The sequence below is a fragment of the Arachis ipaensis genome, chromosome B2 (assembly GCF_059453495.1).
Source record: "Arachis ipaensis isolate K30076 ecotype BB chromosome B2, ASM5945349v1, whole genome shotgun sequence".
NCBI classification, from domain to species: domain Eukaryota; kingdom Viridiplantae; phylum Streptophyta; class Magnoliopsida; order Fabales; family Fabaceae; genus Arachis; species Arachis ipaensis.
Window position 1 is genome coordinate 113,124,181 of NC_142437.1, and position 71,914 is coordinate 113,196,094.

The window sequence follows — 71,914 nt, forward strand, 5'->3', positions numbered from 1 at the left end:
TAGTTTTATTATTTGTTTTCATACTTAACGTAAACCGCTGCTGCTTCTAATGGTTTACACACGTGTCCCAATGCACATAAATCACTATTGGTAGTAGCGGTTTATGACCAACCATAATCATGCAGAAACTGCAGCAGATAATAGCGGTTTCCATGCTGCCACAACTCAACATAATTCGTGGTTGGTATCAGCGGATTATGTGTTTGTGTAAACTACTATTGCCAATAGCGGTTTCCATAGATATGTAAAACAATGCATTTACGTTTTCGTTTTGAAAACAATGCATTTACATCATTTTAAAAGTGAAACAATTTATTCAGGTGAATTATCTAAAAAATATGGGTCAAAACTCCATTGATGATAAAATTCAGCATATTTTACTAACTTCCCAATATTATTGGTAAAATTAATCATTACTATTAGCAATGCTTGAGTCGTGAATAAAATACGTGACCAAAATTCAATAATAATAAAAAAAAATTACAAACAGTCGAGTTGTGGATAAAGTTTTTTTCTGATCCCATTATAAACATTGACAATATAAAACCAAATAATATCAAATTTTTTAGAAACTAGATAAATAATAAAGATACAACTTTATTCAAAATTTAAAACAATAACATAAAATGAGATCAAAATGAATAATTGTGTGAATTTTAAGAATCAAAATAAAAATTAAGTCATTATTGATAATGAACGAATCTAGTAAAGAAGCGTATAATAAATACATATAAATTGTTGATCTTATTTACTTACCGAGGGAAGCTATAATAAGGAGAGTTTTATATAAACATTTTTTTTAGATGTGCAAAGGCATTGCCTATTTTCTAAATTCTAAGTCCAAGTATATAGTTATTTTCAAAGAAGATTGATATATATTTGAGACACAGTCAAACTTTTTCAACTGAAATTTCTTTCTAAAAATTAAATATGAATTTCTTTTGAGACCATATATAATAATTATAAAGAAAATAGGTCCCACAAATGATTTAAAAATGTTGTGGAGGGAATGATGAGTGTTAACGCGGTGAGGGAATCTGCACGTGATAGAGAGGGGAATGGATGATGATTAGGGTTAGGGATATGCATGGTGATTTGGTGGCAGTAGCTACCTATATTGGATCGAATGAAGCCATGAATTGAAGTGATTCAATTATTCCATTATTCATAAGCATCGAAAACTGCGACGGATGCGTCAAAGGTTGTTTAGCTGTCAATCCCTCCAAACTCTCACGGGCTCCATTCCATCTTATTCTCTTTCTCGTTTTTTTTTTTTTATGGTATTTTTTGTTTCGACATCACAAAAATTAATTTATTACAAATTATATTTTTATTTAAATATTTATTATTAATCAATAAATTACTATATATATAAAATAAAATTTAAATTTTTAACATTCACTTAAATAAACTAATAACTATTAAACCAACTAAATTGATTATCTTATTCTCTTTCTCTAATCTTCTTTTTACAACTACACATGAAGAATCTATTTTCATCGATTTATATTCTCAATTTTTTGTGTGTTTCTCATAAATGTCCTTTCACATTATTATCCACTTGCCAGCTCATTAAAAAAAAATTTAAGTGGGTTCATCAGTTATATAAATAGTTAAGATTAAAAAATATCGGTATTAATTTAAATAAAAACGATATTATATTGTCAGTAAATATTATTATTTTTAATCAACATTTAATCAATAATAATTTATATTCAATATTTATATGTTTTGTATATAAAAAATATAATTTATATTTATATTTATTAAAATTTTATACACATAAATTAATATAATTTATATTTATATTTTTTAAAATTTGTATACATAAATTAATAAAATTTATTTATTAAAAATATTTAGTATTTGTACTGACAAAAAAATTAAAAGTTGATGATTCTCAAAAATTTTTCTTTAAATAAAATTATACTTTTTATAATTTTTTATGAAATACATATTTTATTGATTTAACTATTAAATTATAATATTCAATAAAAAAATTTATGCCAAATTTTATTAAAATTGGATATCAATAAATATATATTTAAAGAAATATTTGTTCGTGTATATTTAGAACAAATATATATTACGTTAATTTTTTAATATATAAAAATGCGACAAATGATTTCGGATTGACATAATTTTTTTCTTAGAAATGAACTATAGCATATACGCTTCTAATTCAATAGTGGATTTATTTTAAAAAAAAAAATTGTATGAACAAAAAGGTTTTCAATGGTATAATAGCTACTTAAATTATCACTAATATGATTTGATTCTAACCCATATATATATCTGTGTGTGTGTGTGTATGGATGACTTTATTTGTACAATGTTTAATTTGAGTTAAATTTTTACTATAAAAAATCATTCTTCAGAGACAACTAGTGGCAAGCAATGGTGCATATCAATTACCAGTTATATGAAATAAAAACATGCAACATTGAATAAATGGAATAAAATTTGCTATCACCTATGAGTTCTTTGTAATAAATACAAAAACATAGAAAATCCTAAGGAAGTATTTCATGTTTCTGAGTAAATGCTTGATATGACATAAAAACCAAGAAATTGTTTTTAGAATACATAAAAATATGTTCCCTATTTTTACTTCACACTAAAGATTTTCTAAGTATATCAAATCTATCATTATAAAGTATTCACAATTATATTCTTGTATTATTAGTATAGGAATCAATCAATGTAAGAAAACGCTCAAGAATAAGAAAATATATTATTTGTTATCACCAATCTTTATTTTTTTTTTTTTTGTACATCAGTATATGTATATATATCTCTCTTTTTCTGTATGTCTAATCTGTACTAATGAGATACTCAATATACCATATTACCATTTATTCATTCAATAACTATAGTCTTAATTCACTAAGTTCTGTTTTCATTCTATTTTCGTTTATGACGAAAATAGATATAATATAGATACGTCAATACATTAATTTTAAAATCTTAAAAAACACATATATATATATATATAGACACACACGCGTGTTAAGTGTCCAAATCTTTTAAGTAACTAACCAAATTATTTAAAAATAAAAATCTATTCGCGCACTATTATATATATATACGCGTATTAAATGTCCAAATTTTTTAAGTAACTAACCAAATTGTTTAAAAATAAAAATCTATTCGTGCACTACTTCTCTCTCCTAACTTTAACGATCATTCTTTCTTATTCTTCTTCTTACGTTCTTTTTTCCTTCTTTCTTTTTCAACGTTGTTATTATCGTTACTGTCGTCACCGCCGTCGTTATTGTCACTGTTACCACCTTCTTTTTGTTGTTGTTATTTAATTTTTTTCTTTTCTTTTTTCCCTCCTCATCCTCTCTTATATATTATCGTTATCATTGTCCTCATCGTCTTTATCTTCTTCTTCTCTTATAAACATACCGGAACTAGAGCATAAAAATTTTGATACACAACACATAAATTTTGATGCATAGCACACAAATTTTAGTATACAGCACAAAAAATTTTTAAAGACTACATGCCTAAAACATTGACACCTAACAAATGAAATATGCACAACACATAAATTTTTGTAAACAACACAAAAATTTTGTTATATAGCATATAACATTGACTCACACAGTTAACAAAATACATTCGCAGTAAAATTTGTGTTATGTGCAAAGATTTGTGTGCTATGAGAAAAAATTTGTATGCTATATTGATAAATTTGTATTATGTGCAAAATTTTATTTGTTATGCTTCGAAAATTTTTATGTGCTATATCAATAAATTTTTGTTCTCTCCAATAAAAAATTGTGTGCTGCAAAAATCCCGAAAAGGAGTAGTGATGTATGCACGCATTTTTGTCGCTGGGCTTCGCAATAATTTGGTTGGACTTGTACATGTAGTATCACTCTATAAAATATAAAATATAAAATATTTTTTTAAATAAATTGTAATGATATTTTAATATTTTATTGATATTAAAATATAAATTAATTTTTTAATTATTGTTAATGTCTTATTTTAATTATATAAAGTATTTAAATTATTTTTTGTTTTAAAAAATAATAATATATACTATTTCTAAATTTATTTTAAAAATACATATTAAAAATAAAGTTGAACACGCTGACATGTAATGATATTTAAATGTGTCCAAACGTATCTAAATTTTTTTTATTTTTTATTAAAACATAATTGAATACAATAAATACACATGCCTAATAAATATTGATAAATATTATGGCCAAAATATATTTGATAACACAAACATGATAATTCAGAATTTCCGTATTTTATCTTCATCTTTTCTCTACTTTTGATCATTCAAACTTTGTTCATTCAATTTTCTTTACAATATAATCTTTTCTTCTCTTCTTGAGAGTGAAATATTTAACAATGATCACACACACAAAAAATCATGGTTCCTTGTCAATTTCATACCATATATGATTAAAATAATTTGATCTCCTCAAGAGATATCCTTAGTTGAAATGAGAGAATAAAAGAATTCAGTCCCTAGATAAGTCATTCACAAAAAGGATGGTACTATGTTATGAAATTATTTTTTTAAAAAGTTTAATTTAATAGAAGAAAAAATATAAATGAATATCTCTAACACTAAATTCTATATAATTATATAATCTTCTACTTGTTGACACTATTTAAAGTTCCATATATTTATGTTGATTTTTTTTTATTATTATAACAGCATATTATGTGTACATCAAATTAGTTACCTGAAATATATATTAAAAATAAATTAAATAAGACATGATTAATTTGATAATTGATATTTTGTGTGTATATAATATTTTTTTTATATTATACTTAGATTTAGTTATTCTATATTTTTTAATCATTTTATTTAACTTTTTATTGATTCTTTCCAATTTAAAATTTTCAATAATCAAGCTTTTATAGTACAAAAGAATTTTCATTAAAGTCTCTACAGTAACAAAAAATTAAAAATAGATGGAATTTTATGCATATTTGTTATCTAACTATCCTTATAAGTTATATCACGTAAAATGAATCAATGCATATACAAAATCTCACATTTCCATATTAAGAAAAGGAGTAAAATTAGAAGAAAAAAATATTATAATGACAAGAAATAAAAACTTATGAAATATTTTATCTATAGTAGTGAAATTTTATATTGTTTGGTGAAATTAGGACTTGATTAAAACAACATTTGCAATAATATAGACCTCATTAAAAATTGATTGAAATTATAATGACATAAAAGTAATTAAATTCAAAGGGCAAGCTAATTAGTGTCACATCTTACAAATCATGAGAAAAAGAAAATTAATAATGTAGTATTTTTTTTCAAAAAGAAATAGAGTATGGTTTTACAATATTTATACATACATATTCTTGTCCGAGCTAGGAAACATGGTATAGTCCAAGTGATCATCACTCTAAATTAAACAACAAATTAGAATATATTTTCCTCAAGAAATAATAATAGCATATATATATTCTTAAGGGTGAAAATTCAGGTGCAGTCGACTTCACGTGAAGTTGATAATTGAGAGCCATTAGATAAAAATTTAGTCAAATCAGTCAAATCATCTAACGACTCTTAGTTATCAACTTCAGGTGAAATCCACTGCACCTGAGTTTCCACCATTCTTAAGGGCAAATTTGTAATTGGACTTTGAAAAGCATGATATGTTGTCGGGGATAAGTTGGTAGTCGTCAAGGAAAAAAACAAGAGATCATCACATACAATTATTTGTACGGCCTCCCATTGTATATATAAAAAAAACCATTAAATGCCTTTGGATGAAGAAGTGAAAGAAAACAAAGGGATTCAAGAAAGAAAGAAAGAAAGAAAGAAAGAAAGAAAGAAAGAAAGAGAAGCATATATGTCTTCAAGGGGGAGAAAAAAAGCAGCTATGCAACGCATGTTGCAACAGCTTCGAACCGCCACAAATTCCAGTGCTGTAATTTACTCTACACCCAACCAACCCTGATAATAATTGTTGTAGTTAATAGCATATAGTGTAGAAGCATATTTTTTTGGTTGTTCCTTCAATGCAATAATCAATATTTTCATCAATATAATAATAATTATTCTATTCTTTTTGTATTTTGGCAGATGAACAAAGCCTCTATTATTGTTGATGCCACCAAATACATAGAAGAGTTGAAGCAAAAAGTGGAGGGAATTAACTCAGAGCTAGGAACCGTTGGATCTTCATCATCAACCTCCCAAGATGAATTACCAATGGTGCTTATTATTTCTATACTTTTCTTTTTCTTATATAAAAATAGTTAAAAAATAATTAGAGTTTATATGCTGCGCGCTAGCTAGAATATTTCTGTATTTTTTTATTGTATACATTTTTTTTTTATTCTAATCATCAATTAAATTTATTATCTTTTAGCTTCTATATATGTGTGTGCGTTTATTTTTACTCATGAAGTCATGCTTGGTTATATTATTAGATAATATTAACAAATTATTATTAAATTTTTTTATTTCAGGTGACGGTAGAAACCCTAGAAAGGGGTTTTCTTATTAATGTGTTTTCAGAAAGGAATTGCCCCGGTATGCTTGTGGCAATACTTGAGGCCTTTGAAGAACTGGGTCTTGATGTTCTTGACGCTAGGGTTTCTTGTGAAGACAATTTCCAGCTTGAAGCTGTGGGAGGAGAAGTAAGATAATATAACCTACTATATCTACTATTTGTTATTTCTCTTAACATATATAATTATTCTTGTCAACAAATCAATTTTTTCAAAAATTTAAATAGATAAAATAAGACACGTTATAAATGATTATATTTTTAATATGTCTTTTTAAATAAGAGTTTTTTTGAATTTGTTTAAAAATTTATATAAATTTTTTTTATTTTGACTTATGCTATTTTTTTTTAAAAAATAATAAAAATTAAACTCTAAAATTTTCAATTATGAATATTCTGATATCATGCAAAAATTTAAGTTGGCAGAAAGAAGTACATAAATGATTATATATCTAATAATTTTTCTATTTATCTATTCATATATGTATTTATTTTTCTCTTTTCAAATTAGATTCATAATTTCAGTCAAAAAATTATAATACATACATGAAACTGAAATAGTGATGTTCTTGTAGGATTGCTCTATTTCGGTTGATCGTTACTATCCTCTTGATTTCTCAACCAATTTTTTATTGTTTGGGTGAACTTATAAGAAAAGATCTTTTTTTGAGTTATCTTTTTTTTAAAGATTTTGTGGAAAAGTAAAAGTAATTTTAGGTATCTCATGCAAAAAGATCTTTTTATCTATCAATTATGTTTGGATATAACAATATAAAAGTACTTTTTTGTTTATTTATTACATGAAAAAACATCTTTTTTTTTAAAGAAAAAAGATCTTTTAAAAAAATATGTAAATTACAGCTTCTCAAAAAAGATGTTTTCTGATTTTTCTAGTATTTTTACTTTTACTACTCGAAATTTGTCAAACACGCTAAAAAATAAAAAAAAATCTTTTTTTATTGAAAAATATATTTTTTTTATCAAAATAATGACGCCAAACAACCACCGTATATATGTGATAGTACTATAACATAACACTTCTAGCACTGCACGTTTTGAATTATTACAATGGAAAAGGTCTAAATTGTGTGGTTTAGGCAAAAAAAAAAAAAGTAGCTTTTCGCTCGAGCCATAAATTATAGAATTTTAAATAAACAATTCAAGCATATTATTATATGTTAATTTGTAATTATTTTTCAAAAATTGTTTTGCGGGTAAAGAACACGGCTCGTACCCTTTTTTAATCATATAAATTATTAGGCAAAAATTTTGTGTTCTAAAATCTTACATGTTGGAGTTTATTATATATCTATCCCCATCTAAATAGTAACGTTCAGAACAAAACATCACGAGGAGGTTGTACTGTTTTGTTTTCAGAACAAAACATCTCTTTTGTATCTACTCATATTTCATACATTACATATTTTTCTCTTCTTTTAAAATATGAAGTTTGTCTTATATAATTTCCTATCTATAGATAAAAATATTCAAGACAACATTATAAATATATAAAACATATATTGCCATTTTCAATTTGATCATATACATATCTATCTGAAGTTTTTAGCTTCAAAATTAAGAGTGCCTCCGGTATATTTGGATTTGTTCAGATAAAAAGTCATGATAATTAAAATTAGTTAAATAATTTAATATATTTAATTAAATTATTTAATATAATAAATATCAATAATTTAATTATTATCTTTATATAAAGATATTTTCACATAAGCAATCATCTATCATTATCTTTATATAAACATTGTGGTGGATGGTTTCTTTCTCCTTCTTCCTTCTTTCTTTTTTCTTTTTTTTTTTCCTTTTTTTTTTTACTAACACCTACAAATTAAAATTTGTTTGATACTTTTTGCAGGGTCAAGATCAGGAGAGCATCGATGCGCAAGTGGTAAAACAAGCAGTGTTGCAAGCAATCAATAACATGAATTAAAGATCAACACAAAAATGCGGAAAGAAAAAAAATAATGTAGCCCTTTTGTTTTGTCCCACTCCTTTTCTATAATCTCGTTTTAAATGTAAAACTTACGTATCCAAGTGAAAGAATCTAATAAGTGATAGTAATATTATATGTTTTATTAAAAAAGAAATGAGGAAGTATATGGAGTCAATATATGTGCCGCATAATGCATACAATAGGGTTAATTTCAAATTAAAATTAAATTAATATCAGATGTTTATTATTCTTGATATTCGGATGGTTATTTTAGATAGTATAAATGTATTGTGTTTGATAAATTAGTAGTATTTTACTATGAATGTTCAAATTTGTACGATAGCAGATGGTTACTTCTTGTATTAAAAAGATTCAGCCTATTGTGCACATTGTATACTTATTCCATTGGCTCCTTATTCCCTAGCGGGATTCAAAAGAAATAAGAATATTCTATGCTAAAATGTAAAATGCCTCTTCAATAGTATTAGCCCTCACGTTACATGTGACATTGCTTCATTATATGAAGAATTGATTTGTCCGGTTTTTCATGTTTGGTGAAACTATAGGTAATCAATATTGCGTAACGGTAGGTGTAGAAAATGGATTTACTAGAATTAGGAAATTAAAAATAAAAAAACCATCTGATAGAAAAGAAAATGATTCAAGAAGAAGAAATGTCTTAAGGCATTTCACAATTCACATATTCACTTTCCTAATATTACAATACAAATTTTTTATTTATTCTACATAGTTTTAATAATATCTATTATCTAATTCTATCTATAGTAGTTTGATCAGCTATTACTTGGACGATATCACTACAGGAAAAACATAAATTACCGTCGAATTTATTTCAAATTTTGTATGTAAATATAATGGAAGATATTATTACTGTTAAATTTAATGATAAAGAAACTATTCATGGAAATACGTTTGTGAAGTTTATTCAATATGAGTTGATTAAATTGATACAACAAAAAGTTTAAGACAAATTTTACAGCAAAATGTTAAGCTTGCTGAGATATGAGTGCAGAAAAGTAAGAAGTGATTTTGAGTAATGTTTTATGATTAGAATTAATAGAAATGAATTATATTTATTGACTACACCATAAATTTTTTATATATATAGCTATAAAACTAACTACTTTCTATTATTTAAACAAAATACTAACTAATCAAACTCTCTCCTATTTGCTTGTTGTACACATTTCATAATTTTTACTGATTGTTGATTTTTTTCTTTATTTTCTTCACCTTCTCTCTTTACATAATTATTCTTCCAAGCTATAAGATTTGATCCAAGATAGACACAGTACCCTGTGATAGACTTTCTAGCATCAACATCAGCTCTCCAATTTGCATTTGAAAAGGAAAGTAACCTCAAGTCAGTGTTTTTAGAAAATAACAACTACTGATCTATTGTACCTTTAATGTATCTTAGAATTCTCTTGATTGTTTTTCATTAGTTGACAGTTGGAGAATGCATAAATTGACAAACTTTGTGTACTGAATAGGTGATATCTGATCTGGTCAGAGTAAGATATTGAAGAGCTCTCGTAATAGACTTATACAATTTTGGGTCATCAAACTGTTCTGAATCATTAATATGTAATTTTGTAGATGTAACCATCGGAGTTAGTACAGTATTCGATGTTGACACCTTTGCTTTTCTAACAAATCCTTGATGCACTTTCTTTGATGAAGAAAAATCTGATTGTCACCATGGTATGTAGCCTCCAATCCAAGAAAATAGTTAAATTTTTCTAAATCTTTAAGAGAAAAAAATGTATTGAGCTGTTGAATTAGAGTCTGCAATTCATGTGGATTATCTCCTGTGAGTAAAATATCATCTACATATGCTAGAAGAAGAGTAATAGAAATTTCAGTTTTTCTAAAGAGCCTTGTATTCTTGCTCTAGCATGAGTCCAGTGAGGATGCTTGAGAGCTTCAGTAGCATTCTTAGGTATATGATATAGTAATTCAGGATCATCATTAACATCAGTAACCACAGTTAGTGCAGAGTTTGCAGGTTTAATTGATTTAGATCTGGTAATGATTTTATGTGTATTAGTTGGAAGAGGGGGTAGGGTTGGAAGTGGGGGAGGTTGCGTTGGTATAATTTGGGAAGGTGGTGACACTGGTAGTTGAATTTCTATGATGCTGTTTTAAAGAATTGATAGGTATTGTTTCTGATGTAGTATGTACTATAGGTGTTGATTTTAAAGATGAGGCTTGTGTCATGTGTGTGGATGAGGATAATATATGAGGGTCAGAAGATGGGAGTTGAGGTTGTTTAATATGGAGGTGATCAATAGAATTAGTGTTAAAAGAAATATTTATGACCTGCACAGAATCATTATTAGTAGCATTTGTTTGAGAAGTATTCTGGTTAGTAGGGAACATGATAGAATATGGAAACTTCCTTTCATCAAAGAGAACATGCCTACATATATAATTGATCATTTGAAGATAAACACTTATACCCTCTATGTTGACTATCATACCCCAAAAATAGACATAATTTGTTATATGATCAGAGGTACGGATAAAAAGCACAATCAAATACTTTGAGAGTTGTATAATCTAGTTCTTTATTATGCAAAGCCTCAAATGATGAAGAATTGTTCAAGAGAGGAGTTGGTAATCTGTTAATAAGATGTACAACAGTAATAAAGGCATATTCCCAAAATTTTAAAGGTAAACCAGTTGTGGCCAAAAGAGATAATCTAATTTCTGTGATATGCTTATGTTTTCTTTCAACACTACTCTGCTGTTGGTGTGTGTAAGGACAAGCTAGTCTATGTGAAATGCAACAATCCAAGAGAAAAGATCTAAAAGTATTTGATAAAAACTCAGAACCATGATCAGTTTGTATAGATTTTGTTATACATCCAGTTTGATTTTCTAGTAGTTTCTTGTAACATTTGAAATGCAACAAGACTCTCGGATTTATTAATAAGCAAGAAGCCATGTCTATAATGAAAGATCTTGCAACTTTCATTCTTTATAATCTTCAGATTCAATCTTTCCTGGTTTAGTGGCATCAGTAGAATCAGTGAATTGTCTAAGAACTTTATCCTTGTGAAAATGATCTCCAAGATTTTGAGATTCAACTGTAATGGTGGCTGAATGACGCCATGTGATGAAATTATTTGCATCCAATTTATCTGTGATTACTGAAAGATAGTACTTGGAAATTATTTGCATCCAATTTTTTTCATACCCGCTTAAATATATTATATGCTCATAACCTTGAGTTCGATTTTTTTTTAAAAAAATTCACTATTATACAAATCATAAAATAAATAGTAATTACATTAAAACGATAAATTAAAATGTCAATAATACAAATTAAACTGTATGTATGAAATAAAAAAAAAAGGTGTTAACTTAAACAATAGCGCACTAAACAATAAAACAAAAGTTTACTATGGGTCCCTAGGAACAATACATCCCTCACATTATTACAATAATGAAGAAACGCAAATAATTAACTAGACTTACAACTATTTCATTGATATATACAGAGAATAAATTACTAAATATATCAATAATCACACACATGACACTCTGTTGTTATTGTTGTTGTTTATCTTTTTTTGGACATTATTCCACTCTGTAGGTTTTGTCACAAGTTACATTGTGTATCTGGATTTGTTTCTTTTTTGTTTTTGTCTAGTAATGTTTATTTTGCTCATGTCACTTGTCCCATTTGTTTTGGGTTAGTGTCTAGTATCTTATATATATTTTGGGCTTTGAGCCCTGTAGTACAAAATCATAACAAAACTACGTTAACCCGAATAAAATATCTTATAAAAAAAATATAATAAAAATCTTAAAAATATCATTAATCTTTTAATTAAAAGGTTTTTAACTGTTAGTTAGGTGGTTGTCAGTGACTTGGTGACTTGGTGTTGCTCACTGATGAGTGAGTTCGTGCTTAATTGATTGAGATAAAAGAGAAAAAAAATTTTTTTTTTAGGTAAACTATTATTTTGAGCGATAATGTTTGGGTTAAATTTAATTTAGTATTTAATGTTTCAAATGTCTTATTTTAGTTCCAAAAAATTTTAAACGGGTTTAATATTATGTCAATATTAAATATGGCACAAACAATTAATATATTGAAAATGTAATAACATTCAATTTTAGTACGTAAATAAAATTGATTTTTCAATAATCACTAATATAAATATTTCTTTTTTAGATATTTGAAGTGTTGATGATTAATTGATATGGTTTGAGATTTTATACGAAAAGGAGAATAAAAAGAGAAGGTGTTACAAGATAGTTTTGATTATGTTTCTCTAATACATGAAAATAATAAGATATGACTTAATTGAAAATGTTGTTAAAGTTCACGTCACCCACTCTATTAATTATTTATACCAAATTTAAAAGTGTGGGATAACATTAAATTTGTTTAAACTTTTTGAAATTAAAATAAAATGATTGAAATATTAGAAATTAAATTAAAATTTAGTCCAATCGAAAATAAGTGTACTGGATTTATTGAGAGAGAATTTTTTTTCTCAATTATAATATTTTTTCTTTTTAAAATAACGGTCATTTTTTAATTGTTCAATGAAGCTAAAATATAAAGTGATAGTTATATTGAGAAAAAAAAATATAATCTTTAAACCTTATTTAAGAGAAAAAAGCCTAGCCATGTATATATGTAAAGCAACTTATTAAATTCTTATCTAAACCATTAATAAATTGCGGCCCCATGTTTGTTTAGGTTTCAATAAAATGTCTATTTTACAATTATGGAGCTGCATAGATTTGTCGGCTAGGTTGAGATTTAGGAAGCCGTAGAGGTAGTTACCACAGTGATAGAACATACCAGAAATTAGGGAAAATATAAGGAAAATAATTATTACAGAACTTCCTACCTAACAATTACTGTTTTACAAATCTTCACTTGTAATAATAGGGAGGTCACAATGTCACATTATATGTCATGTGAGTTTTTGTTAACAACTGTGTTAAGGATATTTATCAACTAGTATGTAATATTTTATTAGAATTTAATTTTAATATAATTTCCATTATAAAAACATTAGTTTGGTTTTATATTATGAATCCTTTAAAATACTAAGATCCCTTAATTCCCTTCTAAGAATGTGGCTGATGGCTCACATTTTCATGAAATTATAAATTCCACCATTTTGTAACTCATGTCATGCATATCTGAATTTATGCATGTAAATATATTTATTATCATGTCTTTTGTTTTGTTGGTTAATATTATATTTAATGTATGATATTCTAATACATGTATTCAATTATTTAATATGCAAGATAATCATTTTTTTGTTATAGTTTCACTTTTTCAGTTGTTAATTTACTAATAATGTTATTGTTCATATTCTGACTCAAGAACATAAGTCAGGCCCAGTAAAGCGAAAAGGTCCAACAAAGAGAATGGATCTTATCGCACACATGACTTCTTTAACGAGGTCGGATTCGACGAAAACGGGGAGCTCATGCTTACTCACGAAAGTAACTACTTCCCCGAATCTTTCACCTATTTTTAGAAGAGAAATCTCAACAACCCTAAGATAAAGAGGCGGTTATCCACCATAAGAAGTGGAACTACTTCAACGGTGGTTATTAGCTCATCTCCTATAAATACTCTGACACACTCAGGTATATTTATGTCCCAATATACTTAAACCTACTTAACCCCTTGCTGACTTAGGCATTGGAGTGTCTTGCAGGTACCACCCCCCATCCTTTCAAACACACAACTCGGACGGCGGCTCCCTGACGTAGGACAAGTCAAAGACCACCTTCCTTGAATGCTTGGGCCTTACAAATAAGCTCAATCATCATCCGGTTTTAGGTAATCCTCGGAACATTGGCGCCGTTACCAGAGACCTGAGATCTAGCACTACATAGCAGACGATCAGTATGAAGACGAATGTACAACATCTGAGTCAGATCAAGAATACTAAGACATGATCAACAACGATCAAGCACTAGCAATACCTCCTCTAATTATGCAGGAACCACATGGTGAAGGTCCTTCTGGCGACCAACATCAAAGAAGAATCCCCTCCGAGGTTCGTTTCCCTGAAAGGGAAGAATAACCTCATAGCACCGACCTCATGGGATTGCTGCATGGACATCAGGGTCGACTTGAGCAACTAGAGCAGGAATTAGAGCGATAGCGCGAGGCAGAAAGGAGCCTAAGGAAGGAGATCAGACGGCGGAAAGAGCTGGAGGAGAAGCTCTCAAAGTTAGAATCTAACTTTCGGAGCAAGGATTCCCGCACAACTCGGGAAGATATCCCACTTGGGGGAGAGGATCCTTTCACTAAGGATATCATGCGGGCTAAAGTTCCCAGAAACTTTAAGAGCCCTGACATGAATCTATATGATGGGACAACCAACCCAAAGCATCACCTCAGCTACTTCAAAAGTCGGATGTACTTGGCTGATGCATCAGATGCTACTCACTGCAAGGCCTTCCTGACGACCTTGACAAAAGCGGCCATGAAGTGGTTTGATAGCCTACCCCCCAGGTCGGTTACCAGCTTCGACGACCTTACGCGCAAGTTCCTCACACGGTTTTCAATTCAGAAAGATAAGGTTAAGCATGCACCCAGCCTACTCGGGGTCAAACAAGAGGTCGGGGAGCCCCTGAGAGACTACATGGAGAGGTTCAACAAAACATGCTTGGAAATTCAAAACCTGCCTACTGAGGCGGTAATAATGGGACTGGTCAATGGTCTCCGAGAAGGACCATTTTCCCAGTCCATCTTGAAAAGGCACTTGACTTCTTTGAACGATGTACAAGAGCGAGCTGAAAAGTATATCAACATGGAAGAAAATGTCAAGTTATGATAGCCGAGTTGGCGACTAGGGCACCCTCACCAGCCAAAGGAAAAACAGAAGGAGCCCAAGAAAAAAGAAGAAGTCGGACCCGAGAAGCCCAGAAGGTACCACAATTATACTCCGTTACGAGTTTCTCTCGTTGACGTTTACAGGAAAATTTGTCACACCGAGAGGCTCCCTCCCCCGCGTCTGATAAAAAACAAAAAGGGTGGAAGCCGTAACGAGTATTGTGAGTACCACAACCTGTACAGACATTCAACAAATGATTGTTACGACCTAAAAAATGTGATAGAAAATTTGGCTAGGGAAGGTCGGTTGGACAGATATCTCATGGAAAGGTCGGACAATCACAAAAAAAGGAAAAGAGACGACGAAGACCTTGACCGGAGAGGTCCACCCCCGCAGACTCCAGAACGACACGTTCACATGATAACGGGAGGATTCGCTGGAGGGGGGCTGACCAAGTCATCTCGGAAGAGACATTTAAAAGATGTCTACCAAGTCGGGAATGATAGACCCGACCTCCCGACAATCTCCTTCACCAGAGAGGATGGATAGGGCATTGTACCCAGACACGAAGACCCGGTAGTAATTACCATGATTCTCTCCAACGCTCACTTGCACAGAACCTGGTAGACCAAGGCAGCTCAGCCGATATACTGTTTAAGACAGCATTTGATAAGCTGGAGTTGGACGAGAAGGATTTAAAAGCCTATCCAGATACTCTCTTCGAATTAGGAAATGCTCCCATCAAACCATTGGGCTTCATCTCCCTATATACAACTTTTGGAAAAGGACCGAAGTCCAAATCCTTAAATATCGATTTCATCGTCGTCGATGTAACTTCAGCCTATAACGCCCTGATTGGTAGGACAACCCTAAACTGGTTGGGAGCAGTCGTCTCTACTCCCCACCTTTGCATGAAATTCCCAACACAGGAAGGGATCGCTACCATCAAAGGAGATCAAAAGTTAGCAAAAAAATGCTATCACGAAAACTTGAACCTATGAGGCAAAGGTAAAGAGGTCAATGCCATTTAACTCGGAGGAGCCCGAAGAAGAGAAGAGCTACGATCACAACCCAAAGGGAAGACATAAGAGGTCCAAATCGGGGAAGAAGTCAGAAAGAATACCAACATCGGAGCTAATGTGAAAACGGGATTGAAGACCGATCTCATAAAACTCCTATAAGATAACTCCGACCTCTTCGCCTGTAAAGCCTCCGATATGCCTGGAATAGACCCCGAGCTCATGAAGCACAAGCTAGCTGTCTATTCTGGGTCCCGACTTGTTCAACAAAGGCGTCGAAAGCTCAGACCCGAACGAGCCCAGGTGGTCGAAGAACAAGTTCAAGCTCTCCTAGAAGCCGTATTCATAAGGGAAGTTAAGTACTCGACATGGTTAGCGAACGTGGTACTGGTGAAAAAGCAAAATGGGAAGTAGATGATGTGTGTCGATTACACCGATCTTAACAAAGCATGTCCCAAGGACTCGTATCCCCTGCCCAACATTGATTTTTTATTGGATTCTTCCTTAGGATACTAGTACCTGTCATTCATGGATGCGTACTCGGGATATAATCAAATCCCGATGTATAGGTCAGACCAGAAAAAGATATCGTTTATCACACCCAAAGCAAACTACTACTACATAGTTATGCAGTTTAGATTAAAGAACGCAGGGGCCACATATCAAAAGCTGATGAACAAGATGTTCGCACCCCATCTCGAAAGCTTAATGGAAGTCTATGTGGACGATATGTTAGTAAAAACCACAGATGAGACCTGCCTCCTAGCCGACCTCTCACAAATCTTCAACAACATAAGAAGACATCCCACCAAATGTACTTTCGCAGTGGAGGCAGGAAAATTCCTGGGTTTTATGCTCACACAAAGGGGGATTGAGGCTAACCCTTACAAGTGTAGAGCTATCTTATAAATGAGAAGCCCAACCTGCGTAAAAGAAGTCCAACAGTTGAACGGTCGACTTGCAGCTCTATCTAGATTTTTGGGAGGATTGGCCCTAAGATCCTTGCCACTTTTTTCTCTACTAAGAAAATGGTGCCAATTTGAATGGACCCTTGAGTGTGAAGAAGTTTTCTAAGAATTCAAGAAGTTCTTGAGTCAGCCACCAATCCTTACCCAGCCTAAAGCAGGAGAGGACCTCGTGCTATACCTAGCTGTCGCTGAGAAAGTAGTAGCATTAGCCTTAGTTTGAGAAGATGAGGTCGAACAACATCCAGTTTATTTCACCAGCAAAGTCTTACAAGGACCCGAATTAAGGTATCAAAAGATAGAAAAATTTGCATATGTCTTAATTCTGGCGTCCAGAAGACTCCGACCTTACTTTCAGGCTCACACCATAAGAGTCCGAAAGAACTAGCCCATGAAACAAATCCTTCAAAAAACAGACATCGCAGGTCGTATGGTTCAATGGGCTATAGAGCTATCCAAATTCGACTTGAAATACAAACTCGGATAGCGATTAAAACCCACTGCCTTACTGACTTCTTGGCAGAATACACAGGTGACAAAAGTGAAGCCTCTACGACCTGGATCCTTTATGTGGTTGGATCCTCTAATAAAGTCAGAAGCGGCGCTGGCATCATCTTAGTGAATGACGATGGGACTCAAATAGAAGTCTCCTTGAAGTTCGAATTCCCTGCTTCCAAAAACCATGCTGAATATGAGGCCTTAATCACAGGGTTGAAACTCGCCAAAGAAGTTGGTGCGACCAAGGTAGTAGTCTTTAGTGACTCCCAGGTAGTAACTTCTAAGATCAATGGAGAGTACCAGGCAAAGGATCCTAATATGAAAAGGTACTTGGAGAAAACACTTGAGCATCTTAGGCAATTTCAAGAAACCAAGGTTAGGCACATAACTTGGGAACTCAACAGCAGAGCCGAGGCCCTCTCCAAGCTAGCAAGTACCAAACCTGGAGAAAATAAAAGAAGTTTGATACAAAATACTCTCCATGATCAAAAGGAAGCCAAGAAACTTAAGGAAGCACAAAACTACACTTTGGTACAAAACTTTCCTTATAAAAGAGGGATATCTATGCCATTGTTAAAGTGCGTTCCGACTTCCAAGATAGAGGAAGTCTTGGAAGAAGTGCACAACGGCATTTGTGGGAATCATCTCGAAGCAAGGTCTTTAGCCAGGAAGGTGATCCGAGCTGAGTTTTTCTGGCCGACCTTACAAAAGGACGCCACTGACTTCGTGAAAAGTTTCAACCTTGTCAGATGCATGAGAACTTCCACGTCATTCCCCCGAAGAGCTCATTAGCGTGACCTCTCCCTGGCCTTTTGCGAAATGGGGATTGGACCTACTCGGACCCTTTTCCCAAGCTCCTGGGCAGGTCAAATACCTGATTGTGGGAGTGGAATACTTCACCAAGTTGATAGAAGTGGAGCCGCTGACTACCATGTCAACTCAAAGAAGTCGGAGGTTCCTGTACAAGAATATCATTACCCGATTTGGAGTCCCTCACTCCATTACCACAGATAATGGTACACAGTTCACTGACACAACATTCAAAAATCTGGTGGCCAGTATGAAGATCAAGCATCAATTCACATCAGTAGAGTATCCTCAAGCCAATAGGCAAGCTGAATCCGCCAATAAAGTTATATTAGCAGGGTTAAAAAAGAGGTTGCAGGAGGCGAAGGGAGCTTTGATACACCCCATTTTTAGGGTTTATCTTGTGCTTAATTTAGGGAATTTTATCACCTTTTTCTCACATTTATTCAATGAAATGGCATGGTTTCATGATTGTCTCCTAATTTATGCTTAAGTGTAAAAACATGCTTTTTAGACCTTTAATTAGCTAAATTTAATTTACGTTTAATTCCACTAGATGCCTTGATATGTTTGTTAGTGAATTCAGGTTGAAAAGGCTAGGAATGGATCAAGGGATTGAAGAGGAAAGCATGCAAAATGGAGAACACGTGAAAAATCAAGGATTTAGGATGCTAAGATCGGCGAGCACGCGCAGCAGATGCGCACGTGTGGAATGTGAAGTTGAATGGCGACGCATACGTGTGATATGACGCGTACGCGTGGATAGAAAATTGTCAAGTGACGCTTACGCGTGACCCATGCGTATGCGTCGGTGCTCGCACGTGACCCACTTAAAGTGAATCTGCTGGGGGCGATTTCTGGGCTTCCCAGGCCCAGATCCAACTCAATTCTGAGGCTATTAGAGGCATAATTCAAAAAGGGATCAACACATTAGCACATAGTTTAGTTTTGATCATGCTTTAGTTAGTTTCTAGAGAGAGAAGCTCTCTCCTCTCTCTAAATTAGGGTTCTTAGTTTAGATCTAGATCTACTTCTTCTTTTGTCTTAATTTTCCTTTTTCATCTTTAATTGTTCTCTTGTAGTTGTAGCATTCTACTTCTCTTGTAGTTCCTTTGTATTGTTAGTTGTAGTTTATGAATTCTTTTGTAGATCTCCTTTTCCTTTCAATGCGATTTATGATTTCCTTGTCTTTTATGTTTGCTTTAGTCTTCTATTGTTGATCTCTTGCTTTGATTAGTTGTAGTTCCTTTAATTCTTGCAATTCATGTTGTTTACCTTTATTGCATTTTATGTGTTTGATGAAATGCTTCTTTTAGTTATGAGTTAGATCTTTCTTCTCTTGGCTTTGGTTGAGTAATTGGTGACTCTTGAGTTATCAAACTCTTTTGTTGATTGATAATTAGAAGTTGCTAATTGACTTGAATGCTACTAAAGCTAGTCTTTCATTATGATTTGACTAGGACTTGTGGACTCAAGTTGATTATATCCACTTGACTTTCCTTCATAGTTAGAGGTTAACTAAGTAGAGCAATGGACAATTCTCATCACAATTGATGATGATAATAAGGATAGGACTTCCAATTCTCATTACTTGCCAAGAGCTTTGTTAGTTGTTAGTTTATTTTCTTTGCCATTTACATTCCTTGTTTCTTATCTCAAAAACCCCAAAACATACTTCATAGCCAATAACAAGAACACTTTATTGCAATTCCTAGGGAGAACAACCCAAGGTTTGAATACTTCAGTTTATCTTTATTGGGGTTTGTTTTAGTGACAACCAAAATTTTGATTGAAGGAATTGTTTGTTGGTTTAGAACTATACTTGCAACTAGATTACATTTGTGAAATTTTAAACCATACACACAATTTTCGTTCATCAAGCTTGGGTTGAAGAGCTCCCTCAGGTACTATGGGCTTATAAAACATCACCTCACTCCACGACTAGAGAAACACCCTTCCGACTTTCATATGGAATAGGAGCCATGATCCTAGTAGAGAATAATGAGCAAAGTCCAAGGGTGAAATTTTATGATGAAATCGGAAACGTTCAAGCCCAAAAAGAAGAACTCGAATTACTTCCAGAAGTCTGAGAACAAGCACAAATAAGACAAGCAGTGTTAAAGCAAAGGATGGCAAGTAGATACAATAAAAAAGTCATTCGAAGAAGTTTCACCACAAACGACTTAGTCCTGATACAAAATGACATCAGAGTGAACAAGTCGGGAGAAAGAAAGCTTGCTGAAAACTGGAAAGGACCTTTCAAGATAACTAAAGTCTTGGGAAAAGGTTACTACAAGGTATCCGACCTGAATGGAGCTGAGCTCACCAGGTCCTGGCATGCTTGCAATTTAAAGAGATATTATACCTAGAAGCGTGCCCCGTTCCTTGATGTACTATTTTTCCCGGCTTCACAGTTTTTTCCCGAGAAGGGTTTTCCTGAAGGGGTTTTAACGAGGCATCAAAACGGAGGCTAGGGGCATGAATTGTATTCCCTTAGTAGCCAAAGCATCTTTGTAAAGTCATGTTTCACTAATGGCAATATTTCTTTTTCTTAAGTTTCATTATTATTTCTTCGACACGCATTGACTTAAACTCGAAAAAAAGCAAAAATTTGCTACCCAACCTATGTGGTCGACAAGATGAAGTGACGAGGCATAAGTTGGTGTAAAGAGGGTATAAAAGACGATCATATAAAACTCGAAAGTAAGCGACCTACAAGTCGGTAAACGCCCGAGCAAATCAAAATGCATCGCAAAAATAGCCTAAGTTATGAAAGATTCAATAACAAAACAAGTTGAACGTTCGTGCTAAGTAATGGAAGAATTCACCTCGTCAAGTCCTAAAGATCTAGGATACTCAACGAAGGCTGGCGTCAAAAGGCTCACAAACAGTTTAAATAGAAGATATATCAGTTTTTATAAGCTTATTAACATCCTAAGAATAAAGGATAAAATGCTAAAAGGCTTTGTGAAAAGCCTCATCAACAGCCACCAAAATAGCTCGACGGTAGCTAAAAGATCTTTTTTTAAAACACCTACAAGCCGAAGGATAGTTGAAAAATCCTATAAAAAAGGATCAGCATTCATAGTAGCAGTTGTTAAAGATCCCTTCCAAAGGATTAGAGTCAGAAATAAACAAACCAACAACATTCAAAATATATATAAAAGTGTTCATAAAAAAGGGTCCCACAAACCGGGCCTTTATAAAAAACTAAATAGGGCCAATAAGAGGGTTTTGGTCATCAACTGAAGAAGAGGTCGGATCAGCAGCAGAAGTCGGAAGGGTCGGGAGAATCTCTTCGGAAGGAACAACCTTGGGCAGACTCAAAGAACTCGGAGGGACTTCCGAGGAGGTGGCAATTTCTCGGGGAGGAGATTCCACCAAGTGTTGCCCAGCAGTTTTCAGCTCCGAGTCGGTAGGAGGCCGAGGAGGAAAGACCATCTCCCCATCAATCACAACCTTATCAGGATGAAGGGGAGACAAGTCAAGGTCTGGAGCAAGAACCCGAACCTAGTCCTTCAACACTCTAAACACCTCCTCCAACCCTTCCACAACCGATTCCTCCAAATCTATGTAACTCTCCCTAAGTTGCTCCATTTGCCTCTTCAGCTCCAGATTCTCCCTAAAAACTCTAGCATGATTCTCTTGAGACTTCGTCAGCAACCCCTCAGCCAAAGCACAGGAAGCGGCAGACTCCCTCTCTCTATCCCGAGCTTTGAAGAGCTCAGCCTCCAAATTCATTTTTTTCTCTTCCAACCCCTTCTCAGCCTCTCTAAGAGTGGCCACCTTGGCTTGAAGGGCCTCCAAAAAATACTGTGTAGCATTCAAAGGAGCCTTTTCAAACAACTTAAGAAGGGTAGAGCATACTCGAGCAGTTGGGATCCCCCCTCAAATTAAGACTTTAAGGTGATTTTTTATAGAAGCGTCATCCATAGCAATAAAGCTATGAGGAAGAACGTGCTTCTCGCAAAACTTCACTCAATCGAACCAGCATCATCAATATTAACGATGCTGGATTCCGAAGTATTCCTCTTTTTAGAGGTCGGCTCCAAAAAGGGAGGAACTGGAGGAGTAAGAACTAAAGAAGGAGGTGGAAGAGGAGGAGGAAGAAGAGGGTTTACCGACTTGTTCTGAGAGAAAAACGTCCTTGAATCAGACCTGGTCGGAGAGGACGTATCCGACTTGCTACTCTTCTGCAGCTGAGCAACTCGGGCACGGGCATTTCTCTTCCCCTCCTAGACCTTCTGGTAAGCTTTAGACCCGCTTTTCATTTTTTCTACAAAAGAATAGAAAGGCATAAAAAACAAGTCAGAAAAATGGGTAATTGCCTGGATAGTAACAATAAAGAAGACTACCTAGCTCGATACGGACAAAGCTCGGAGTTTCAAGCAGAAATTTTTCAGTGTCGAGGTTTGGAGCCCATCCCCAAGCCTCTCGAAAGAATTCGACTACAACCTCTTCGACTTCATCCAAATCCACCAAATTATACTTTTCAACTAAGGCTGCCTCTATCCAGTATAGTGGGAAGCGAGGCTCATTACTCTCGTTTAGAAAAAAGGAATGGTGACATTCTACGGCTCAGACTTTGAAAAAGAAATTCTTGAAATCATGGAAGGATTTGTTAGAGATAGAAAAGACTCTCGAACCTTGAATGGCTCGGAAGAAAACCCATTGTTGCTTGTTTTTATTAGAAGTAGCACTGAAAGGCTACGTAAGATGAAACAGAAAGAAAAAATCCGTAAAGAAATCAAAAAACCAAGCTCGTGACTAATAAGTTAGTAGATTTTCATGAAACCCCAAGAATTTGGATGCAATTGGGAAGGAGCAACTCTACAGTAAAAAAGGACTTCAGTTTCAAAATTAGAAAAAGGAAATGTAACTCCAAGTCGGGTGAAAAAAACAATCATACATAAAATTGAAGGGGGATTCAGAATTTACAACTCTGCCAAAGCAGATTCGGTCCTCTGGGTCAGGGGCAACCAACTTGTACTTCACCTTGTCCTCTCCGGAACTAAAGAGCCTATGGTGCTTTCGAAACTCATCCACAAAAATACTATCTACTAAAGGAATTTCGCAAAGAACTGAGGTATCTACCCATCTCAACAAATCCTCAAGAACCCTTGAAGACATTTTGGAAACAGAAGGACGAGACATATAAGATGGTATACCTACATTATACAAAAGAAGAAAAAGAATAATTACAAACAAGTTCGAAACAAGAGGCAGTTTTCTTTAAAAGAGCAACCCACAGCCACAAAGAAATAATCTTTTTAAGAAAAACCGAAGGTCCCTAATACATACAGCACCAAAACGACAACAAAGATATATAAAACCTACATAGAATCTCTCGACAAACACCTAGTCCAGCAAGCAGAGATCACAATAACAGTGGAAACACAGTAAAAAGCATAGCAGTATGAAACTAACCTTTCTTCGGAAAAGAATGGAGGGAGAAGGGTTCTCAACGGAGGAGAAGTGAACGTCTTGAGGTACCAAATGCTGGAAAACGAAAGGGCTAGAGGAAGACGAAGAAGGCGCGAAAGAGAGAAAGAAAGCTCACAGAGGAAGACAAAAAAGAAGAAAGAGAAAAAGGGGAGAAAATATTTATAAGGCACAAGGGGAAAAACCGTAAAAAGCCCAACTTATTAAAAGAGTGTGCCGTTATCAATGTAACTGTTCCCCCACATGTTAATGTGAAAAGTCAACGGACGTGACGGTTGACAACCTGAAATGACGTCGGATTTTTTATTCGAAATCACGTCGGCTTTCCGACTTAAAAGAAGATACCGACCTAAATGTCTCCAACTCCCTCTATGCTTGAATCCGACTCAAAAACAAAGAGATCGGACTCAAGCAGGGGTACTATTCATATCCTGATCCAAGAACATAAGTCAGGCCCAATAAAGTGAAAAGGCCCAATAAAGAGAATGAACCTTATCGCATACCCGACTTCTTTAAGGAGGTCGGATTCGACGAAGACAGATAGCTCATGCTTACCCACGAATATAAAAAATTAATTAATTATACTGCCTAAACTATAGGTAATAATATTAATAATTTTGTAATTTAAATTTACGAATAGTCTCGCCATCCGTAAAATAAAAAGTTTTTTTTTTTTTTCTATAAATAATCCATTATTATCCTCATCAACCTCTCGCTCGCGAGACGATGTATCTAGGTGGTAGTGCCGTAGTGGTGGTGAATGATCGTCTCACTCTTATCCTCATCTATATAATGTTGACATCTTTTGTAGTTTTATATATGTGTTTAATAGATGAATATGAATTATTATATGTTGACTATTTCAAGAGGTGACATGAAGTTTTGTAAAAAACATTGAAAATCAAATATTGTTGAAGGTTAAGTGTAACTTGTGAGATAGAATTTAGAGTAAAATGACAAATATTGTCTGGCGATTTTTTTTTTTTTGATAAATTGGTTTTTTTTAAAATTTATTAATAAAATTTTTTAAAATAACAAATATAAATATATTATTTTTAAATTAGTCTCTTGTAATTAAGATAAAAAATCTTAATTTAAAATAATTTATTTATATTTATTATCTTAAAAATTTTTATTAATATTTTTTTTAAAGATTAATTTATCTAATATATATATATATTTTAGAATTCATTTGTTACTTTAATTTATTCAAGAATTTATATATATCGCAACGAAATCATAAGAGAGAATCTAAAACCAAAGTGGAATAATTACTATATATAAAACAAGCGATTAATACATTCAACAACCAACTGATTAAACCGCCAACAAGGAGAGCGAATTAAATAAAAAAAAAAAACAATGGGAGACGCTAATACATGAGGAACTCGCCTAAGTGGAGGTCCTAGTCACCATCATATCCCTTTATTCTTAGTAAATAATTAATTAATAATGCAACGGAAATTGAAGTGTGTCATAATCTCCAAAGTAGGAAGTGGCTGTGTGGTATCCGCTTCCTCTCTAACACATCTCTTCATATCTTAATTTATGGCTTGATGCTGTCATATTGAAACAAAACAAAAAATTAAGAAATTAATGATGTTAGGTATGTATATATATATATATATATGCGCTTCTATATGCTCATAAAAAAGTCAAAGTATGTTCGCAATGCAATAAGTAAGATAAACTAGTCACTGTAATGAGATAACAAAAAATAATGATCAATAATTAACTAATAATTAATAAAATTTAGTTAACAATTATCTTAAAGACACGAATTAAAATTATTATTTTTAAAAGATTTTAAACTTTTTATTGTAATAAAAAAATGCAATAATGTATAAGAAACTTGAACAGTGTATTTTTTATATTTTTTAATTAATAATTTTAATATGTGTCTTAAAAACATAATTTAACTAAATCCTAATTATTAGTTAGTATAGATATCGAAAATTAAGAAAGAAAAATGGAATGCATCATAGATAATAACTTGTTACTTTTAATTTGCAACTATGAATGCCTCTTCATATTCTTTCTAAAAGTTAATTATATAGACGATCACTTTTCTCTTTCATAATTGCAATTTTTCCCTTTTATTTTTCTTTTAATGTTCCTTTTTCCAATTTATGCATACTTTTAATCAATTGAACTGTGGTTTTAGGCATGATAAATTAACCATGTTAAACATGTACTAAAATCAATCATTAATATAAAATACATATAAAAATATAAAATATATATTAAAATTAAATTAAATTATACATATATTTATATATAAATATATGATACTTAATTTTAATGACTAATTTTAATGTACGTATAAATAGCAATTTTAGGAAAAGTATGAGGAGCCAATGAAATATTTGTACAATGCGTACAATGGAGGTTTAGCGAAGTATTAGAGATATAACCATTAATGTTACTTTTTTTCATGAGCTGAAGTTTTTAGAATGAGTGGTATCATAATGTGGTATTAGAATTCTAGATTCGAAAAGTCAAGAGTTCGATCATTGATGAACCCAAAATGATGTTCATTTTGTAACTCAATAGCTCATTGTACACATTACACAAATAGTCCATTGTCTCCCTAACGGGATCCGCAATTTTAATAGCGACTATTATGAGTTTGATAATAACTTACGTGCTACAATCGGTGGAGATGCTGAATTTGTAAGGGAGGTTAACTCCACATCTGCCAGGAAGTGATTGAGAATAGGTAGGGCTGATGCCAGCAATACTTTGGGCCGCACTTTTTAGGCAGCCACAGGCAGTCCTGCGGTCGGCAGTAGTGGCAGCAGCCGCGTTAAGGGACCTAACCCCATTACAACATCCTGCTGTAGGAACTCCCCCCATTCGTAGGTACGGTATGCATGGTGATAGTGCACCAACCACTCGACCACATGTGATGGCGCCCTGGACCATTGGTGCACCCACCAAGGCCATGCACACCAAAGTAACCACACATGCAACCTTGAGGCTAGCCATAATAGTATAAATTTGCAAATGGAATTGATTTCTTGCAATTTGGTGAGTACAAGTGGTGTAAGGGGATGGGTTTATATAGAAGATTGAAGAGTGAAAGGATAATGCTGTATTATTAATTTATTATTATTGCTATAGGTGTGAGCATGAATGGAAAGAAAGATATACTAGTAAAATGAAGAGTGAACCGACATGAGTTTGTTACGTGGTGGTTGTGCTCAATTTAATGCTCTATGGTTCCTGCACTATTCTTGGTTAATATAAGATTGTGACCTTGCCTGTAGGAAGGGGTATGTAAGATTTGCCTCTGCCCATAACGATCCCAATTTGAAATATATATTTTTTGTCGGATTTAGATTTATTATTTTTATTTAATGTTATTTTCAGTTGAAGTTGGATTAGGCTTTTAGTATATTTAATTCGGTCTAAAAGTATATTTTATATTAAATTTAGTAATAAAATATTTTATTTTTATATTCTAATTAATTAATATTTTATAGTGTATAATGTTATTTTTATTTTAAAATAATTTGTTTTAATACAAATATTATATAATATTTATTAAATTTTTAATTTTTAAAGATCTAAAATCGTATACATTTTTTATATGTCAGATCAACTTGTTTATTTCGATTTATTTTAAATTAGTTTAAAATTAATTTTTTTTAAAAATAAATTTTATAAAATATTATTAGAATTAGGTTTGAGCCTAACAAAATTCGACCGACATAATACATGCAAACCTACCCCTAGTTGTAGATAGGTTGGATAAATTTTATACATGTAAATGGATCTGAAAAAAAATGAAGTTATTTGTATACGACGATGGTAGAGTAAAAAATATAAAATCATGTATAAATAAGTGAAAACATCAATCAACAAGTTTGTTAACATTTAGTATAGACAGATTTAAAGATGACTCAGATTATTATATGCTCCTAAAAAAGTTAATTTTCTTTCTTAACAATAATTAGAATGGAAAGGAATGTTTTAATGAGAGAAAAAGTATACATATCATTCATTAGTAGGATTATTTAATTTGTATATATTACTGTGTAAAATTCTCATATAAGCTAGAAGAATCATGTAATAAAAAGAATTTGATTGGATGCATGTAAGTGTATTATAATTAAACTCAAAATTATGTAATAATTAATAATATTATTATATTTACCAAAATTATCATTAAGCTAATTTATTATTTATATACAAATTTATTAGTGTTTCAAAAAGGCCATCTACTCTTTGTTAAATTTGGGGGACCTTTGCATCTGGTAGGGCAGAAAAATTGACGGGTTAGGTAGATTTTATGCTTTTGATTTTTGGTGTGGGAGAGAGAAAGGTGTATATCAATATGGCATGAGCAGATGAGTGTTTTATTTGGCTATGGAAGGACACAAATCGGATGCATCGATTTGTTTGTATTGTTTTGTTTTTTAAACAAACAATCACAAATCGAACGGTCCGATTTGTGATTTCGAAAATAAAAAAAATTTTAATGTTAAAATCGGACCGTCCGATTTTTATTTTAACAAATAAAAAAAATAAAAAATACAAATCGTACCATCCGATTTGGAGTTTAATTTTTGCTTTAAGCAAATCGGACCCTCCGAGTTGTAATTTATTTTTTTCACCAAACAAATCGGACCGTCCGATTTGAATAAAACACCATATGAAAAAAAATACCTAATTTTCCAATAACAATGTATTACACATATATTTACCCAATATAAAAAAAATTAGCCGTAGATTTTATATACGACAGCATTTAACGAGAACGGGTTTAAAAAAAGAAGAGTGAATACCCAATTCGATCTTTGACAATTATTTTAAAAGGATTACGAGGTCTTTAATAAAAAAAATATTCAATTTGGCCTCTAAATTTTAGTTTTATGGGAGTGATTAGTTTCTGTATAAAAAAAAAAAAACACTGCCATAGGAACTAATCAGTTCCATAAAAGTAAATCTCAAGAGTTAGATTGAATATTTTTTTTTTGTTAAGGGTCTCGTTGTCTTTTGAAATAATTGTCAAAGACCGTTTAAAGTTTTTCTCTAAAAAAAATATTGATTCTTTTTTTCATATTGAAGAGGAAACTTTCATTCGCAAAAATTGTCAAATAATATTTGCTTATCAAAAAAGACATTAAATTTGTATCTAAAAAGATAGAAAAGTATCCTTTATGTTAAATTATAATAAATTGAGTAGGAATGCCCAATATTTAATTATAAAAAATTAAAAAAAGAGAAAAATAGAGATAAATTTGAGTCTCATTCATTTCTAATTCTATACAAATGATTGCAACACAGTCATATATATATATTTCTTTAAGTAAATCTGAGTATTTTCTAAATTTACAAAAGATTAAACTACTATTTAATTTGTATCTACGAAAATTTTAAATGCTGACAAATGGGTAGAAGACAAAATCACTAGATTTGAAAATTGGAGTTGGATTGCCGAATCATGACCCGGCCGATTTTTGAAATGTGGCAAAAACAGTGCGTTTGAAATGCTGAAAAAGGAACCCTAGTCCACCCACTCACCCCTATCCTCTCGAGTCTCCACTCAACTCTCAAGTCTCCACTCACTCTCCACTAACGAGTAGAAGCAGAATGCGAAGCAGCAGTGCAACACTCACTTCAAGCTTTCGGCGCAACTTTCGTTCAGTCACCGCTGCTGTCGCAACTTCCGTGGAGCTAACGTCAGTTAGCTCTATTCGTGCAGCCACTTTCCGTTGCGAAGTCAGCTTGGTTTGATCTTCAAAAATCGCAGCCACCGCCAGCGACACTTTCTGTCGCGCAGTGTCTTCCCACCAGCGGCAACTCTGTTCCACCCTTCCACCCCGTCAGCCACTGTCTTACCTCTTGCCAGCCATTGTCTCCGTTAGCTCTGCATTTTTTTATGCTTTCAGCTTCTAACCCTAGGTATAAATTTTGTTCTTTGTAATAATAATTGTTGAAGCATTGATTAATTGTTGGTTATAAACCTTATTGTTGATTGCTTGAAGCATGATTAATTATTGAAGCATTGATTAACTGTTGGTTCTAAATTTTGCTGTTGATTGCTTGAAGCATGATTAATTGTTGAAGCATTAGTAGTTATTGGGTGCTAAACTTTGCTGTTGAAGTATTGGTTGATTGTTATATAATTGATTAATAATTAAATAATTGAATAATTGAATTTGTGTAGTTAATTGAATAATTGATTAATACGTAAGAAACTTGGTTTATTTAACATAATATTGCAGAGTGTGGAGCTAACAAGTGAAGTTATAGAGTTTTTAAATGGTATACCTTTCTATTGTTGGATTCAGATAAAGTATGTAACAACATTTTTTATCCACTCCAATATGCACATCCATTTAGTTAGCTTCCATGCTCATTTTAATTTATACTTTCTGCTCTTTGATATTTCAAAACTTGACACTTTCTAGGATTGATCCCTATGTCCTGCAAAAATTGATAAGCTTAATAATACTCCAGAGAGGTGAACATTCCCTTTATTTGTCCCTTTTTCTTTTCCCAAATAAGTAATTAATTTTCCACTACTATCATATTAATCTGCACTTTTTTTGTTTTTTTTTGGAGGGGGTTTTAATATTAATCTGCATAGTTAAATTACTCTTTTGTGACATTGAAAAAGTAGACTTAAATTGTTTAATGGTCTCTAATCATATTAATCTACAGCAAGTTATGGTGAATTTTGATGATTGATGACAAAGTTGTATGTTGACATTTTATGTTTGGTTGGTTATTTTTGTTATTTGATTTTTGAGTTTGTATTTGAATGGAATGATAAAATTTTGGTTTATGTAGTACTTTTAATTTGGATGATATTTTAAAGTTTATATTAGACTATAATTATGTTTTAGTGTGTTTATTTATATTTTATTTATTATTTTTATAAAATGGTTTTTTTTAGTTCAACTACGGTCGAACCAGTTGAACCTATGAACCAGTGAACAAGTAGCTAGAATGGTTCGATGGCCGGTTCAATTTTCAGAACTTTGGTAGCAACAACAACAAAAATCTCACCATCACTCTTCAAAGCCATGGCCAATTCTCTCATCTTACCTTTTTTGACTGACACGCAATGCCAACGCCATACCCCATACTTGCAAGGATTACTTCAAAAACAGCTTCCTGCGTAGTGTTCAGGTCCTTCATAGACCCGGGTGGTTATGATGCTGGTATAGTGAGATGCCACAGAGCTCGGTTTGCAAGGGCGAGAGATTTAGGATGACACAAGATAGAATGGCGAAGGGTATAGTAAGGGGTTAGCATATGTTATTGGGACGGGAGAGGATGAGGAGCGAGTCGCCGCTACTTCCACCGTGGTGAGGCTGGCAAGGAAGTACGCTGAGGTTAGAGTGAAGCTTCCAATTCATTTTTCTAACTTTATTGGCGCCTAGAAAAAGAGGAAGGAACCCATCTAGGCAGCGCAATGGGAGAGAGGAGTCAAACCACCTCAGGTGGGATGCGACTACAGTGAGGAATCAAATCCGCCTTAGCATTACGCGAAGGCAATGAGGAATCGAAGCCACCTTGATTTTGAAATTATTGTTAAAGCTTTTTTCTTTTCCTGAAAAAGAATCTGTCTTTCTTAGTTTTTCTTATTGCTTTGATTGTGGCTAGATTTGGGGGTTTGTTGTTTTTTCGTGTGCTGTGATTGAAGAATAGAAAAAGAATATCAGTGTGCGACTGCAATTGGAGATGAAGAGGAGGGAAAAGGTGTTAGTGATTGGGGTTGAGGCTGGCAGAGGCTGTAGTGTGGGTGGTTGGGATTGGCAGCGGCGACAAAGATGAGGGTGATGGCTGGTGGTTGCTGGCAAAGGGGATAATAGATTGATGTTGAGAATATATATATATATATATATATATATATATATATATATATATATATATAGAGAGAGAGAGAGAGAGAGATGGTAATAGTGATGGAGAAAAGGATAATTTAGGATTTTTCAATACTTTTTTAAGGTTTGGATAGTTTTATCGTACGGAATCGATCTTTTATGGATATAACGTCAATTTCATTGTTTCGTGGGTATATTTATCAGTGTTTAGAACTTTTATGGGTACAAGTGGTAGTTTATTCTTTACAAAACTATTCATGAAATCAAATTTTTCCGCGGATATCTTCTTCGCATATCTTGAAAGATTGCACTACCAACTCTAACAAATAAAAAAAAATTAAAGACCATTACATCCAAAGAAAAACTATTATACCACAAAAGAAAAAGGATAAACTACTAAAGGATTATTAAAATCTAAATTTACTTTCTGTGGATATTTCTCCCAATACTACAAGAAAAATATTGAATATTTTCAGATTGTGTCTCAAGTTAGTGGTGGGCTTACTGACGAATTTACCGTCAGAACATTTATCGGAGGATTCCGGTTTGCGACGGTAAATTTTTCCGTAATAATTGGAGAAAAAAATTGGTGTGATCATTACCGATGGATTTAGGATCGGATTTTTCCAATAGTAAACCTAATTAGTGCAATGCTGCGTTTTGGTCACTCGTTGATTCATTATATCCGCCGGTAAATTCAACGATAATTTTGTCCTAAATTCGAATCGTGAACCCTCTCCTCCCTCATTTCGAATTACAATCTCTCCCTCTCTCCTCACCCTCTCTCTCTCCCTCTCTCTCTAACCCTTTCGTCTCTCTGCATTAACAACGTCTCCAGCAGCCCCATCTCATCATCCATCTCTCCTTCATAGAAGCTTCAACGCAACTCCGCCTACTCGTCTCCCACTCTCTCTCTTTCTAACCATGTCGTTTCACCCTTAACACGGCATCTCCGGCAGCCCCCTCTGGTCATTTGTCTCTTCTTCAAGCGAGCTTCGATGTAACTCCGATGACCGATGACTGCCGTCTCTGGCTTCGAAAACAACATAATGCCACTACAACTCTTTTCCTTTTCTTCATTTTTTTCTGTTTTTGCAATTCAGATTCTTAATCAAATCTCTATCAATTCTGTTTTGGTTAGTTTTTGTTTTATTAGTTTGAATTTTAGTTAGTTAGCTTAGTTAGAGTTATTTTATGTTTTAGTAGATTTAGGTGGTTAAGATAGGATTAGAATTAATTACTAGGTTTTGAGACTGATGGAAGTGTTTGGAATTTATTCATTTCTGATGAATATGCTGCTGAAACTATTTGGTTAAATTTTTTATTGTGTTGATAACTTCCGTTGTTAATGCCTGTTTTGCTAAAAAATTGTTGTAAAATGGGTTAAATGGCATTGACTTGATTTTGAGTTATCAATTACTACTTGGTTGTTTTGATTTTGTATATTTGATATTCGTGCACTTCAAGTATTTGTGAAATTGCCTTTATAAGTATTTTTAGATTTTTAAATCACATGTTGTAGCTCCCATGCGGTTTGAATTAATTATCTATGTTTAGGCAGTTGATTAAGCATGATTCATTTTGTTACTTGGTGATGCTTGTTCATACTTACTATTGCTTTGATTATCGAGTTTGTGCACTTATGCCTTGTGGACATACTAAAATCTAAATTGTTTTAATGTTGGTACTTCACATAATTTAGATAATTCATTTGGCATATTGCATTGAAATTGTGAAGTTGAATTGTGAGTTTTCCTATTAACATTTTTTTAAAATTTTTAAGTTATATTGAACACTTATGCACACTAAAATGAGTGAACTGAACACTTAATTACTTTCTCTATTTGTGACATAAAGCTATCAAGTGCTACTGTGTGAGTTCTAATATGTATTTTTGAGTTGTTTTTTATCTGAGTTATAGGTTGTGACACATATTTGTTATTATATTATTTTTGTGACATATATTTTGCTGGTATGCTCTTTGTAGATATGACGACAGGTAAAGGTGTCTTGAATCGGCCTCGTGGTCATGGTAGAAGGAGGGTGTCTACTGGTATCCCTGAGACTTCTGAGTCATCACCATCTACTCTGACTACCACTGGGATGTCACAGGCAATGGGATCACAAGATCAGCCATTCATCATAGTCTCCAATCCCAACTACGTGGCTCCTTCTATTGTGCCACCCCCACTACCAGGAAGTCCTCTAGCTGCTTCACCAAAGTGGGTTCCTCCACCACCTCCATCCACTCAGTAGCTCACTATTTCGATGATGACACCACCTCCAACGATAGATACCGCTGATAAACCCCGTTTTGACGGTTTATCCTGTATTGATTTTAAGAGATTTTATCACCTTTTACCCGCATTTATTCAATGAAATAGCATGGTTTTGTGAGTGTCTCCTTATTTGTGCTTAGATGTGAAAACATGCTTTTAGACCCTGAATTTGATGGTTTTAATCTCCCTTTGATTCCACTAGATGCCTTGATATGTTTGTTAGTGGTTTCAGATTGAAAAGGCTAAGAATGGATCAAAGGAGTGAAGAGGAAAGCATGAAAAGTGGAGAAATCATGAAAAGTCAAAGAAGTTGAACTTGCCCATGGACGCGCGCGCGCACCTGGCGCTTGCGCGCACCTGCGAATCACCCCATGGACGCGTACGCGTGCTGTGCGCGTACGCGTCGGTGTTGGTTTATGATTTTTTAATGAAAACGTGACCAACGAATTCTCAAGAGTTGTGGGGCCCAATCCCAACCAACTTTGGCGCCAAAGATGCTATTTAAAGCCAAGGATTGAAGAGCAATGGGGATTCCAATCATACACACTCATTAGGATTAGTTTAGAGTTAGTTTCTAGAGAGAGAAGCTCTCTCTTCCCTCTAGAATTAGGATTAGGATTAGGTTTAGTTCTTAGATCTAGGTTTTAATCTTTGCTTTCTTCCACTTATATCTCTCAATTCTTTGTTTCTACATTCAATCTTCTTCTATTCTTTTGTTGTACTTTGCTTTATGTTATTCTTATATTTTGTTGTAGATCTAGTATTGTTCCTTCTACATTCTTCCAATTCAATAAGAGGTAATTCATAATAATTGTTCTTCTTTGCTTTTCTATTGTTGATCTCTTGCCTTTGTAGTTGTAGATTTCTTTAATTCTTACATTTAATAATGTTTACTTCTATTGCACTCTATGTGTTTGTTGAAATGTCTCTTTTAGTTTTAGTGTAGATTTTGTTCCTCTTGGCCTAGGTAGAGTAATTAGTGACACTTGAGTTATCTAATTCCTTTGTTGATTGATAATTGGAGAGATTGCTAATTGGTTTGGAGTGCACTAAAGCTAGTCTTCCCTTGGGAGTTGGCTAGGACTTGTGGCTCAAGTCAATTCATCCACTTGACTTTCCTTTAATTAGTAAGGGTTAACTAAGTGGTAGCAATGAACAATTCTCATTACAATTGAGAAGGATAACTAGGATAGGACTTCTAATTTTCATACCTTGCCAAGAGCCTTTTATAGTTGTTAGTTTATTTTCATTACCATTTACTTTTCATGCTTCTTATCCAAAACCCCAAAATAACTCATAACCAATAACAAGACACTTTATTGTAATTCCTAGGGAGAACGACCTGAGGTCCAATACTTCGATTTATAAATTTTAGGGGTTTGTACTAGTGACAAACAACTTTTTGTATGAAAGGATTATTGCTTGGTTTAGAAACTATACTTTACAACGAGATTTCATTAGTGAATTTCTAAACCGTCAAAAATCCGTTCATCAAAATGGCGCCATTGCCGGGGAATTGCAATGGTGTTATGTTATTGGTTATTGTATATATGTGAATAGTGTGAATATGTTTGCTTTTGTTAGCTCTTGCTAGTTTTAGGATTTAATTTTCTTGCTTCTTATTTGATTTTGTTTTCATTTTCTTCTTGCTATCATGAATTCTCACCTTGGCTATGAGTTTGGTTATCAACATGTTGTAGGAAATGAGGACTATAATGAAGATGTGTATCAAGAATGGGATGACCAAAGGTGGAAGGAGCCATATGCATATGATCAATCTTCATGGCAACAACCTCCACCAATACACTATGAAGAAGAGCCATTCTATGATTCATACCAATCCAATGGCTATGGTGACTCACCTTGTGATTTTCAAGAACTACCACCATATGCCTATGATCCATACCCTCAACATAACTCCCAACCATACTCACAAGCCCCTTCTTACCAACCATCTTCATATGACCCTAATCCATATCCATTCTACCAACAACCATATGAGCAATATGAACCACACATAGAGCCACCACCACGCCAACATCAACATTTTCAAGAGCCACCTCCTCCACATTATTACCAAGATGAACCACCTCCAATATATGAAAATTTTCAACCACAAGATGAATACTACTTTCCACCACAACCTCCCATGGAAGAATACTCATATCCATTGATCCAAGAGCCACATGATCCTAATCATATTATTCAAGAGGAACAAGAGTCAAGGGATCGTCTCAAGGAAGCATTGGATCAATTTCAAGCAACCATGGAGTGTGTTGTGCAACAAGTGGAAAGAGTGGAAAACATAGAACCACCACAACTCTACCAAGGAGAACCACCTTCCTACTATGAACCCTTCTCCCAAAATGATGAATCCTTCCGTCCACCCCAACCTCCAATGGATAACATCCTTGGTGTTCTTGTTCAAGGGCAAGAAGAGATGAAAAGGGATGTGCAAAATTTCGTGGCCACCTTGGATGCGGTAACAAATCAATTAGCCTCCCAATGCTTGAACACTCAAGGAACTCCCATGGCTACATGTGGAGAATCAAATGAAGAACATAGCATGAAGGAGAGATTGGAAACTCCGGTGGGAAATGAAGGAAGTTGCTTTGTATTAGAACAATTGGAGGAAGCTTTAATTGTTGAAGACAAGAAAGAAGTGGTAGAAGACTTAGGAGATGCGGAGCTTCCATGGGAACATAGAGTTGAAGAAAACCCCTCCAAGATGATTGAAATCGATGCTAGGGAGGAAAGTGCACACCTTCCAAGGCATATTCCATATGAAGACTTGGATGGGATAGAGCAAGAACTGAGTTCCCATGGCAATAAAGAGCAAGCATCAAGTTCTAGTAGTGGAGAATCCTTTGAACTTGAAGAACCTTCTCCCGGTGCATTTGAAAATGTTGCGGAGGTAAACTTCTTTCACCCTCCCAATTATAGTTTGATTAAGGGAAAAGGCTTAGATAGTATTAATGAACAAAGGATTGAATTAGAGAGATCTTGTGAAGAGGTGGAAGTCCTTAGAAATAGAAGGATGGGAGTGGAATACGCTTTGTCAAGATCTTTGGGAGCATCTGTGCCTAGGTTGTCATCTAACCCTTCACTTAAGTGGGTAAAATTCATTTCTATTAGCTTCATTATCCCACTTGAGTATGGCTTGCTCGAAGCGGATGGTCAACTTAGGATGCTTTGTGGGATGAAGCGTAAGCGAAAGATGTTTCGTGGTTGGCGTTGCAAATCAAGGCTCATTTTGGTTGATACTTCAAGAGTTGAATACAAAGGTGGGAATAGTGCTCAAATAGATGGGTCTAGGAGGATTGTTGGGCACTTCATAGAGAATTCATCTTGTTCACCATCCGGATGGATTAATAATGATGATCAACTTCAAGACGGGTGTGAAAATAAAGTGTGGGATCCCGGATTACAAGAAGAGGATCAACTTTGGGAGCCCCAAGCTTGTGAAGAACTCCATCAAGACTTGGCTCAATCCATGAAGAATCTTGGGGCACAATGGAGAACCAAGCATTGGTGGGAGTTCCAAGATGAATACAAGCATAAGCCACCTTGATGAGGAGCTCCCCATAAGTCCAACTTAAGGACAATAAACAAAAGTGCTAGGTGGGAGACAACCCACCATGGTAAAATCCTTTCATTTTCTCTTTTGTACATATTGATAGAATTAGTTTAATTTCATGTTTTGTTTAGATAGTTGAGTTTAATTGGTAGTTTAGTATGTTAAATAAGGTTTTAGGGTGTTTTGGTAGATGCTTGGAGGTTTAGAATGCTGAGATTGGTGCAAAAACATTTAAAAAAAATTTTGAAAAACAGAGCACCATCCACGCGTACGCGTACATGGCGCGTACGCGCACTTCCAGCATTTTCGATCATCCACGCGCGCGCGCCATGCGTGCGTACGCGTGGATTGAGAAGTTCCAACCTCTATACATTTTCTAGAGAGTTGTGCCTGCGCCGCGCCAACGTTGTGCTTCTGGCACAAACCCCACTTGCGCACACGCGCACATGACGCGTACGCGCCACTCTTGAAATAAGCCAACGACGCGTGCGCGCCATGCGTGCGTACGCGTGGATGCCCTTTCTTCTATCCACTTCTTTTCTTTTCCTCTTTCCATTTCTTTCCTTCTCCTTTCTTCTTCCCTCCTTCTACCACTCATCCAACACCTCCAAACACCATTGATAACCATTTATTTTAGTTAACTAATTAGTTAGTCATTTAGTTGATAGTTAGTTTTAGTTAGTTTCCATTTCATTTTTTCTTTTTCATTGTAAGTGTTGGATTGTTATCCTTGCTTACCATTAATTGCTGCTGAGTATTAAAATGGGATGTTTTCTTAACATCATTATGTTTATAATCTTTGTTGGATTCTATGATTGAAGTTATATTTTGCTACTTGGTTTTGAGTTTTTCATGCATACCTTTTGAAAAATACCAAGTGATGAGAATTGTCTTCGAGCTTATAACTCTTTTGAATTGCATGTTGTAGCTAGCCATCATGTGATTTGGATCCTTTTCCCTCGATTAGGCAATCTCTTGATGGATGATGTTGTGCATTTATCGTAATGCATTGTGTTCATGATTATATCCATCCATGTGTTTGGCTTGAATGCTTTTATGCTTCGGTAATACTTGTTTTACCTTACAAGTTCACTTAAAGCATCCCAAGCACACTAGGATAAGTGAAGTGCATGCTTCTTTTGTGACATAGCTTTTATGCTAATGTGTATTCTAAACCGTGCAATTTAGAATTCACACACCTAATACTTCTTAATGTCACACTAATTCACTCACCTCATTTCTAGTGATTTACCTCATTCCAACAATGTATGCTTCCTTGCTTTTATATCTTCTCATCTTATGGTGTTATATTTTTGTTTTTCATAACGAATGTACCACAAGCAAACATGGAAGCAAGCTAAGAACACGCAGCAATCCAGAGACTCGCCGTACCCCCTTGCTCATCTTTGAGTGCACCGAGGACGGTGCAAACTTTTAAGTGTGGGGAGGTCGTCCGACCGGTCGGCGATTTTGGGTGACAAATTTCTAATCCCAATACTTTTGCATTTCATTTTTAGGTTTTTAGGATTTTTACTTGCATTTTCTTATTTTTGCATATATATACACAATAAGCTTAGTCAAAATAATGAAAATTTTCCAAGGATTTCTATCTATAGGGCACCAATTGATTTGAGTGGAAAACTTTTCATAGAACTTGCTTGAATTATATATATTATGGATCATGTTTTGAGCTAAGAACACAAGCAAATGAGATTTGAGCCTAATGGTGTGGTTACATCTTATAACCATTTATTTTTCCTTCTTGTGTGCATTATTCTCTTTCTATGATTGTAATCTTTTGATTTGTTTGATTCTTTATGTCCATTATTATGTGTATTCATGCATTTATATGATTGAGGCCATCATTTCATTAGCTCACTTACCCAAATGGCCTTACCTTTTATCTTCCTTTGTTAGCCAAATTTGAGCCTACGCTTAACCCACTTATTCTTTAATTTAGCACATTACTAGCCTTAAAGCGAAAAATAATAAATGTCCTTAATTTGGATCTTTGATTAGCTTAGGCTAGTGTGTGTGAGTATCATTCAAGTGTGGGAACCTTGGGACATTGGGTGAATAAAAGGGTAGTTTTGTAATGTTATTGGAAATATTGGGAATTGGGTACATACTCATGTATTGATCAAATGTAAAACCTTATGCATTGAGGTTCTTGTATATAAAAAGGAAAAAAAATAAGAAAAAGAAAAGAAAAAGAAAAGAAAAATAATATGGAAAAGAAAAAAAAATAGAAAAAGAAAAAAAAAGAAGAAAAAAAAATAATAATAATAAAAAGGGGACAAAATGCCCCAAAGCAAGGTCCAATAAAATCAATGCATAAGTGTTGTGAAATGAAAAAGAAAATGCATGAGTATGTGAAAAAGTGAGTAGAATGGGTAGTTAGAGTAGAATTTAATTGTATAGGTTATTATATGGGTTAAGTGAAAAGTTTAAGCTTATCAAAGATTCAAATTTCAAGCTCACTTAACCAAATATGCATCCTACCTTGACCCTAACCCCATTACAACCTATGAAAAGACCTCATGATATATGTATGCATGCATGAAATATTTGTTGATTGTTAGAAGAAAAACAAATCTTATAAAGCATGATTAGGAGAGAATTGAGAGAATCAACCCTAAACACTTGAGTGAATAGAGTGCAAACACTACCGGTGAGGGTTTGCTGCTCAATTACATGTTTTCACCTATGATCATAATTTTCATGCAAGTTTGTAAAAATATTTAATAACTCAATTCAATTGTGGATTAGACTTGCTAGTCCTTAGCCCTTGTGCATATATGTTTCTTGGGAATTGATTTATTTTGACCAAACACTTGCATTCATTTAGATAGTTGCATATAGGTAGATTGCATTTAATTAGTTTCCATTGAATAAATGTCATGCCCTTTGCTTCATTCTTGGTTTAAGCATGAGGACATGCTTGGTTTAAGTGTGGGGAGGTTGATAAATCCCGTTTTGACAGTTTATCCTGTATTGATTTTAAGAGATTTTATTGCCTTTTACCCGCATTTATTCAATGAAATAGCATGGTTTTGTGATTGTCTCCTTATTTGTGCTTAGATGTGAAAACATGCTTTTAGACCCTTAATTTGATGGTTTTAATCTCCCTTTGATTCCACTAGATGCCTTGATATGTTTGTTAGTGGTTTCAGATTGAAAAGGCTAAGAATGGATCAAAGGAGTGAAGAGGAAAGCATGCAAAGTGGAGAAATCATGAAAAGTCAAAGAAGTTGAACTCGCCCATGGATGCGTGCGCGCACCTGGCACTTGCGCGCACCTGCGAATCACCCCATGGACGCGTACGCGTGCTATGCGCGTACGCGTCGGTGTTGGTTTATGATTTTTTAATGAAAACGTGACCAACGAATTCTCAAGGGTTGTGGGGCCCAATCCCAACCAACTTTGGCGCCAAAGATGCTATTTAAAGCCAAGGATTGAAGAGCAATGGGGATTCCAATCATACACACTCATTAGGATTAGTTTAGAGTTAGTTTCTAGAGAGAGAAGCTCTCTCTTCCCTCTAGAATTAGGATTAGGATTAGGTTTAGTTCTTAGATCTAGGTTTTAATCTTTGCTTTCTTCTACTTCTATCTCTCAATTCTTTGTTTCTACATTCAATCTTCTTCTATTCTTTTGTTGTACTTTCCTTTATGTTGTTCTTATATTTTGTTGTAGATCTAGTATTGTTCCTTCTACATTCTTCCAATTCAATAAGAGGTAATTCATAATAATTGTTCTTCTTTGCTTTTCTATTGTTGATCTCTTGCCTTTGTAGTTGTAGATTCCTTTAATTCTTGCATTTAATAATGTTTACTTCTATTACACTCTATGTGTTTGTTGAAATGTCTCTTTTAGTTTTAGTGTAGATTTTGTTCCTCTTGGCCTAGGTAGAGTAATTAGTGACACTTGAGTTATCTAATTCCTTTGTTGATTGATAATTGGAGAGATTGCTAATTGGTTTGGAGTGCACTAAAGCTAGTCTTCCCTTGGGAGTTGGCTAGGACTTGTGGCTCAAGTCAATTCATCCACTTGACTTTTCTTTAATTAGTAAGGGTTAACTAAGTGGTAGCAATGAACAATTCTCATTACAATTGAGAAGGATAACTAGGATAGGACTTCTAATTTTCATACCTTGCCAAGAGCCTTTTATAGTTGTTAGTTTATTTTCATTGCCATTTACTTTTCATGCTTCTTATCCAAAACCCCAAAATAACTCATAACCAATAACAAGACACTTTATTGTAATTCCTAGGGAGAACGACCCGAGGTCCAATACTTCGGTTTATAAATTTTAGGGGTTTGTACTAGTGACAAACAACTTTTTGTATGAAAGGATTATTGCTTGGTTTAGAAACTATACTTTACAACGAGATTTCATTAGTGAATTTCTAAACCGTCAAAAATTCGTTCATCAACCGCAGTGCCAGAATTCTCTCACGGATCTCAGCAGATTTCCCCCACCACTTCTCATCGCACAGATGACGATTTGGCCTGATGGTTTGACAGTATGAGTACTATTTTAAGTCTTTTAAATACAAACTATTTTGATATTCTTATTCAACATATGTGGTTGCTAATCTTAAGTTTTCCATTTTAGTTAGTTAGTTTAATTTAGTTAGATTCAATTTTTTGTTTTAGTGGATTTAAGTTGTTAAGACGGGTTTGATTTAGGTTAGTAGGTTTGAACTACTGAAAGTATTTGAGAACTCTTGGTTATTGATGGATGTTGCTACTGATTTTGTGTTGTATATTGACATAATGATTTGTTTGTGAATTGTTTAAGTAAATTGTTGATGGATAGAGTTTTAGGCGTCTTCTAATTGTAGATGAAACTCTATCGAAATTTCTAAAAAATTGAAATATAATTAAGGTTTATAGTTTGGTTCAGATTTGACTGAAACTACTAATCTTAAGTTTTTCATTGATAGATTTACACCAAATAACAATCCATGTACACAAGAGCGTACCAATGTCATCAAGTTGATGTACGACCACTATGGCCGAGTTACAAGAAGATCCCCATCACTACAAGAAATATCATTAAAATCGACGGTTAGGCCGTCGATAATATTAAAAATCGACGGCAAAATGGACAGCGGTGGTGGTTGCTATTAAACTTGTCGATTTTTTCAAAATTCTATAAAATCGACGGCTTGCTTAGCCGTCGATAATAATTTAATAAAATCGACAGTATTTCCGTTGATAATATGAGGTGGAGAATTTTACCTTCTTACTAAAATCGACAATATTTCCGTCTATGATATGAGTTTGTGAATTTTAGTAAAATCGACAACATTGCCGTCGATATTATTATATAAAATCGACAACGCTTTTGTCGATATTTGATTCAATAAAATCGACAAAATAACCGTCGATTTTAATAGTTATATTTGATTTAATAAAATCGACAATGGCCGTCGATTTTAATAGCTATATTTTTTTAAGTATTTTTTCTATTAAAATATTATAATGAGACTAAAAGAAAAAATATTATAAGATGTAATAAAGAAAATTAGAAGATGCATTCATAATTTCTAACACCTAGTCGAATATACAATGGGACTAGCTTTCTCTTTTGCATTGAAATAATTCTCTTCTCCGTCTTTTGATGCTGTACAAGATTTTTTTTTGAATATACCATAATGCAGTATGAACACTGCTATTTATCTTAATTGGATTTTTATTGTTATTTGGTTGACTATTTATGTATAGCTATAAATCTGAGTTCACTCTGAACTAGTCAATGGCTCCTCGATTTCATTATCACATATGCAAGACCACCTCACTACAAAAACTTATGGATTCTCAGGATTTCTGATGTCAAAAACTTTCTCAAAATAGAAAGCCATACAAACTCCAAGTAAGATGGAGAAACGAAAATAAAGGGTCATCATCTTGCCTAACAGCTTCCAGCAGAAAAGTTATTTATATTATGGGAGATACAAGAGTATTTATAAACTGATTCTTCGAATAGTTAGCTTATGTCTAGCTAAAATCTTATTATTCATGGTCCACTTCATCATCCACATACTTGCATGCTTTCAAAAGAAAAAGATATAGGCAAATAAATAATATGAAATAGATATGCATTACAAATCTAAATTAGAATGCACCTCACGCATTTTTGTAAGCTTCTGATATTCTTCCTCGGCCTTCTTAATAGCAGGTAGGACCTTGTTTTCCATGAGATTTTCATAGTGAACCTTTCCCTTAAATTTGTTCAGAAAAAAAATATAATTTCAAAAAAGAAACAAATGAAGATATTATCAAAATTTTTAAACAATAATAAAGAACAGTAAAAATGTATACCTGTTCAGCCGACTCCAGTTCACTTTCAATTTTCTTACATTGATTCCCAGCCTTTTCAATCGCAGTAAATTTGTCCTCTACTGACCCTACATTTGTCATGTTTTAACAGAGTATTATCCATATAACATCTTATCACTTTAAACAGCATAACTGACTCACATAAAAGAAACAATTATTACAATTCATATCACGCAGCTTGTCAAATTTTACTTTAAGATCCTTTACTTTGCCCGATGCTTCATCCTTCCTTTGTCGAAGGGCTTTCAACAATATTTGTTCTTCTAATTTCTTCTTGAATTCCTAGTGTTTATTATAAAAGAAATATTATTTGAACTTAGAAACAAAAACACCAAATCAAGCACTAAACCATTCTCTTCTTTTGTTTTCCTTTTTCCCCCTGGAACTTGCTAGTGTTGAAATAGAATAAAAAATAGAATGACTAATAAGAATTAAGAAATGGGGAAGGACCTTATAGTTTGCTGGATTTGTAAAGAGACTCAACATGGAACACCATCTAAGCAAAATGGCTACGCCTGCCAACCAAAATATCTGATTCCAATGTTTTCGAAAAGAGTGTCATAGAAGAATTAACTAAGTTTTAAAAATAAGTTACTACTTGCATCAAAATCAAGGTTGATACCAATGTGATAGCTTTATTTGAATCTCTAAATATTCAAGAAAGAAAACACTCGGAATTGAAGGAGTATTAAGTACATCTGCTCTGCTATTCCAATCATGACCCTGAGTGAAGTAAACAACGTAGCTGAATCTTTTTACCATGGATTAATCCAATAATAATTAACACCAACTAGAAAAGGACAAGAAACTAAGGATTTGAACCTTACCCTCCCAGGCCAGCTGGTCTTTTTACATGACTAGCATTTTGTAAAGTTAGAGAATTGCTTTGGCTTGAGTCTTCCTCTCCTATGAACTTGGATCGTCCCATTGCAGCATACCCAAACTTGGCAATATCATTATACCTAATAGTATTATTAGAAAGTCTAATTTTTAAGACAAACTCAAACATGACTTGAAGCACCAAATTAGTAAATCCAGAGCATAAATTCACCAAAATTTACCACATTGATACCAAAATTCAGTCATAAGACTGCACAAAAGATAGAAAACAATGAAAATGTCAAATAATGACAATCTTACCTTGCTTTCGGTTTATGCATATTTTAACCTCCCAAATGAAAAAGAAAGGCAAATTCAACAAACCCTTACCCACTATTCTTGTAATAGGAATCTGAGTAAGAACAAAAAAAAAGATGAAAAGAAATTTGATTTATACGCAACAAAAAAAAGCAATAGATCACAAATGAATAGCTAATCATCAGGTTAAACAAAAATAAAATAAAACAAAAAAAAAACTAACAAACAAACAACATATAATCTCTTTAAAGAAACTCCAAGTAATTTAACTCCACTACTACCTACCAAATCTAGACACAACCAAATAAGCAAAAGAAAACCAAAATAGAAATATCACACTAAAGCTTTCAAATAGCTGCTATCATTAACAAAAAAAAAATCATTTCCAACGCTTTGGACTTTTTTACAATTTGCTGCAAAGATGTTGATAAAACCGCCATACAGGCACATACAAAAACCGGAGGTTAACTTTAACATCAGTTACATTGCAAATACCAACACTAAGGTAGCGTTTGGTGGAGAGACAGAGACGGAAAGACTGAGACTGAGAGATAGAGACTAAGAGACAGGGATTGAAATAAATCTCAGTATTCTGTTTGGTGCAAAATGGGAGACATGAATTGAAACAAGAATAAAACTCTAATTTAATTTGCACAAAGGGTAAAATTGGAATTAATTAATTGAAATGAAAGTATTTTAGGTATAAAATGTTATTAAAGTTTCAGTCTTCATCTCTAAAAATTCCAGTCCCCTGTGTCCCTACTTTTTGGAGGTACTGAAATACTGAAATTTTAGAGACAGAGACAGAAATTTTAGTACCAGTCTCTGAATTAACAAACACGATACTGAGTCTCAGTCTCTCAGTCTCTGTCTCAGTACCTCAAAACAAACGCTACCTAATAACCACAACCATGACTGACATTTTCACTTTCCTTGAGTAGTGCTTGCTGTAAAGGATCCATTCCATCACACAAACCACTCACACAAACCACTGGAATCATGCTAGTCAAATGAGATATTAAATCAAACACTCCTTAATCCTTGCTTAGAATTTTATATACACTAAAACTACTTTTCCCTGCAACATAAATTTTGTTTATCTCATAAAACTAGGAACATCTAAATTCTTATCACTCATCAGCATGAGGCAACTTCAACTGACCAACTTTTCAGTAAATTAAAATAACCAAATTAAGCTAATTAGATATGATTTTTTTTTTTGCATGTTGAAATAAATACATATATATTCCTATTCCTATATAATTAACACAGAATCTTTATCTCAACAAGAATAGAAAATGTTAAACATAACCAGGTAGAGAAACATGTAATGCCTTTTAATTTCTTTTTTAATAACTAGGTAGAGAAAATGATAGGATTCTTTTGGTCACACAGTGAATCCCAGCATGGAGGCAATAAAGATGGCTCGAACACACACCCCCTCATGAACTTGAATCACATTCACTAAGTCAAGGTAGCACCAATTATATCCATCATCTTTGTAGGATTACCATGTGTTCATAACACGCAGCGGAAGAAAAGAAAGTAATCCTAAAGATCTATTTTGTACTTAAATTTTATTCCAATAATAATTATATAGTAGATCAGATCTAAATACCTTTGGACGCTTTAGTGAAACTTTATTCTTTGATTGTACGAAGACTCTATGCGTATCCACACCGAGACCAACCTTTGCTGTCAATTCCTTGACCAATGGACATCTGATCTAAATTGAGAAATCTCTTGCAACTCTTTGCACACCATAAAATTTTTCTCCAAGAATTAGGCTCACATACATTTATGTGTGTAGAGGTAAAGGAATAAAACTCTTGTTATTCTCGTTTCATTCTTATTTTTCCTCTACTCTTGGCATACATATATATAGTATGAGATTTGTTACTGATTTCAAATTTGAATCTCAATTCAAATTCAAATCATATCTTGTTATTTTAAACTTGAATCTTTCAAATTTATGAATCATATCATAACTCAATTTGAAACATAATCAGTTAGGATCTCATCCAAATTTAAAATTCAAGTTTAGAAATAGAATAACTAATTATTCTCAAATCTCATATAATATTCTCAATTATCATACTATTATTATATTCTTAGTGCTAGCAAATAATATAATAATATTTCATTTTAAATTAATATAATTATTTATTTGATCAAATCAAAATAATAATTAAATAATTCTATAGCAAAGATTAGAACACTCGTTAGTGTGTGACCTCATAGGTTCAATACTAAGCGGGTAGTAAATTAGTCATACTAAATTTACTAATCAAGGTTGGCGTCTAGCAACACTCCTCAACGATCCGATAGTATGAAGTAATATATTTTTACTAAGAACCTTAGAAGAACAAAGTATAATTCATTCCATCTTTCCAGCTCTTGGTTAACCCTTAATTAGAGTATGGTTTAATTATCAAACTCTAACTTGTTACCATTATTATAATGAACTGTGAATGACTTAAGAAACTCATTTCTTAATTCATTCAATCCCCTTGGCCAAGGTTTTATTCATCTCAGTCATTATAATCATAGAGCTCAAACTCTTTACCGAGAGTTGACGGATTCCTTATTGACTAATCATTAATTCTACAAGTATTTAAATCATACCCAATATCCATTCAACTAGCATCCTAGGGTATTAGGTGTCCAGAATCAAAGTATAATAAATACATTGTTAATTACTATGACAGTCGCAGGTCAAAGGAAACTCTATTACTATGTTCATCTTGAGAATATCCTATTGACAAATATACGGTAATTATAACCATTAGGAATTCTCAAAGTGAGTCAGTTCAATAGTCATATCTCTATATGCACCATCTATATATATAATTTAATAAATGAGATCTATTAATCTTCATCCAATGAAGACTATTATATATATATTGATCTTTCCGGATTATTAATGTCCTTTTTGATAATCCTATGACCAAGAACAATTTAGATTAAATTATAAAATATTTATCTCTCAATATTACGATCACTATCACAATGATAAATCTCTAAATTTAATCAAGAACGTTATTATATTAACATTTTAATATAATAACAATAATAAAATATTTGACACGTGAGTGATTGGATTGTGGTCATACTACTTATTCCCAACAATCTTCTAATAGATTCTAAATTAATTCACATAAACAACATTCAAACTTCACTTAGTTAACCACATACACTTCACTAAAATAATAGATCGCAATCAGATTGAAATTAAAAATTAATAATCATAATAATAATACAGAGATTAAAAATTACAACAGGCTAAGTTGTATTATATATTTCAGAAATCACAAAATAAAAAATTGCAAAATAAAGAACAATTTTCAACTAGGAGAGCTTCAATGAAAAAATCCACATACCAAATCAGCAGAAGAGCCTCCTTATAATGCAGCAACGAGAAAGTTTAACTCTGTTGTGGTTCATCAGTGAAGCTTGAAAGATGGCTTTGAATTCTGAAATTGATGAGTTTTAGGTCAATCATCAATGGAGGTTTTGTATTTGTTGTGCACGAGAAAGAAAAGATCAAAGAGACCAAAGTTAGAGTTGAAGAATGAAACTACAGACAGAAAAAGAAAGAGAGTAACTGAACGAGAGTGACAACGGAGCGAGTGTGACGAAGCGACGACGAACGCGAGAGCAACGGAGTGAAAACGACGCGGCAGCACTGGAGAGGGAAGGTTGGTGAAATGGCGGAGGGGAAATGGAGAAGGCGCGAATTGGGGGAAAATGGTGAAATGGCGGAGGTAAAATGTAAGTGGTGAATTGAGGGAAACAAGGGACACGAGAAATAAACGCGGATACCAATCTTTTGTTGATAAAAATCCACGACAACTTGGTCGATTTTAGTTAAAATAAAAATCAACATTCTAACCGCCTATTTAATAAATCTATATCATTCATTAGATTTTAAAGAGGGATCTTCATCGTTTAAGTTTATCGACGACAAAGTGGTCGATATTACAAATATTAAAATAGACGGTCTTTCCGTCGATTTTAAAGAAAAAAATTTTTCACCCATATTTCTGCCGATTATGTGACGATAATATTAAATTATTATAAGGCCACTAAAATAATAGACGACCTGGTCGTCGATTTTAATATTTTATTTTTAATTTAATTTTTTTATTTTATCGACGGCAAACCGTCGAAAAATATCGACAAAAATATGGCCGTCGATTTTTAGTGTCGATAATTACGCTATTTCTTGTAGAGTATTGAGACCAAAAAGTGATAATTTTAGAAGTGAGCGGTAAAAACTCAATATATTCAAACCTTAGCTAGTTATATCTTCTATTTTATTTAATTAAGTATTTAATTTTGATTAACTGCAGGAGAAATTTATATGAAACAATACCTAGGATCTGTAGTAATTAGGGGGATGACGATGATGACTATCAAAATCTGTAGTGATTAGGATTTTTTTTTTACTATTTGATTGTATTTTATTTATTTGAATTTTTATTTTATTCGTACACTTAATATTTAATAAAATCATTATTTGGTTTTAAATATTTAAAATTTGACTATTAATTGTGTAAAAAAAATTTAAAAAAATAACAAATAAAATTTGACTACTAATTGTGTTAAAAAATAAAAAATTATTGAAAAAAAATCCGACGTTAATCGGCGACAATTTTCTGCCAATAATCAAATAATTTTTGGACAAAGAATTCGCTAGTAATTACCGTTGGATTAAAAAATCCGACGATAATTTGTTACCGATGAGGATTACACCATCAGATTATTTTTTGCGTTAAATCTGCGTAAATATATTTCAAACGAATTATTTTTATTATTCTACCGGTAAATTCAATAGTACTCAACATTTTTCTTATAGTACAATTCACCTCTAACATTAATGGAATTCTCCCATTGTTCTTAATTCTTTTCTTTTCATGTATGTTTTTCTATTTTCCTTTCAATGTTGTCTTTTTTTTAACCTCTGAACATCACAAAATTATGTCAAATTAAAAAATAGAAAAAATATTTGCTCATACCTTAATTAAAGAGAGAAACAATGACAGAGCTATGGCTAAAGCCTGAATTATAAGGACCCACTTTGAATTATAATGGTAATTAAAGGAATGACAAATGCAATTTCTATAGGCGTTAATCAAAGATTTCTCACTTCAACTTTTACGAGTTTCTTAACAAATGTAATAGATTTAGAGGACAATTTTCAAATTACGGAGAAGTTGGGAAGGAGCAAAAATGTAAGTTATAACACGGAGGAGCAATGGTGGCATGAAAATTAGGTAGTGTGTGGTGTGAGTGGATTGCTGTTTAGACGAAGAGGAGATGAATTACCAGTAATAAGTGGGTAGAGAGAGAAATAAAACGGTTTAATTTTCAAAATATTGAATATGTCTAAACCATTTTTTTTTATTATTTAAACGATTTAATCAATAACTCATCAGTTAAACTAAATATTGATTTAATGTTCGATCAAAATAAATTATGGCTTAGATACGATAACTTTAGTTAGAGACATCATTGTTTGTATATTTCTTTTTATTAGCATAAATTTACGTAATTTAAAAGTTGAATTCATATTTTAAATCTTTGTTTAGAAGGCCAGTGTCAATGACTCAATGTATAAAGACCAAAAAGAAAAATTAAGAAAATAGAAAGCAAAGTAATCAAAGTGGAATTAATATATACTTATATAGGTTATTAATACATTCAAGTATTCAACAACCAACTGAGATACACACACACAGAGATAATAACTAGAGCCAAGTGTCATGAAACTAAGGGAAACACAAGAGTATACTCTCATAAGTGATACACTTCTTGCGTTCCTTTATTCTTATTAAATATCTGAAAACTAAAGCTACTAGAAACTGGCTATGTATGTTGTCCTCTTTCTCTTCCACCACATCCATTATTCTTCAGAACTTGATGCTGCAACATTAAAGCAACCAACAAACAAATCAACTCAATTTATAATTACTAATAATTTTTAAGCAAAAAGATTATACATTAGTGTTTAATTAATTAAGCTTTTGCACGTATAGATGCGCATCTATCTATAGGCTCAAGTGTGGTAGAGTTCGTTATGGTGTAAATGTAACCATGTATGCAAAAATGTAAAGTAAAATAAAAATTATATAGTTACGAGAATGTGCATAAGTTGGAATTTATGCAACTAATTAATAGCTAGCAATTGTGGTTACAATTTAAACAACAAAAATACTATGTGCCCAATCAAAATCGATTATTATGTATTTGTGTATAAATATAGGTGTAATAATTTAACTTTAATTTTAATGTATATTTTATATTTTAATATATATTTTATATTGATGACTGATTTTGGTATGTATTTAGTATGATTGTTAAAACAAATGCTTAATATATGGGTATAGTGATGCATGTCCCTCTAAAAAAATTATATATAAAATCATGTGAGAATATTAGAATAAAGTGCTCACTAGACATATATGCATCGATGCAGGTTCCTTAATTTTTATTATTTTTAAATTTTTTAAACACAAAATTAATTAGTCTATTTAGGATTTAGGTTTAATTTGAGAGAGAAAGTATTTTTCAAACGAGAATTAAACTAAACATGTTATGTATGAGTCAATTAACATACGTGGCGCAGTTGGTGGAGGTGCTAATCTTGTAAGGGATGCTAACACCACATTTTCCGGGAAGAGACTCGGCATTCGCGACGATAAGGCCGCGAATGGAGCCTGCGGCGGTTTTCAGGCAGTTGCATGCAGCTTGGCGGTCAGGGGTAGTTTTGGCGGCCGCAAGAAGGCTCTTAACGCCGCCGCAACACCCCGGAGAAACTGGTCCACCCTTTGTAAGGTATGGGATGCATGGTGATAGGGCAGAGTTAACTTGACCACATGAGATGGCAGCATGGACTATTGGTGCACCCACAATGGCCATGCAAACCATAAACACACATGCAACAACCTTGATGCTGGCCATGTTACTAAAAGTAATATGCCTTAATGCAACAATGTAATATAATTGCTTTACTTTGGTGTTGTGGATACTTAATTGGAAATTGTGGCACTTTTATTGTGAGTACTTTGGGTGCAAGCTGTGGGGTTTATATAGAAGAGTAGAGTAGGGATCATGCAACAAAGGAAAGACAAATATTAGATGTAACATTTTTTATATATTATTTTTTTTAATTTAATTTTTGATACACAATGTAAAATAGTTTTGTACGTGTATTCAATTACGTATAGTTACGTCGGTAAAAATAACTATCTTTTATATTAACCGCATGAATAGTAATTCAAAAGAACTGATGTGATTGAATAACTATATAAGATGTTTTATACTTTTAATGTATTAAAATTAAATTTTTATTTTTTATTATAATTTTGTTTTTTTTTTATATTATAAAAATAATGGATAAAAATTGAAAAAATAAAAAATTTATCTGTTATATTATTAAAAAAATTAAAATATACTCAAATAATAATAATAAAAATATCATTTTTCTAAAAAAAATTAAAAGAACATCAAAATAAATTGGCTATAGGTATAGGTACAATAATATGCAGTGTCATCAACCATAAGAGTTTGTTGTTAGTTGGTGCAAAATTCAATTAATGCTCTATGGAACGTGTACCGTTTCATCTTTTAGCACCTAGCTTAATTTAAGTTTGGAGCTTTTAATTTGCTTGTCGGTAGGGCAGGAGATAGAAACACAGATGAGTTATTAGGTACATTCTAGATTGAATTGAACTACTAAAGTAGTGATCCCATATGTGTGTGTGTGGGGGTTTTTTTTTCTAAATATAAATTATAAATATTAGATTTAGTAATTTAATGAAAAGCGATAACAATAACAATGACAATGTGCAATCCAACAATAATAAGATAGAATACAAAAGATTGTTAATTTATTTATGATTGATGGGATAAAAATTGCTCAATGTTAATTTCTCTATAGTTTATTTAATAAAAAATTATCTATTATAATCATTACAAGGTACACATTATTTAATGGTAGTTTTTTAAGAATTTATGGAAATATTGCACATTATTTAATGGTAGTTTTTTAAGAATTTATGAAAATTTTTAACAACGGCTGACATAACTGCTGCTATATTAGAATTTGTTGTTATTTTTCGAAAATTTTAAACTGTCATTATTTGTTATTGTAAAATTTTCAAATTTTTTGTGGTGGTTTATAAACGCTGCTATTTAAAAGCATAATCTTTTTTAGGTTTATATTACGTAGATTTTTTTTATTTTATATTATATTTTTTAAGGTCAATAATAATCTAATTTTAAATTTTTAGGTCTAGAAATTTTGATATATATTATATTATAAATTTATCCTTTTAAAAATTGAAATTGATCGAAGAAGATTTATTAATCGATGATGTGAAAATATATATGATGTGTGCATTTTGGTTGAGTGACATCCAAAAGTGTTGTGCTTCTAGTTGGCATAATTCATAATGCACAAAGCATAACTCTTATTTAAGCTCAACTGCTTAAGCTAGCTAGTTAACGACCTAGCACGTGGACAGTTCCATTTTCAACTTGTTCAGTTGTACCAGATGCTAAAAGCAAATTAATTAAAAATATAGTTGACACAATTAGGGACCGACGATTGAAGTGAAAATTTTTTCTATTTTTGTTTCTTATTTTCAAATTCTTATATTAGAAAATGGCAAATTCTTTTGTGTCTATGAGTTTGGTACTGAATTTGTTGAACTTATCTTTAATTTTATAGTAAATTTTTTATATTTAAAAATTATTTATTTTTATATTTTTAAATTTAACATTAATTTTTTTCTTTTTTTAGTAAATTAGACATCTATATATAGGCATCATAGCAAACATCTTAAAAAATATGATTGGTGCATCAAAATAGATTTTATTTCTAAAGAAACGATGAAAATATAATTCGTTGATTCATTTTATTTTAAATTAAATTCGTAATATTGAAATAAAAAAAAATTTCATATACTATCAATATAAAAAATTTACATGGACAACTAATCATACCGTATCACTACAACAATTCCTTAAGATAGCGACGGTTTTTTTGCAGCGGTTTTATAAATGCGCCGCGAAAAGACATATTGCGGCACATATAGCGGCGGTTAAAGGTTTGGGCTGCAATTAGGCCGACATTAAAACCGCCGCTATAGTGCTGTCATGTTGCCATTTAGCGGCGGTTTTAAAACCGCCGCTATATTGCCGGTCAGATTAACATTTTGTGGCGTCTTTTCGAAAACTGCCGCGATATGTCCGCCGGTGACTTCTTGTTAGGCATTTTGCGGCGGTTTTGATTTAACCGCCGCAAAATGCGTGTTACCACATATTGCATTGTTCTCTTTAGAAATAACCATCTGGGTATAATATAGTTAAGTGAAGACTACTTTCTGAAGCTACATATGTTTAAATCATTCTTACTTAAACTCGTAACACTTTTTCTACATTCGGTTTACGATAAAAAATTCACAAGTTACTTGTAACCTTTATATGTTAACTCATGTGAACAAATTTACCACTAAGATTTTCTTGATTACGTTATTGGCATTTAAAATTTGCATTCAATCATGGATGTAAAAGAAGAAAATAAAATCAAACTCTGATATTTATGAAGTTAAAATAAAGTTCTAGAGAGCATACATCAAAGTTACTCCTCTTTGAAGTTATGCGTTACTAAACCTAAACCAAGAATAAACATGTACAACTGTGACCCAAATCATTAAACTAAGGAAATCAGCGTAACTGTTATAATAAAAGATCAAAATTTCTCTCCAACATCATATTGACCTGGCGAAAAAAACTCTGTTATGAATCTATGGGCTTCACGTTTCAGAGGATCTGATATTTCATCTCCATACCATGGCATCTTATTCAGATCAAAGCACATTTTCTTAACATGTATATCATCTTGTTTATCTTGTTGGTCTTCTAAAGTTTCATCATCTTCATCCGGAACCTTATTCAGATCAAACTGCATGGATCTATCAACTGCGACAGAGGATACATCATCTAAAATGTCTTCTGAATCAGACTCTTCTCCGTCTAGACTGTCAGGAACTATTTCTCCGGAATATTCAGGTACGACTGAAAATATCAACATGCACATAACAGAATGAGTATACATAAAAGGAATTGAGAACTCTGGAGTTATTAAATACTGACTTAGAAAAACAACCAAACTACAAGATCCTAAGACAATTTTAAAACTAAACACAACTTTTCAACAATTACTATCACCCTTGTTAGTAGTTAAGGCAATTTTCTTAAACAGAAGCTCTGTAGCAATTGTTGTGCTTGCAGAGAATGACAAAAAGTCCTCATTTTTTATCAATCATGTTCCACCGTCATGTTATGTTCACTATTGTTTTCAAAACGTATCACTAGTGAAATTATATTGCGTAATACATAGCAAGATCATAAAAAATGCAACCCTAAGAAAAACAACAACTGTAGAAGGAATAAAGACCAAACGTAAACTAACTTTTCCATATTAAAATCGTTGAAAGAACCAAAAGTCTGCTTTTACTCATGAGAATTCACAATAACACAAATATTTATCTGCAAAAAAAAAAAAAACTACACAAGTATAAAGTAACCAAAGAAAACAAAGTACAACGCTGATTTTATTTAACTTAGTTTATGACAGAAAGATCATTTTTAAATTACAGTAAAATGCTTCATACAAAGCATTACGCGACATCATCAAAATTCTCTGAGGCATTTTCTACGAGGTCTTCTATATCTTCCTCCCTTGTCAACAATAAATCTCCAATGTCACCTTCCGCTGACATGTTCAACCCTGGCTGTGGAGAAAAACCAACTTCAGCTTCTTCATTCTCTTCTCCCATGTCATACAAATCCCTTGGTTTCACATGAACTACAACACTCCAATCCTTAGCTACTTCATCCTCCACATAGTATACAAGCTGAGCTTCTGATGCCAATAAGTACGGTTCATCTTCTTCACGATTACCAGTGTGTATTGGACGAGAGAAATTAACGCTGGTAAGCCCCAAATTGTCTTGTTTGATGCCTCTACTGGTAGTGGTATCAGCCGAAACACATTTGAACAATACCACTGTGAAGGAACAACTGTAATTCAATTCAATTATGTCCACAATTTTTCCATAATACGGAACACCACCAACAGCCACTCTATTGTCACGCATGCTTGCATAACTTCTTGTATTAGATGATACATATACTCCACTATTTTGTGTTTTCATCCCATTTTCCTTTGTTAAAGTTCTAAACTTGTACCCGTTAACATTGTACGCCCCAAAACGTCTGGCCTGAATCATGGGACCGCACGCAAGCAACTGCAGGTCTTTCGATTGAGGCATACTTTCCATAAGAACCTGAAACCACATAACATTCATGCTTTATATTAAAATCGGTTTTCATATAGTACTATTTCCAGGCCAAAAAAACATTGGTCAGGTTAGTATTCTGTCAACCTGATGCTTGAACCACCGAGAAAATTCTGCATGGACGACACTATCTATCTTAGCTTGCGACCTTGTCTGCTGACGCAAGCTTCGCTTTGTCTTTTCCCTAAATGTACTTTATTGGAGACAAGAAAATTAGTCCAACTAGTCACTGGGAGCAAAGAGTTATATTGGTGTTTTATAAATACATGCGTATACTTACTCAAGGAACGGAACCACGGCATCGCAGTTGACTAGCACATGACGATGAGCTTGATGTTTTTCCATTGAAGTGAGTTCGAAATGCGAAACAGCCCCTAATGCTTTTCCAATAGCTGGGAACATACTTTCCCCTGAATTATGAAGAACGTCAACGGGCTCATCATCAACTCGCCCTGGTCGGTTGATTCTAGTCTCAATATTATCCAGATACCTAGAACAGAAAGTCAGGATTTCCTCAGATAAATAGCCTTCTGCAATTGAGCCTTCCGGTTGTGCCCTATTACGAACATATTGCTTCAGACGTCCTAAATACCTTTTGTATAAATACAATAAAAATCTCAGTATATACACAATTAATTGAACTGAATGTACTAAAGGGGTTTACAAGCAAGCTAACCTTTCTATTGGATACATCCACCTATAATGTACTGGTCCACCAAGAGTAACCTCATCAATGAGATGCACGGTGAGGTGAACCATGACGGTGAAGAAGGATGGAGGAAAAATTATTTCCATCTGACACAAGGTTTGCACAACATGATTCTGAGGTTCAGCAAGCTGCATAGGGTTTATGGCTTTCCCACAAAGTTCTCGGAAAAATGATGACAAATTTGCAATCACATTGGACACCGGACTCGGAAGTGCATTCTTCACCAAAATTGGGAGTAATTGTTCCATCAGAATATGACAGTCATGACTTTTCAACCCAGATAACTTGCGCTGTCGCAAGTCAATACAACGAGCAACATTGCTAGAGTAACCATCTGGAAAGACCACATTCTGCAAAGTCTTCAGGAATACATCTCTCTGTGAATTTGACATCGCAAATATTGCAGAAGTATACTTACCACCTTCCCCCGGCCATAATTCCGGCCTTATACCCATGCATTGTAAATCCCTGCGAGCTTTAAGATTGTCTTTTGATTTGCCGCTATCGTTTAAGATAGTGAAGACCACATTGTCACACACGTTTTTTTCTATATGCATCACATCGAGGTTATGACGCAACATCTGGTCCTCCCAGTACGGGAGGTCAAAGAAAATACTCTTCTTTTTCCAATGCGAGTCATCTTCATCCGCATCCTGACCATTGCGTCTTTTTTTGGATGTCACGCTTGAACTCTTCCCAAATGAAACGTGCACATTAGACTGTTGCCTCAATACATCTGTTCCGGATAACTTCTTTGGCGGATCTCTACCTTCAACCTGCCCGTCAAATCTATTCTGGTCTAGTCTGTATTTGTGTCCCTGATTTAAAAAGCGTCGATGGCCCATGAAACACCATTTCTGGCTGTCTTTCAGCCGCTGTGGCTTAGCATCCAAGTTACACGTAGGACAAGCTAACCCACTGTGCGTATTCCAGCCAGATAGGTTCCCCAATCCTGGAAAGTCGCTAATAGTCCACATCAGTGCCGCACACATCTTGAAAGTGTTTCCCTCTTTGGCATCATAGGTTTCAACCCCATCCCATAATTGCTTCAACTCATCTATCAAAGGCTGCAAATAAACATCTATGTCGTTACCTGGCATTTTTGGCCCAGGAATAAGCGTGGATAGAATCAAAGATGTCTGCTTCATGCAAAGCCAGGGTGGTAGATTATACGGAATAAGAATCACAGGCCAGATGGAGTACTTTATGCTCATATTCCCAAAAGGATTAAATCCATCGCTCGCCAAGGCTAGGCGAACATTGCGCGGATCCGCGGAAAAATTAGTATACTTTGCATCAAACTTTTTCCATGCTTCAGCGTCCCTTGGATGCCTAAGAAAACCATCGTTATTAGACGCCTGTTTATGCCATAACATATCACTCGATGTCTTGCTGCACATGAATAACCGCTGCAGTCATGGTATGAGGGGAAAGTAACGAAGACTCTTGGCTGCTATAGGTTTTCCTTTTCTCTTTACTGGTACGTTGAGCCTAATAATAGAACCCTTTTTAGTCTTCTGCTTCCATCTTGAACACCCACAGTTCTTGCACCTAGTCAGGTTTTCATCATCACCTCGGTACAGCATACAGTCATTTGGACAAGCATCTATCTTGGTGTATTCAATACCCAGCTTTCTTATTGTCTTCCTAGCTTCATACACTGTCTTTGGGAGTTTTGCTTGTTCGAATGCGTCGCGCAGTAAGTCAAGAATCATTGTTATTGCCTTGTCACTCACACCGCACATACACTTGATATGGTAAAGCTTCACTAAAAACGATAATTTAGAGTACTTTGAGCATCCGGGATATAACTCCTGCTCTCCATCTGACAGTAGATCGTTAAAATCCCACGCCGCGCGACTTGGACCTTCATACAAGCTCGGTAACACGTCTTCATCATCTTCTGCATGCTCGATTGCTGTGATGTCCTCACTCACATTTTGTATCGTGAAATTGAATGCATCGTTGACCATTTGGTGCATTTGATTCACTTGGGATATCAGATTTTCATCTTCTCGTCCCAATCCAGGCCTCTCTTCAACCGGCTTCTCACCATGACGCACCCAAATAGTATATCCAGGGGGAAATGGTCGTAACAACAGATGGTCGTATGCATCCTCTCTTGTTTGCATAAGTTGAAACCCGCATTTAGGACATGGACACTTTATCATGCCATCGGAGGATGCATTCGCAAACGCAAAGTCTAAAAAAGTGTTCAGTCCTTGCCTATATTCCACACTACCCCGTGACTTTGAAATCCAGGTCTTATCAATATCTAGTATAGTATCAGAATATATCGAACTAATTAATAGTGACGTACGAGATATGAGAAGACAAACTGGTAAAAATATGCATCCATCATAACTATGACGATATAGTTTTAGCTAGCAACTTAGTTTTAGCATATTACAGTTGATATGAAATTTAAAGTTTCTGTGAGTCTACTTTAAAGTGAACACCGTGTAACTAATGTCTTTATTAAATATGTCATTACTTCAACTTGTTTTAACTAAATTATTGTGTAGCTGTCATGCAACTTGGTTGAAAATTGTTTTGGTTTTATATTAACTATCATCGAAAAAATTAAATATTACAATCCAATAATGATTTCAAATTTTATGTTACAAGAAATTATAAATTCAAATCAATAAATTATATTTTATTCTCAGCCACCTTTTAATTTGGAATAAAAGTTCCCTTACAGTCTTAATTTAGATATATGGTGCATTAGTTGATTATCATTTTTAATTAGAGTTGGTCAAACTGGATTTTGAATGAAAGTGATCTTATAAAATTGATTTTGAATAGAAGTGAGTTTCTGCCAACATAATTTATGTTTGGCAATTCTATACTAAAATTGATTTTGATAAAATGAATTTGTTTGGATAATATTAGTTAAAATCACTTTTAGATAGAGAATTTGTATATTACTAAAAAAATATAATATTAATTTATAATATTAGTTTTTAGTATATTTAATCGGTTTAATACTTCTTTTTAGTATATTTTTTATATTATAAATTTTATAAAATTATATTTTAGTTTGTTATAATTTTTTCTAATAAAAATTAATATTTATACATTAAATTAAGAATAACATATAAAATAATATATGTTATTACTTCTTATGAATACTCTCATCAAATTTTACGCTCTCTGCCGTTTTGGAATCTAACTTTGTTACTAATTATTATACCATATACTAATTAATATAATAAGTAAGACTATTAATATAAAATTATCCTTATAATATAGTAATATTATATGTTATAAATTACTATACGGATATTTCAACAGTTATACATCATAAGCAATTATTATAATAAATTAAAATCATTATAATATCTATAATTATGTTAATAAGGATATTAATACTTATAATATTTATAATAAATCTTATAAAATAAATTATGTTTATTGTTATAATATTATGTTTACTAATAAAGATATTATTTATAATTATTTATGAGGATATTAATACCTCTATAAATATTTACAACTGTTATTATAAATTATAGCTATTATAAGCAATTATTATAATAATTTGATTAATAATTATTGTAATTTATTTATATAATTATTATATTTATAGATTTTATGATTGTCATATATTTATAGGTATAATAAATATAGTAATAGCTATTTATTAGAATAATAAACATTATTAATTATAATTATTAATTATTCATAGATATAACGTAATAGAGATTATTAATAACGTACATTACTTATAAGGATAAATTATTAATTTTGTGAAATGTTACACTTAATTTCTCCCATTGATTTTAGTTTGCCTGGTTTGGGAAATTTTCCTTAAACGGCGCCCTTTTTTATTTTTATTAAAAAAAAAAAAAAGAAACTTAAACCTAAGGAGAGACCCGCAAGCCCCTACTCCTTCCAAGACCCGACTCACCTCCCTTCTTAGCTGGAAAATGAAATAACAACGAAACAAACCCTAGTAGCCGCCGCCCTCTCTTATCCCCGTACTACAACCATTGCTCACCGCAACCACCGCCACCTCCACAGTCATGCTCCACCGCCTCGTTTTATCATCTCCCAGCGCTCTCTCTCTGTAGTGGTCGGCGTCGTCTGGTCATCGGAGCCAGGATTGAAGATTCGTCACCGCCGCAGCTGTGGAGTTATCTATTGTCGTCCCCGGCGTCGATTTCTCTGTTCTCCTCATGGTCACCGCCGAGCTTTCTCCTCTCCTCGCCGTCACCGCCGAGGTATCTCTTCTTGTCGCCATCACCGCCGAGGTCTCACTTCTCCTCACCGTCGTCGTCGAGGTCTCACTTCTACTCGTCGTTGCCGTGAATCTTTCTCTTTGTCGCCGTCAAACCGGCTCTTTCTCTCTCTGACCCTTCATCTGGTTAGATTAAAGACTGCTTCTTAAGTTTGTTTGTTCTTGTTTTGTTGATCTGTTTTTAACACTTCTAAATTACTGATTGAGTTGCTGGGGTGGCTCACTGATATACTGTTGCCGAGATTTTGTTAATATCTGACTATTCTGAGTTGCTGAGATTGCTCTAATAGTATTGTTGATTATTTTTTCTTGTGTTCCTCTGGTTATCTAGTCGGCATTAAGCACAGTTTGTTGAATTTGATTTTGATCTCTTGCTTATTTTATTATGTTGATTTGTTGCTAATAATACTATTTGAGCTGTTGGGTAAGGTATTGATTCTGAATTGTATGACATCTTGTGAATTTGGTTAAATTTTATATGCTATTGTTAACATGTTTTTTAGTTGTTTATTTTTTTTTGGGTTAAAAATATAATTTTTCAAATGCTGTTTATTTTGATTTAGACTGATATTAGAAAAAGTATAAAAAGAGGGTTCAAATAGTACATACATGAGACATAGACAAACAATGTGACTTACCTGGTTGAAGATCCATATAACTAGCTATTGGTGTGATAATTAAGGAGTTCAACAAACTGAAAAACAAAAACCGAGGTTCATCATTATATATAAAAACAATTTAATGTGAAACATCTCAAAGTAGCATGTATAAAAATATTTACAGAGAAACCCAAGTAGAGGAGAACCAGAGAGGTGAATGTGGCTTCAGAAATGATTAAGTGTTGAACTTGTGTGAATTGATTGTATTGCTTTTCAGTGAAATTTATTTAGTTGAATAAGCACGTTTATAACATTTGAGAATCACAGATTTTTATAATTGATTATCTCAACAAACTTTTGAAATTCCCATAAAGTTCTCTATTTTTATGTTATCCTAACCGTTTACCTCCACTTAAATTATGCAGGTGGTACATTATACTTTTATAAAGATACAATGGTTAACTTGTTTAAGTTAATATGGTAACTTAATAACATATTTGGTGCAACAACTAAGGAACATGTACATTGCATATCAAAAATTTAAAAGTGATTTGAAAATACTCTAACAAACTATTTGAATTGATTAAGTTAAATCTGATTGTCAAATAGTGTTGTGATCTGATTGCATAATAGAAATTTAAAAGTGATTTGAAAATACTCTAACAAACTATTTGAATTGATTAAGTTAAATCTGATTGTCAAACGGTGTTGTGATCTGATCCCATTTCTTCTCGTTTTCTGTTGTATACATAAACCCCACAATTTCGATTTTTTTTTATATAAAAAATACTACTGGTTCGTTTTGTTTTTGTTCATTCGTAAAATTATTTTTCCCGCTTTCTTTCATTCTTCCAGCGATATGTCTGCATTGAAAGAAGATCAATGAGAAACCTTGTTTCCTTGTTCACCTGTTTGTAGCTCGTTTATTAGGTAAGCTTCTTCTTCGTCAACTTCATCTTCTTCTTCAGTCTAATTTCATGGGAAAAGGGTTTTAGCTTTCTGAAGGAAAACAAAAGGGTCTAACTTTTTTAACAAAGGTCTTTCCGAAACCCATATTGTGAAAGTTGGCTCCTTTGTGTGAGAAAGTGAGCTCTGTTGTTTTTTATTAGTGTATATACATATATTTTAGAAATCCTCTCTTGTTGTGATTCTCATTTAAAGTGTGATGATCTATTTTAAAATGGATATTAAATATAATGGAAGAAAATTAAGCTAAAAGTCAAAATTTGAAGTAGATGCCGGTCCATATTCAGTTAGCAATTTTTTGGCACCAGAATTTACACAGACTTTTTTTTAAATATTGTTAGTTAAAATTCGAAAGAGATGAAATAAAAATTGTAGAAAATCTTTTGGTTTTTTTTTTTTTTTGCAAATTTATGTGTTTATCATTAAAGAGAAGAAATAAAAATGTAGAATTTTTGTTTTTATCCACAAATCTCTGTGTTTTTTGTTTTCAAAAATATCTATAGTTTTTTTTCAAATGGTTATTATAAGAAAACTTGCTCCCACAAATAAAACAAAATAAAAAAATAAAAATTTCAGTAACAAAAGCATAGAAATTTGAGAAATTGAACATAAAATACTTACATAGAGAAAATAAAAAATGGAAAGTTTTTTAACTATGAAATACAAAATATTTTACTAAACAACACAGAAACTTATCTTTTTAATTGTGTTTTTTTCCTTCTTGTTCTTTTTTGTTCTGGTATTTTCTGTTTTGCATTTTCTGTTTTTCCTCCTGTTGTTCTTGGTTTTTTTTAGTGAGACAAATAAGAAAATAAGAGAAACAGAACAAAAATTAAAAAAAATGGGAAAGAGGGAGAAAGAAGACAGAGGTTACATGTTGAAGAATAGAGAAATAAAGGGGTTCGAAGCTACTGATTGCACTTTGTTATATAGTTAGTTTGTTATAAAATTAAATTGTTCACACCTTATTTTTAATTGTTAAATTATCTGTCAGCAAACGTATTAATTAAAAACATATAATAATGTTGATGAAAGTTGGCAAAGATATCATTATTATTCATAGTTACAATTCAACGACTATATAGATACAATTTTTATTGATATTCCATGTCAGGTAGTATATGTCTTTGCAAAATCTTTAATTATTCGGACCCTTTGTATTATTGACTGCCATGCTATGTAGGGCAATTCTGTGTGGTTGCATATGGTATGGCGGGATTGTGATAGCATCATAGTTCACCTTGTTTACGCTTCTGCTCCTTACAAACAGTTTCATGAAATACCTTAACGGGACAACATATCTAACTCTCGTTCCTGTTTCTTTGCACAATAAAGCTGATCCTATAAAGTGGATTGATCCTATGATTTCACTTATTTTTGTATATAGTTATAAATATAGTAAAATATCGCTGTGCCTGAATAGAATCCAGTGATGCAAAACAGAAATTAACTGCATCAATTTATTCAATGTTTGTGAATTTGTGCATGGTCTATACCATGATTTGGGTCTGCAGGACCTCACCGTGCAGACTGATCAAACTTACACTTTTTAATTGCAACAAAGCTACTTTTGGTTATGATTGAGTCATGAGTACTTTCTTTCATATCATAGATTTGTTTTGTGAGGTCTTTGGAGTCTCGATAACTCAAAATTGACATTATTTGTCCTTGTTCACTACGAATTCTCTGATCATGCCAAAAATAATATAGTAGTATTTTGTTTGAGAAGGAATTGGCTTGCTGCTAGATAGATTACTTCTACTTGTAGCTGTTGAAATAAATAATGTTGATTATGATTCTTGATCTTCATTTCATTTGGTTGCTGCTTGGATTTTAGAATATTTGGATTTTCCTGTTTGTTACATTCTCTTTCGGCACAAACTGTTTACCAAGCCAATTCAGTTCCCTTCTTGTGTTAATTTTTTTCATATTCTAGATTTGTTTTGTGAGGTTTTTGGAGTTTCAATCACTCAGCTTTGACATTATTTGTGCTTGTTGCCTATGAATGCTTTGATCATGCAAAAATAATATCAGCTGTTATTGTATTCCAAATTGCAATCATGAAGGTCCCTTTTGGTCACGTGTAAATTTGGAACATCACTACAAGAAAAACACCCATTCAGCCACACTTTTTTTAAGCTACATTTGAAAAGCGTAGCCTATTCATAGAATAGGCTACGCTTTTTTCAGTGTTGCCTATTTTTTAGAGAAAAGGAAACACAATTCTGACATCATTTAAAAAGTGTAGCCTTAGGTATTATAGAAATCACTTATAAAGCGTAGCCGTATGTTAATATCTATGGGTACACTTTTATATTAAAGAGAGCGCTTTTTAAAAGTAGCCTATTTGTTAAGTTTTGGGTGCGCTTCAAAAGTGTTGCCTAATGTATCTAAGTCAAATACCCAATATATAACACTTAGTAAATTTTTGAATTTTCACCAAATGATACAACGCATACAAACACTTAGCCAAATAAAAAAACATAATCCTTAGCCACTGAAAACATAACACTCGATCATCACTACCCTTAGCTTTTCCCTTCTTCGCGCCACTCATCACCCCCAAATCAGAGAATGGGATCGCCATCACCAGTCACCACTCACCACTCACCATCTCCACCAATCACTCATATTCGTCACTCACCACTCACCACGCCGTCACTCACGCACTCTCATCCTCCCTCAACTCACACACACGAAAGAGAAGAAATCAGAAAAGGGGAGCACAGAAAGAAGAAGAGAAGAAGAGAGGAGAAGGGAAGGAAGGAAAGAAACGACGACGCCGCCTAGGGCTCCACCGCTGTCGAGCGCCAGTGAAAGAGAGCTCAAGGAAGAGAGAAAACGCGATGGAGGAGAGAAGAAGGGGGTTCTCGGTCGCCGCTGAAACTCCACCGCCATTGCTAGGGCTTGTTGCCTTCGCTGTTCTGCCACCGTCGGGCTGCTGTTCCGCCACCAAGGAGCTCGAAGGGAGTACCCCGTGTCACCAGGTAACCATTCTCTGTTCTGTATCATCTCTTTCTCACTCATTCTCTAACTTGCTCTCACTTTTCAGTTCGAAAGTGTGTATGATTTGGATAGTGATGATGAACTGCAATGGCTAAATGAGATGGAGATGGTATGTATTAATTTTCAATTGGTTCTGTGAATTTTTGGGGGTTTTGGGGTCTAATTTTAGGTTTTCTAATCTTCTAATTAGTTGTTGTTGTTCTTATATTGTTCCATGTTTTTACTATTATAATTTTGGCGTCAAGCAAAGGATAGATTAAATAGACTTTTTATCTTATTTTCACAAATAATAAAGGGGTCTACTCTGCTCTCTAATTGATCTCACTGTAGTTGATTGGTGTCATTTCAGGCCACAAGCAGAACTAGATCGCTAATTTGGAAGCTTCACAAATTAGGGAGAGAGCAGTTGACAGGATTAATAATGTTATTGGAACGTATGAATTAATTGTTTGTACTGTATATTTCTTCAGGGATTTATTGTTTGTTCATTTCTCTTAGTATATAGCTTCAATCTATTGTGCTTTATTGATTATAATCCTTTTTCCCTTTTAATTTGTGCAGTTTCCATTTCTTCCAGATACAACGATTTGATGCTCAGAATATTTTCCAAACACCCAGATTTGTTCCCTGAAGAGGTGAGTATCATTCACGGGAAGAAATCAGACTTTTAAAGAAAGTATTGATGTTTTAAAGGAAGTGGTATTCTCTTTCTCCTTCACCACTGAATCAAAATTCTTATTTCTTAATTAATTGGTGAATTCCTTATTGCGTGTGATGATGGTATTAGGGGTAGTGCTAATTTTGCTACCTCCTTCTTCAAATGTCAATGCAGTTTGAGCATTTTGATGATTTCACTATAGCTTCTTCATGGGAAAGGTTTGTTTTTTTTTTGAGCCCTCTTCGTTCAAATTTGCATGAAATCTCAATTACAAGACACTTTATAGCATTACTGTAAGAGAAATGGTTCTTTGTGTTGAAATGATGCTACTCTACTATCATGATAACATTATTCTTTTATGTTACTTAATAAATTTATTTTGTAGGTTCATTTCTAAAATTGAGGCAATTTATCGTCTTTGGATGGCTGATGGTCCTAACAATTTATTTTGTTTATTTGTTTTGCCTTCTGGGTGATGCAGGAAAATCTTTTTATTGAAATTTTACTTTTTATGATCTGCAGTTATGTTTTGGTGTAAAAGAATTTTTGGTATGGTTTAACACTATCTAATTTTTCATTGAAAGATTAATGTCTTGTATATCACTAGCTCATTGCTCCTCAAAGTGCAAGTGGTGTAGTTCTTGATGCACCAGAGGCTAGCAGGCTGTTGAGTGCTGTTGCGATTGCTATGTCAAATAGTTTGAGAGACTATGGTGGGTTTCTTTCTTCTCTAATTGCTCAAGATCTCTTCACTTGTCCATCTTAAATGAAGTGATCTGACTGTTTAACTTGCTTCTAACTTTATACCCATGTCAAATGGGAAGCAGCCCAGTATTTCTTTCTACACTCCATGTGATGGAATCTATCTTTCTAGCTAGAACCGAGTTCTTATGGATTTTGTGCCGGAGTTGTAGATTTTCTGTTCTTGGTATTAGATTTCTTTGTTTTCTCTTTTCAAATAGGATATTGTGCAAAGCTTATTTTTGGTTTTATAATGTAACTGTTTAGGATGCTGGTTTCAATCATAATCATTCCAGTGAAGTTTCTTCTCCAGTTGCTGGGTACCTTCCAGGTTATATGGACTATCAAGTAGGAATGTGACCACAGATCCCTGTTGAGAGAAAATGGGCCCTCGGATTTTAGGTGCAGTGTTTTACTTGGCTATTTAGTAGTATTTACACAACTGGATTTAGTGATATGCAGTTTCTATTTTGCTTGTTTTATTCAATTGATGCCATCAATAAATAATGAATTAATGATGATTTCTTGCTGTTAGAGGAAATAATAGTTTTATCAATGTCTGTGATTGTCTAACTAGTTCCAGATCTGTGGTTAGTTTAGGGAATTAGAATTGTTGATTAAATGTGTTCCTTATACAATTCATTGCTTGTTGGCTTGAAGGGTTATCGGTCACAAATCCAGAAGGGCTGATAGATCTTGTCTAACGTAAAATTATAGTTTATGGATTACTATTTATTTATTTAATTTATGCAAGATCCGCAATAAAGGAATATATTATTTGATCACTTACCTTCTTTCCATTTTGCTATTTTGGCTCTAGGTTCTAGCTGATAGGTCGCCTGGACTGCTTGACTTCCACTTAGACCTTGTAAGCCTGGAAGCTACGACTAAGGTGCTGATTTATGCTTGGTTGGAAAAAGAAAATTATTCAACTGCTAATTGCTAGTTTGGTTGGTTTATTGGTTCTGTTTCACTTTGTTCCCCTGTAAAACTGAGTACATATCTCCTCCTCTGACTTCTTGCAATGATATGTGTGTCACTTCCATTTGTTTGTGGCTGAAAATTGTTTGTACAATTCTGGTTGTTGTATTTCTAATTTTGTGCACTTCCGTTTGCTATGGCTGAAAGTTGTATTGCTATTTTTGGTTCTTTTATTTTCACCATGAACTAGAAACATGGGATGAGTTGGTATATATGAATTTTTCCCTATTTTTTTATTCATCTGCCGATAAAAAGCAAATAATACTAGCTATGGTTATAGACTTATAGTATTAGTATTTTCAAATTAAAGTTATTAGTTTTAATTAAAAAAAAAATGTTACAACAGCAGATATAGTATGTATAACATGATAATAATATATTAAAATTTTATTTTTTAGGTGCTAGTCCTAATCATGTTCTATATGTTGCTGCTGCATGTAGTAGTAGTAGTTGGAGGAGTAATAATTGAAGATTGGCTTGTGTAGGAGAGTTTAACTTTTCAAATGTGAAGAGAATAGGGAAACTTTGTGGCAACAGTTCTGATTCTGGCATTGTGGTGGGAGGTAGGGGATTTTTGTCTAGCTGCTAGGGTGATGATTTTTTAAATTATAGCTCTTTATCTTATGGTTTATAGCTTATACTTTTTTTATCTTTGAATTCTAATTTTGGATTTGTGAAACACTACTTTTTTTATAATCGCGAATGTCATTATAAATATTTTTCTAATTACTTTTCTATATAATTATGCAGGATAATATTGAGGATGATGATAATGAAGATTAAGTTGATTATTATTGTGATTTATTGGCTAAGATAGAGTAGTGTTGGGAATGGATACATGTATAGTTGACTAATGACTTTTATTAGAAGATACTTATGTAGGATATAATATTTTAATTTTTTATAGAGTATTAGTAGTAAATTCTAAGTGATATCATAGTTATTTTGATATGGCTATGTTTATTTTAATATGAGATGTATGAATATTTAAAATTAACATTATTCTAGTACTTTTGGATCATTATTATAAATATATTTTGGTTACAGATAATTTTTATTATTTAAAAAAATTATTTAGTATAATTATGTATTTATTTTTATTTTATAATATTTAACTCATTTAATTAAAAATGCAGAATTATTATATATATATATATATATATATATATATTAAATAAAAATAATAATAAGGGACCTAAGGCTACACTTATATACAGTAGCTATAGTATACCAAAAAAAAAAAAAACAAGGGACCTAAGGCTACACTTATAAAAAGTAGCCATGGAATATAATGTGGCTACGCTTGACAGGTGATGCAATAGTGTTGAGAAGCGTAGCCTATTCTAGTAAAAATGGAAGCTGAAAAGCGTAGCCTTTGGTCCTGCACAGCATCACTTGAAAAGCGTAGCCTATTCCCAAACGCCAAAAGCGTAGCCCTTGGTGCAGAAAAGCGTAGCCTTTGAGAATAGGCAACGGCCGAATAGGAATCACCCCAAAAAGCGTAGCCGTAGCCCAAAAAGCGTAGCCGTAGCCTAAGGCATCATTTTTTTTTCACTTTTGGCTACACTTTTCAAGTGTACCTGAATGGGTGTTTTTCTTATAGTGCATGTTAAATTCAACATTGATGCTGCATGTATTGTTATTAGCCTCCTTCTTCATTTATACATACCTTTCTATAACTCTTAGGTTTGGTGTTAACATTAAAACAAATTAATGTTTTTTATTTTAAACTAATTTAATTAGACTTAGTTGATTATTTTGTTAAATTATTTAAAAAAACTTAATTCTAATATTCTATCAGTTTATGATGTATCATGTAATGTGTCTTATTGTGTTCCATATAGATTGCATAATTTTTTATTCCCTATTTTTTGGGGTATAATGTGTATTCTCTATTTGTTTTAAGCATTTTTTTATGCTGTGTTTGTCATGTGACTACTAATATTGTTTTCTATATAGGTTTGTAAGGATGCCTAGGAAACCAAGGTACAACATTATACGGGAACCCCCGAAAGATGCCAGAACTAATGCAAGTACTGAAGAGACAACGGTTAGTGTTTGTGGTTAACATTTCTTGACGTAACCTTATGTGAAAATTATATGACCTTCAATTGTATCATCGAACCCCATTAATTCATCTCCCTGCAAAATTATTAGTTTATAAAATAAAATAATTCTCAATATTAATTCGTTTTCTAAGATATAATTCCAAATGGTTTCACATTGCGTTAAGGTTGGGACCACGACTAGAGGAGCTCAGACATCGCGGGAGGAACCACGTGATAGGGTTCCTCCAATATCATCCTCAGCTAATAAAGCTCCGGCTTCACGTATGAATGAACCATTTCGTGCACCGCGCATCGACCATAGGAATGCACAATCGAGTACTGCTGATGAACCTCAAACTCCAACAGACAACATAGAGACTCGGCATCGCGTGGAAGTGGCTGATCATGAATTAGGGGATGAGGATTACGACCCAGAGGAGGATGAAGTTCTGTCGTTTGATGACCACATCGACGACTTGTTTGCTGCCCAAGAAGTCGAAGGTCAGCATAACAACAAGAAAGCCAAAGATACAGATTTCTGGGAAGTTACTGTTATCGGTAAACAATTTTTCCTCCCATTTTCGTAAACAGTGATCTTTATAGTCCTTTACTTCTATTTTTCTTTTGTGCAATGATTAGAGAGTAATTTTGTTTCCCATACACATCTTAGAGGACGGTGTGAGAAAAGTTTCTAAGCTGAGCGTGAAGGAGGCTATAGGCCTCCCTTCCAATACGAAGATAGTACTCCAGTTTAACAGTGAGCTGCAACCGATTGGTCAGGCGGCAGGATTACTGAGTGGTTTCATAGGGAGTTTGGGTGCGGATTATTCCCGGTTCCCCATACACTTAGAAAGTTGGAAGCTGGTGAGCAAAGCAAAGAGGGATCATGCGTACGACATGCTTAAGGTAGAACTTTAAGCTTCTACAATTTAAGCAATTTTAGTTTTCGGTTTTTTTTTTAGGTCTTTTGCATGGGTAATTTATATGGTTAGAAATATTTTTATATTGTGTTTTTCACATCATCATTTAAACACTTCTCATTTATACGTAATTGCGACTGCTTGTACTGGATTTGAGGGTCATACTTCAACAATTTAAATTAGCCTGTAATGGTTGTGGCATTTCTTAAATATATCAATCTTATACTTGTTTGTTGGTCTTCGTTAATGACAATGTAAACTAATTGCAGCGGGTCTTTTACTATGAGGACGATGCCGGAGGAAAAATAAAGCGTGATATTTTGAAGAGGATAGAAAAGAACTGGAAGGATTCAAGGCACCACTTGTTTCATAGGTGTTACAAACAACTAAGGACTTATGAGGAAAATCTTCAGCATCACCCGAAAGGAATAGACAAAAATGATTGGA

At 33.1% G+C, this 71,914-nt stretch overlaps 9 protein-coding genes across 9 annotated transcripts in view; 5 read left to right on the forward strand and 4 right to left on the reverse strand.

Annotated features, from left to right (window-relative positions):
* Positions 1 to 5,759: 5,759 nt before the first annotated feature.
* LOC107628501 (transcription factor bHLH61) lies at positions 5,760 to 8,617 on the forward strand. Its single transcript, XM_016331148.3, has 4 exons — positions 5,760 to 5,930; positions 6,086 to 6,217; positions 6,475 to 6,645; positions 8,386 to 8,617. The coding sequence occupies exons 1-4, from the start codon at positions 5,760 to 5,762 to the stop codon at positions 8,458 to 8,460; spliced, it is 549 nt and encodes a 182-aa protein (XP_016186634.1). The 3' UTR covers positions 8,461 to 8,617.
* Positions 8,618 to 14,795: 6,178 nt separating this feature from the next.
* LOC148575260 (uncharacterized) lies at positions 14,796 to 15,314 on the forward strand. Its single transcript, XM_088506146.1, has one exon. It carries the CDS (start codon positions 14,796 to 14,798, stop codon positions 15,312 to 15,314), a length of 519 nt encoding a protein of 172 aa, XP_088362272.1.
* A 9,983-nt stretch (positions 15,315 to 25,297) lies between these two features.
* LOC107625850 (non-specific lipid-transfer protein 1) lies at positions 25,298 to 27,099 on the reverse strand. Its single transcript, XM_016328580.3, has 2 exons — positions 26,690 to 27,099; positions 25,298 to 25,604 (listed from the first exon to the last, which is right to left on the reverse strand). The coding sequence occupies exons 1-2, from the start codon at positions 27,031 to 27,033 to the stop codon at positions 25,592 to 25,594; spliced, it is 357 nt and encodes a 118-aa protein (XP_016184066.1). The 5' UTR covers positions 27,034 to 27,099; the 3' UTR covers positions 25,298 to 25,591.
* Positions 27,100 to 28,288: 1,189 nt separating this feature from the next.
* LOC148575261 (uncharacterized) lies at positions 28,289 to 37,736 on the forward strand (the record flags this gene model as incomplete). The annotated part of the gene is made up of 2 exons (XM_088504547.1): positions 28,289 to 28,304; positions 35,866 to 37,736. Coding segments are annotated over 2 exons (1,887 nt in total), but the record flags the coding sequence as incomplete, so codon positions are not given.
* Positions 37,737 to 50,884: 13,148 nt separating this feature from the next.
* On the reverse strand, positions 50,885 to 52,295 carry LOC107627746 (non-specific lipid-transfer protein 4). The gene is made up of 2 exons (XM_088503829.1): positions 51,847 to 52,295; positions 50,885 to 51,152 (listed from the first exon to the last, which is right to left on the reverse strand). Exons 1-2 carry the CDS (start codon positions 52,188 to 52,190, stop codon positions 51,140 to 51,142), a joined length of 357 nt encoding a protein of 118 aa, XP_088359955.1. The 5' UTR covers positions 52,191 to 52,295; the 3' UTR covers positions 50,885 to 51,139.
* Positions 52,296 to 54,984: 2,689 nt separating this feature from the next.
* On the reverse strand, positions 54,985 to 56,527 carry LOC148575262 (uncharacterized). Its single transcript, XM_088506147.1, has 2 exons — positions 56,005 to 56,527; positions 54,985 to 55,310 (listed from the first exon to the last, which is right to left on the reverse strand). The coding sequence occupies exons 1-2, from the start codon at positions 56,525 to 56,527 to the stop codon at positions 54,985 to 54,987; spliced, it is 849 nt and encodes a 282-aa protein (XP_088362273.1).
* Positions 56,528 to 56,872: 345 nt separating this feature from the next.
* On the reverse strand, positions 56,873 to 58,705 carry LOC148575263 (uncharacterized). Its single transcript, XM_088506148.1, has 2 exons — positions 57,273 to 58,705; positions 56,873 to 57,188 (listed from the first exon to the last, which is right to left on the reverse strand). Exons 1-2 carry the CDS (start codon positions 58,703 to 58,705, stop codon positions 56,873 to 56,875), a joined length of 1,749 nt encoding a protein of 582 aa, XP_088362274.1.
* Positions 58,706 to 65,310: 6,605 nt separating this feature from the next.
* On the forward strand, positions 65,311 to 67,912 carry LOC107625851 (uncharacterized). The gene is made up of 6 exons (XM_088506344.1): positions 65,311 to 66,100; positions 66,166 to 66,228; positions 66,469 to 66,553; positions 66,681 to 66,754; positions 66,952 to 67,490; positions 67,786 to 67,912. The coding sequence occupies exons 1-5, from the start codon at positions 65,960 to 65,962 to the stop codon at positions 67,072 to 67,074; spliced, it is 486 nt and encodes a 161-aa protein (XP_088362470.1). The 5' UTR covers positions 65,311 to 65,959; the 3' UTR covers positions 67,075 to 67,490; positions 67,786 to 67,912.
* A 2,556-nt stretch (positions 67,913 to 70,468) lies between these two features.
* The window catches only part of LOC148575264 (uncharacterized), a 2,386-nt gene continuing 940 nt past the window's right edge, over positions 70,469 to 71,914 (forward strand). The window contains exons 1-4 of the mRNA XM_088503450.1: positions 70,469 to 70,549; positions 70,733 to 71,105; positions 71,218 to 71,453; positions 71,737 to 71,914. The exon at positions 71,737 to 71,914 is cut by the window's right edge and continues 38 nt beyond it. Of these exons, the coding sequence (XP_088359576.1) occupies positions 70,469 to 70,549; positions 70,733 to 71,105; positions 71,218 to 71,453; positions 71,737 to 71,914 (868 nt within the window). The remainder of the gene's footprint in view (positions 70,550 to 70,732; positions 71,106 to 71,217; positions 71,454 to 71,736) is intronic.

Bases quoted from the DNA above. Each gene is read 5' to 3' on its own strand.
- LOC148575263 (XM_088506148.1), bottom strand. From the start codon at position 58,705: ATGTGCAGCAAGACATCGAGTGATATGTTATGGCATAAACAGGCGTCT. The intron at 57,189-57,272 runs GTTAGCTTGCTT...TTTATACAAAAG, and splicing joins TGGATGTATCCAATAGAAAG to GTATTTAGGACGTCTGAAGC.
- LOC107625851 (XM_088506344.1), top strand. From the start codon at position 65,960: ATGGAGGAGAGAAGAAGGGGGTTCTCGGTCGCCGCTGAAACTCCACCG. The intron at 66,101-66,165 runs GTAACCATTCTC...CTCACTTTTCAG, and splicing joins GGAGTACCCCGTGTCACCAG to TTCGAAAGTGTGTATGATTT. The intron at 66,755-66,951 runs GTGAGTATCATT...ATGTCAATGCAG, and splicing joins CAGATTTGTTCCCTGAAGAG to TTTGAGCATTTTGATGATTT.
- LOC148575260 (XM_088506146.1), top strand. From the start codon at position 14,796: ATGCGGGCTAAAGTTCCCAGAAACTTTAAGAGCCCTGACATGAATCTA.
- LOC107627746 (XM_088503829.1), bottom strand. From the start codon at position 52,190: ATGGCCAGCATCAAGGTTGTTGCATGTGTGTTTATGGTTTGCATGGCC.
- LOC107625850 (XM_016328580.3), bottom strand. From the start codon at position 27,033: ATGGCTAGCCTCAAGGTTGCATGTGTGGTTACTTTGGTGTGCATGGCC.
- LOC107628501 (XM_016331148.3), top strand. From the start codon at position 5,760: ATGCCTTTGGATGAAGAAGTGAAAGAAAACAAAGGGATTCAAGAAAGA. The intron at 6,218-6,474 runs GTGCTTATTATT...TTTTTATTTCAG, and splicing joins CCCAAGATGAATTACCAATG to GTGACGGTAGAAACCCTAGA. The intron at 6,646-8,385 runs GTAAGATAATAT...TACTTTTTGCAG, and splicing joins TTGAAGCTGTGGGAGGAGAA to GGTCAAGATCAGGAGAGCAT.
- LOC148575262 (XM_088506147.1), bottom strand. From the start codon at position 56,527: ATGATTCAGGCCAGACGTTTTGGGGCGTACAATGTTAACGGGTACAAG. The intron at 55,311-56,004 runs GTGACATTGGAG...TGATATTTTCAG, and splicing joins GTTGAACATGTCAGCGGAAG to TCGTACCTGAATATTCCGGA.